General features: G+C 45.8%; 1 protein-coding gene across 1 annotated transcript; it reads left to right on the forward strand.

The window, feature by feature from the left end:
- Window positions 1-31270: 31270 nt before the first annotated feature.
- LOC123410218 (NAC domain-containing protein 83-like) lies at window positions 31271-35329 on the forward strand. The gene is made up of 3 exons (XM_045103123.1): window positions 31271-31798; window positions 31929-32218; window positions 34701-35329. The coding sequence occupies exons 1-3, from the start codon at window positions 31600-31602 to the stop codon at window positions 34923-34925; spliced, it is 714 nt and encodes a 237-aa protein (XP_044959058.1). The 5' UTR covers window positions 31271-31599; the 3' UTR covers window positions 34926-35329.
- Window positions 35330-72089: the final 36760 nt, after the last annotated feature.

The following is a 72089-nucleotide window of genomic DNA, read 5'->3' on the forward strand; positions in this document are numbered from 1 at the left end:
ATCAACTTTCATGTTCAAAATATTTTCATGTGAGCTATGGATTATTTTATATTAAGTTTTAAAGTTTTATTCGATATTATGGAATAAAACAGATTAAACTTAATTAAAAAAAGAATTATGACATCAACATGATGTTAGCATGACATCAACAGTCAACAGGGTCTGTTGACTGGTCAATATGACTAGTGGGTCCCATACGTCATTGACACAGGATTTTAATTGATTTAATTAATATTAACCAAGATTAATTATGGGGAGGATCCACCTATCATTCCAGGGAGAAATTAATTAATTAATCAGAATTAAACTAACAGTTTTATTAGTTATTAATGGGGTTTGCCCCACGTGTCATCGACACGTTAAAATAAACAAAGGGTTGATTATATTTAACTAAAATAATTAATCTAATTAACCAAATTAGAAATAATTAATTACCTAATTAATTCATTTAACTAATATATATATATATATTTATATATTTATATATTTATATATTAGGGGACGTGGGCCCCCATCGCCATTCTCACAATGGGGCAAATTGCCCAAACTCTGAACACACAAGGGGGGTTAATCCACTTGGATACACGAGAGTCCCGAAAGGGGTTCGGCCGGGGTAGGCCATGGCCAGGGAGCGGGGAGATGGCCCGTGGCCGCCGGCGGCCTGCCGGAATGGAGACGGGTGCTGCAGCGCTTCGAGGTGGGGCGCGGTGACGGGCAAGGATACGGGGGCCGTGTGCGGTGAGGGAGGAGAACGGCGCGGTGGGTGGCGAGCGAGCGAGCGAGCGACGGCGGGGTGGGGGAGCGCGGGTAGGGTTCAGGCGCCCCAACACCCTGCCTTATAGCGAGGTGCTGGGTCGGATGGCTGGGGTGGGCCGGCCTGCTGGGCTTGTGGCCCAGTTGGGCCGGGGGAGGGGGCTTTGCTTTTCTTTTTCTTTTTCCTTTTCTTTTTTTAGATTTTCTTTTAAATGTTTCGGTTATAATAATATTTGCTCTATAAAATATTTTTATAAAATTTTGAGGACATGCCCAATATTACAAGGGCAATATTGGGCATTAGCATAAAAAGTTTAGGGGTCTTTTGAAAATAATTGAAACTTACATAAATCCGAATGGGCACTTAATAACTGTTTTCACACAATTATAAATGCATTAGAGGCACCAAACCATTTGATAAAATGTTGTTTACAATTTAGAATAGCTTATCGAATATTTGAAACCTATCCATGATTTTTAATGCCTGGTTTGCAAATCATTAAACTTTGAAAATCACCTATCAAATGAACTTTGAAAATCATTTGAAAATCTAAGTGAGGTTTGATTCCATTGATGATCGAACATGGTTTAGCAAAACATCAACTTAATCATGTGATCATTGTAGCTTAAACACAAGCACTACTGTAGCAGCAAATCCAGGGCGTCACAACTCTCCCCTACTAGCAGAAATTCTCGTCCCGAGAATTAAGACGTAGGGGTAGGGGGAACGTTTGTCACAAATTTCTAACGATTCTTCTTGTCTTGGTTGCCCTTCCCGAAGAAATTTATCCCTTTCATTGAAGTCTTCATTTTTCCAACTTATGTCATCCTGATGAATCCGTCATCCTTCCTTGGGGATCTTCCTCGTCCTACGAATGCGATAATAGGGAAAAACATTGGAAGAAAGCACCTACACAAAGTTGGGCACCTGATGACGAACTCGCAGTAGAGGACATGAATTATTCCTCAAGTTGTAACTCACGGAATTCATTGAGAGTAACAAGCGATGGTACAAAGGTTTCAAACAATTAGGCAATCGCTTGATGCCTAAACAGAGAAGCAAGGGGGGGGTTAGAGCAACGGATACAAATATTGCTCCTGATACAGAATAGGTTGTCCCATTGGACGGTGGCTCGGGAATTTCACACGAAGCCAAGCACAAGGACACGTGGGAGTCAAAGATGTACAAGAGAGTCAGGTTTCGATCCTTTGGAACTTGGATTATGGGTCCATCATGTGGGCCAAGAGTAGGCAGAGCGGTGACATCTTGTACGGTCTTGGTAGCAAAACATGTCAGAGGATAACCTGTCATTTATGTTGGCAACAACGTGAGTACCAAGGGTGGGGGACGAATAGAACCATTTTCCTGCTCATTGAAATGAGGCGGACCAATAGGCAAAGTTCTCGTCCACCGGTGGCTACCGGCATGTTATGCACAATAGTAACAGGGTATTACTCACATAGTTGTAAACCGAGTTCTTACCTAAGCAGGGAATTATCACTGCTTAGATAAGTTCAGATTCAAGAAGGGTTAAACTGACTAATGGGAAGGAAAAGGTGACTGTCGCGTCAAACAGACCAATGGAAATGAAAATGCGTTCACACACACAAGTATTTGAGTATACCTTTCCTGAGGAAAAATAGAGTATAGTATACATGATAGGTCATCAAGTACCTAACCATCTTGATAAAAGGCAAGGAGAATCACGATGTTTACCCATACCATACGGTTTGGATAATTGATCAAGAACAAATTAGCATTGTGCTTCCAATGTTCCTGTTGAAATTTGAAGTACCACATTTGTGCTTCGAGGTAGCATCGACATGGTCATGAGATAAAGCTCAGACTTTGGGTACACCAAGGATACATGAGGAACAACTTATATCACAAGTCTTACAATTTTGTCATGGTAGAATGACTAACCTTACTCATGGAATAAATTGTAACAATAGGTCCTTCGGCCAGGTGTGCTGGACAAGACATCACCGTACGAGTTTACATAAAGACCAAAGTTATGATTATTGGAAAATGTTCCAACCATTATATCTGCCCCGAGATTCACATGTGATTGGTGTCAGGATACCTCAGGCTCGGGATGCGTGAGAAGAAAAGGGGCGACAAAATCGACAAGATGGTGACTGATAACCCACAAGTGTAGGGGATCGCAACAATTTTCGAGGGTAGAGTATTCGTCCCAAATTTGTTGATTCGTCTCAAGGGCAAACGAAAGAATATTCTCACGTATTAGCAGCTGAGTTTGTCATATTCAACCACACCTGAAAGATTAGTGTCTGCAAGCAAATTATCAGTAGCAAAGTAGTATGATAGCAACGGTGTCAGAAACAGAACTGTTGACGGCGGACTATTCCTAACTGTTGTATCAATGGCGCCAGTAAAAGTGTTGCAACAGGTAACAGCAAAGTAGAAAGTAACAGCAGTAGTGACAGCAGTAGCAAGTAACAGCAGTAACAGCAGAGTAATAGCAGTAGCAACAGAGTAACAGTAGCAGCAGTAATAGCAGTAGCAGCAAAGTGGCCCAATCCCTTTTTGTAGCAAGGGACATGCCAGGACAAAGTAACGTAGCAAGCACAAGTAGTAAAAGACTCGTAGGCAGTGGATCGGTAATGGATGAGTGTAACGGATGTGATTCATCATGTAACGGCTATAACACGGAGAGATATGTAACTAGCTCCCGTTCGTCAATCTAATGTAGGCATGTATTCCTTATGTACTCATACGTGCTTAGGGAAAAGAACGTGCATGACATCTATTGTCCATCCCTCCCATGGCAGCGAGGTCCTAATGGAAACTACGGGATATTAAGGTTCTCCTTTTAATAAAGAACTGTACCAACGCATTAACACACGGTGAATACATGAACTCCTCGTACTATGGTCATCTCCGGGATTGGTTCCGGCTATTGTCACTCCGGGGTTGCCGGGTCATAACACATAGTAGGTGACTACAACTTGCAAGATAGGATCTAAAACACACATATATTGGCAACAACACAATAAGTTCAGATCTAAAATCATGGCACTCAGGCCCTAGTGACAAGCATTAAGCATTGCCAAGTAGTAGCAACATCAATCTAGAACATAGTGGATACTAGGGATCAATCCCCGTCAAAACTAACTCGATTACATGATAGATCTCATCCAACTCATCACCGTCCAGCAAGCCTACGATGAGATTACTCACGAACGGTGAAGAGCATCATGGAATTGTCGATGGAGGAAGGTTTATGATGACGATGGCGACGATTTCCCCTCTCCGGAGCCCGGAACGAACTCCAGATCTGCCCTCCAGATGAACAACAGGAGGTGGCGGCGCCTCCGTATCGTAAAACGTGATGAAACCTTCTCTCTGATTTTTTCCCGGGCGAGACGAAAGATATAGATCTGAGTTTGGGGGTAGTGGTGCCACATGGGCCCCACAAGCCCTCACAGTGGGGCCTAGGGGGGTGGCCGCGTCCTGTGGGCTTGTGGCCCACTTGCACGCCCCCTTAGGTGGATCATTGCGCAGATATTTTTCTTTTATTCCAGAAAAATGCTCCGTAAATTTTCAGGACATTCCGAGAACTTTTATTTCTGCACAAAACAACACCATGGCAATTCTGCTGAAAACAACGTTAGTCCGGGTTAGTTCCATTCAAATCATGCAAGTTAGAGTCCAGAACAAGGGCAAAAGAGTTCGGAAAAGTAGATACGTTGGAGACGTATCAACTCCCCCAAGCTTAAAGCCTTGCTTGTCCTCAAGCAATTCAGTTGACAAACTGAAAGAGACAAAACAAAAACTTTGACGAACTCTATTTGATCTTGTTGTTGCAACTATGTCTAACTCATAACCAGAATTTAAGTAAGATCACAATCAAACCACAAAAGCAAATGACATCTAGGTCTCACGGTAAACTCATATCAATAGCATAATCAGCTAGCGAGCAAATAATAATAAGCCTCAAATGTCAACACTTCAATCGAAACAACATGAGGCAGTACGAACAGGTGGTATCTTGCTAGCTCTTTCTGAGACCGCAAAACATAAATGCAGAGCACCTTCAAAGACCAAGGGCTAACTAAACATTGTAACTCATGGCAAAGAAGATCCAGTCACAGTCATACTCAACACAGTTAAAAGCAAAGCATAAAAATGACAGAGGTGCTCTCTAATTGGTCCTTTTGTAAGAGGAGGATGACTCAAGAGGAACATAAATAGACAAGCCCTTCGCAGAGGGAAGCATTGATTTGCAGAGGTGCCAGAGCTCAAGCTTTTAAAACGGAGATAATAATTTTGGGTGGCATGCTTTCATTGTCAACGCAATGACTAACAGTTCTCAACATATTCCACGCTACACATGCTATAGGCGGTTCCCAAACAGAAAAGTAAAGTTTTGACTCCCCCACCACCAATCAATCACACTCCACGGCTAGCCGAATCCTCGGGTATCGTCCATACCAACATCAATCCTGGGGGAGTTTTGTTTGCAATTATCTTTTTGATTTGAGCACGGAACTGGGAATTCCAATTACCGGCCCCTTTCTCGTGAATGATAGTGAATAAACACATATCGAGGAGAACACGCCTAGCAAATTTACATGAGCAGTTCGGGCATGCAAAATAGATTATTTCTTGAAGGTTTAGAGAGTGGCACATGCAAATTTACTTGGAACGGCAGGTAGATACCGCATATAGGTAGGTATGGTGGACTCATATGGAACAACTTTGGGTTTATGGGAGTGGATTCACAAGAAGTATTCCCGCTTAGTACAAGTGAAGGCTAGCAAAAGACTGGGAAGCGACCAACTAGAGAGCGACAATAGTCATCAAAATGCATTGAGATTAACTACCATTGAGTGCAAGCATGAGTAGGACATAAATCACCATGAACATGAACATCATATAGGCTATGTTGATTTTGTTTCAACTACATGCGTGAACATGCGCTAAGTCAAGCCACTTGAATCACTCAAAGGAGGATACCATCCTATCATACTACAACACAGTTATCTCAACATTCATGTGGGCATCCAAGACAAACCATTATAAGCTCCTAGCTAAGTAAGCATGGCATAAGCAACTATGATCTCTAAGTTGTCATTGCCAACATGTTTCTCTCACAAAAAAGCTGAATCAGGCATGATGAGCTAGTCATATTTACAAAAACAAAATACATCGAGTTCATACCAGCTTTTCCAGGCTCAGTCACTTCATCATATATCGTCATTATTTCCTTTCACTTGCACGACCGAACGATGTGAACAATAATAAGAGTGCTCGTGCATTGGACTACGCTCGAATCTGCAGGCAAACACAAAGGAGAATACAAAGTAATATGGCTCTTTGAAAGCTAAACAGGTATGCATGCAAGAGCCACTAAACATTGTAACCATGATCTTCTACCTTGACCCAAAGAAAAAGAAAACTATTTACACGGGAAAGATCCCAACAAACAGAATAAGAACAAGAAAAACTTTTTGGGTTTTCTCAAACTAGAGAGACACACGAAAAGGAAATGAGAAAAAAAAATAAACTAACATGGATGATACAGTGGCAAAGTGTGAACACCGGCTAACAAAGTGAAAGCATAAGCAAGAATGCAAAGTCGGTGAGAACACGTACTGCCCCAAGCTTAGGCTTTTGGCCTAAGTTGGTCTACTCCCAAGGATGGTCGTGGTGAAACCCAAAATCATAATGGGGGTTATACGGGAGTGTTCTAGCCACTGCCTGAATAGCTGCCTCACGGAGACGAGCAGCCTTTGCCTCCCTCTCATACTCCTCTGTCTCTCCTCTGGTTATGTAATATCTCCGTTTTACCTAAAAGTCAAAGAAGGCAGGAGCAGGAAGGGTAATATGGAAAACACGCTGCCGGTTAAATATCAAACAGTATAGGAGGGATTCGTCATCCCTCTCAAGGAACTGGTAGCGTGTCAAAGCGACGCGGTCAAGGAAAGTTGTATGGAGCGGGGGATCTCCTTCGCGGATGGGTACTCCAAGAAAATTTGCTATGCAAGTGGCATAGATCCCACTAAAGCAATCCCCTTCAATAGCATTCTTATTCAGCCTCCTTGCTATAATAGCTCCCATGTTGAAGCTTTTGTCACCCGTCACTGCGCTCTTAAGGATACTAAGGTCGGGTGCGCAGAGTTGACAATGCTCAATCTTACCATTAATGCATCTGCCTATGAAGAGGGCAAAATAATGCAAGCAGGAAAATGAATACTCCCCATGGTAGCTTGCGTAATGTCTCTAGTTTCTCCAACAGTAATACCAGAGCAAAAATCTCTAACCAACGATTTAGGAGGATCATTGAGGCAACCCCAAATAGGTATTTTGCAAATTCTATTGAAATCCTCTAAATCCATGGTATACGATTTATCATAGAGATCAAACAGTACCGATGTCTCATGGCCAGCTGAAAATTTGAATCTACGAACAAAAGAGGCAGTGAGAGCAACATACTATTCACATTTATCGGAGATGAATTCTTCGAGTCCGACGTTGTGAACAAGTGCATCAAACTCATCTTTGAAACTTGCCTCAATCATAAATTCATCAGAAGGCCATTCACATGGTTGTACCTGCGCGTCCCTTGGTTGGTAAGGATTGGGCTCCCGAATTGCAAGAGGGGGACCTCTCTTGCTTGAGGAACCACCATGAAAGTTTCTCCTAAACATCTTCCTTTTCTGAAATTTTTAGTGACCCAAAGGAAAAGTGAACAAGGCTCAACTAAACTAGTAGCAACTACTCCCACAAGTGCCTAGAGGCCATATTACGCATCAAAACTACTTGGGACCAGCTAAAATCAGCATGCAAAGCTCAAGAACATGGTCACCAAGGCAGCAAAAATACGCGGAGTATAAGGCACTACAGCAAAAACTAATTGGACCAATGGAGGAGTCACTTACCAAGGAGTAATTTCCCCAAAACAGTTTGGAGAACGATGATTTGAGCAAAGAGATCGAAAATCCCAGCAAGAGGAGCAAGAACACGGGTTTGAGCTGCGAAATGATTTTTTCTGGAGGTAGGAAAAGGAGATAAGAGCAAGAATGAGTGGAGGGGGTTCCTGTGGGCTGCACAAGCCTGGGTGGCGCGGCCAGGGGGTGCCCACGCCCCTAGGGCTTGTGGCCCACTGGTGTGGCCCCCAGACAAGCTCTTTGTCTCAGAATTTTTCAAAAATTCCAAAAAAAATCATACTTGATTTTCAGGACATTCGGAGAACTTTTATTTTTGGGGTACTTTTATACCGGACGCTAAAACAGAAAACAGGGAAAACTAAACTAAAGCTATCATTTTTCTTCTAAGCAACCGAAGGTGAAAGCTTGGAACAGAGGTTCGTGACTCCTCGATTCATCCATCTCATGGTCATCGAAAGAAATCCATCAGTGAGGTTGATCAAGCCTCTTTGACAAACCTTTTCGAATCACAAAAAGAGAATGGAGAATTTCTGAATAGTCACTAGGTCACCTCAATGGGGATATGTATTTCCCCAACAAGCAAATCATACTTCATCTTGACACGAGGAATAGGGCATTCAAAGCTCCCAATAAGAATCGATGAAGTTTTTTCGATAGCATTGATGCAGTGTACTCGATATTGTTTCTTCGGAAAGGGCACTGTATGCTCATTACCGTTGACATGGAAAGTGACATTGCCTTTGTTGCAATCTATAACAGCCCCTGCAGTGTTTAAAAAGGGTCTTCCGAGGATGACCGCCATGGCATCGTCCTCAAGAATATCCAAGATAACAAAGTCTGTTAAGATAGTGACATTAGCAACCACAACAGGCACATCCTCGCAAATGCCGATAGGGAAAGCAGTTGATTTGTCGGCCATTTGTAGAGAGATCTCAGTGGGTGTCAACTTATCCAGTTCAAGTCTACGATAAAGAGAGAGAGGCATAACACTAACACCGGCTCCAAGGTCGCATAAAGCAGTTCTAACGTAGTTACCTTTAATGGAGCAAGGTATAGTGGGCACACCGGGATCACCTAGTTTTTAGGAGTTCCACCCTTGAAGGTATAATTAGCAAGCATGGTGGAAATATCAACCTCAGGTATCCTCCTCTTATTAGTCACAATATCTTTCATGTACTTAGCATACGAAGACATCTTGAGCATATCTGTGAAACGCATTTGCAGAAAGACAGGTCTGATCATTTCAACGAATCGCTCAAAATCCTCAACATCCTTTTTCTTGGATGGTTTGGGAGGAAAGGGCATGGGTTTCTGAACCCATGGTTCCCTTTCTTTACCATGCTTCCTAGCAGCAAAGTCATTCTTATCGTATCGCTTATTCTTAGGCTGTGGGTTATCAAGATCAGCAGGTTCAATCTCCACATCCTTATCATTGCTAGGTTAAGCATCAACATGAACATCACTATTGATATTATCATTAGGCTCATGTTCATCACCAGATTGTGTTTCAGCATCAGAGACGGAGACATCGTTTGGACTCTCAGGTGTAGCAGCAACAAGGTTGCTAGCGTGCAAGTTCCTATTATCTTTCTTCTTCTTTCTAGGATGACTAGGTGCATCAGTGCTAACTCCTTGAGAATCTTGTTCAATTCTCTTCGGATGACCCTCACGATACAAAGGTTCCTGGGTCATTCTACCGCCTCTAGTGACGACTCTGACAGAATTGTCATTCAACTCGTTGAGCAAGTCATTCTGAGCTTTAAGTACTTGTTCAACCTGAGTAGTAACCATAGAGGCATGTTTACTCAGAAGCTTAAGATCATTGACATTTCTGTCCACACAAGCACTTAAATGACTAAGCTTACGAGCATTTTGTTCCAATTGTCTGCTAACATAATCATTGAAACTTTGTTGTTTGGCAACAAAGCTATCAAATTCTTCCATGCATATGCTAGCAGGTTTATCAAAAGGAATATCACTCTCATCAAACGTACGCAGGGAATTTACTTCTACTACCTGTATCGGGTTATCAAGACCATGGATCTCCTTGATAGGTGGTAGATTTTTGACATCTTCAGATTTAATGACTTTCTCTTGCATAGATTTCTTGGCTTCTTGCATATCTTCAGGACTGAGGAATAGAATACCTCTTTTCTTCGGAGTTGGCTTAGGAGGGGGTTCGGGAATAGTCCAAGCATTTTCATTGCACAAGATGTTATTCAGTAGAATCTCAGCTTGTTCTACAGTTCGTTCCCTAAAAACACAACCAACACAACTATCTAGGTGGTATTTGGAAGCATCGGCAAGTCCATTATAGAAGATATCAAGTATTTCATTCTTCTCAAAAGGGTGATCAGGCAAAGCATTCGATAGCTGGATGAGCCTCCCCCAAGCTTGTGGGAGACTATCTTCCTCAGCTTGAGCAAAGTTGTATATTTCCTGCAAGGCAGCTTGCTTCTTATGGGCGGGGAAATATTTTTCAGAGAAGTAGTAGACCATATCCTGGGGGCTACGCACACAACCAGGAGCAAGAGAAGTGAACCAAGTCCTAGCATCATCCTTTAGCGAGAAAGGAAACAGCTTGAGGATATAGTAGTGGCGGATCTTTTCCTCACTATTGAATAGGGTGGCTATATCATGTAGTTTGGTAAGATGAGATACAGCCATTTCAGACTCATAACCGTGAAAAGGATGAGATTCGACCAAAGTGATTAACTCAGGGTCGACAGAGAATTCATTATCCTTATCGGTCACAAAGATAGGCGAAGTAGCAAACTTCGGGTCGTATTTCATCCTAGCTTTCAGAGATTTTTCTTTCCACTTGCGCAGTAATTTCTCAACATCATAGCTATCCTTACACGCAAGAAAATCCTCAGCTATCTCTCCCTCAATAACATAGCGCGTATCAGGCATAACAGGCAATTCAAGCATAGTAGCAGGTTCTACTTCAATAGTATCAGCAGTTTCAAAAGTATCATCACGTCTAGCAGCAACTCTAGCAATGTGTGCATCAAGGAATGCACCTAGTGGCAAAGCAGTAACAAGCATAGTATCAAGCATAGCATCATCAGGCATAGTATCAAGCATAGCATCATCAGGCATAGTATCAAGCATAGCATCATCAGGCATAGTATCAAGCATAGCATCATGGGCAGCAGAAGTAGCCTCATCAAGCACAGGCGACATATCAAGATTTCTAGCAGGAGGCGAAGTCGCAAACTTGCTCAATACTAAAGGTGAATCAAGTGCAGAGCTAGATGGCAGTTCCTTACCTATCCTCGTAGTGGAAGGCAAGATTTTAGTTCTTGGATCTTTCGGATTCCTCATAGTGATCAGCAGACGTCAATCCCAAGTGACTCAGAGAATATAGCTGTGCTTCTCCGGCAACGGTGCCAGAAAAAGGTCTTGATAACGCACAAGTGTAGGGGATCGCAATAGTTTTCGAGGGTAGAGTATTCGACCCAAATTTCTTGATTCGCCTCAAGGGGAAACGAAAGAATATTCTCAAGTATTAGCAGCTGAGTTTGTCAGATTCAACCACACCTGAAAGATTAGTGTCTGGAAGCAAAGTATCAATAGCAAAGTAGTATGATAGCAACGGTGTCAGAAACAGAACTGTTGACGACAGACTATTCCTAACTGTTGTACCAATGGCGCCAGTAAAAGTGTTGCAGCAGGTAACAGAAAAGTAGCAAGTAACAGCAGTAGTGACAGCAGTAGTGACAGCAGTAGCAAGTAACAGCAGTAGCAGCAGAGTAACAACACTAGCAACAGAGTAACAGTAGCAGCAGTAACAGCAGTAGCAGCAAAGTGGCACAATCACTTTTTGTAGCAAGGGACAAGCCAGGATAAAGTAACGTAGCAAGGACCAATACTAAAAGAGTCGTAGGTGGTGGATTGGTGATGGATGCGTGTAACGGATGTGATTCATCATGTAACAGCTATAACACGGAGAGATATGTAACTAGCTCCCGTTCGTCAATCTAATGTAGGCATGTATTCCGTATGTAGTCATACGTGCTTAGGGAAAAGAACTGGCATGACATCTATTGGCCATCCCTCCCGTGGCAGCGGGGTCCTAATGGAAACTACGGGATGTTAAGGTTCTCCTTTTAATAAAAAATGAGACCAACGCATTAACACGCGGTGAATACATGAACTCCTCATACTATGGTCATCTCCGGGAGTGGTTCCGACTATTGTCACTCCGGGGTTGCCGGGTCATAACACATAGTAGGTGACTACAACTTGCAAGATAGGATCTAAAACACACATATATTGGCGACAACACAATAAGTTCAGATTTGAAATCATGGCACTCGGGCCCTAGTGACAAGCATTAAGCATAGCCAAGTAGTAGCAACATCACTCTAGAACATAGTGGATACTAGGGATCAATCCCCGTCAAAACTAACTCGATTACATGATAGAACTCATCCAACTCATCACCGTCCAGCAAGCCTACGTTGAGATTACTCACGAACGGTGAAGAGCATCATGGAATTGTCGATGGATGAAGGTTGATGATGACGATGGCGACGATTTCAACTCTCCGGAGCCCGGAACGGACTCCAGATGTGCCCTCCAGATGAAGAACAGGAGGTGGCGTCGCCTCCGTATCGTAAAACGCGATGAAACCTTCTCTCTGATTTTTTCCGGGTGAGACGGAAAATATAGAGCTGAGTTTGGGGGTGGTGGTGCCACGTGGGCCCCACAATCCCTCATGGCGCGGCCTAGGGGGGTGGCCGCGGCCTGTGGGCTTGTGGCTCACTAGCACACCCCCTCAGGTGGATCTTTGCATAGGTATTTTTCTTTTATTCTAGAAAAATTCTTCGTAAATTTTCAGGACATTCCGAGAACTTTTATTTCTGCACAAAAACAACACCATGGCAATTCTGCTGAAAATAGTGTTAGTCCGGGTTAGTTCCATTCAAATCATGCAAGTTAGAGTCCAAAACAAGGGCAAAAGAGTTCGGAAAAGTAGATACGTTGGAGACGTATCAGTGATGCAATATCCTCGGGATATGAACTACGGAAGCAAGTATTGGATCACAAGTTGGATTGTAAGACACATGAACACAATGTCAAGACATTCGTGTCCAGATGGAATTCTTACAATGAAATGCAACTGAATTATGATCTGAGATCCATCGTCGAGGATATCAAGGCCCTTGTGTAAGCCTAGATTTAGCTCTTATGAAGGAACTTATTTTCCTTGATCAAATCAGTTAGTGGCTTGGGGTGTTAGGAGAAGTTATATGAAGTGAAGATAGCAAATCTTCAAAACATATAACACTCCACACATGCATGAATGATTTGGGATGACCACAAAGGAAGTGAAACAAAACTTTCTTGTATTCACGACGGTAGGAATGCACATGAACTTTGGGAACAACACTTCTGCTATCAAACATATTCTTCATGAGCATAGGCACAAAGATAATGCTTTCAAGAGCTTCATCTTCGAACACGGAGAAAGTTGAGGGTGTGGCCGATGGGCTCAGCAACCATCCCCCAAGATTTTGATAGGTATGGATGTCCAAAATTATAAGAACAAAGATATAGCATTTGTCGGATCAAATGATATAATGACGTATGCTCGAGGAAACATCAACAATTAAACAGTGATTGGAGGGGGCACTCGAAACTACAAAATGAGTAGCACGACCAATGCTACAATGGTGAGTCAATAACCAACATACCAAGAATGAAACCATCAGTCATTAACTCTAAAGCAATAGGGTTTCCAGAAGTATTGGAATCACACATCAGAGTTCACTTGTCGGTAATCCGGTTAGAAACAACACGGGGTCCAAGAAATGAATGGTGATGGCGAGAAGTATCACCATATCAAGAATTCTTAAGAGGTGCAACGATGCTCACAACATTCTTGACATAAAATATGGTAATACTCCAAGGTAGAAGGTAACATAAGCCGGTTAGAAGGAACTTAAGGGACAACACAAAACATGAACAAGTTTGTGTTGGAGGGAAGGCAACAAGGAGGTCGATGATAATTACAAATCATTGAGGGGAAAGGATGGTATTTCTCATCATGCATTCGATTGATACCCTACAAGAGCTCAGAATGTTGATGATGATCACGACACATTTGTCGAGAAGCTTCACGAAGGTGTAATCGGTCAGCGACGACATCAAGCAAGGGAATAGTGAAGCGAAAGGTTGTCGGAACCACAGATAATACTGCTATCTTCGAATCGAGATTGCCTTTTAAGACAACCATCAAGATGTTGAAAGCTCGATATAAACTTAGTGTACTGTTGGAATTTTGTTCCAGGGATGAAGGACATATTTAGTATGGTCAAGCTTTAGCATGACGATGCTGATGTAGCCTAATATCTTGGAAAGACATGAGCGAGTACCAACCCATAAGCAAAGCAGATTACTAAGAGTTGTTGAATCACAATGCATACTCGATTCAGTTATCTATGTCCTTGAGTGTCCAATAACTCAAAACACGAGGAAAACTAGAATTAATGAAAATATCATAGTTGATGAGGAGCTCACAAGAAGTTACATAGCTCCGTGATATCCTCGAGCTACACGGGAAAATAATCAAAGGTAGATCAACATTAAGGCTTGGACCGATGTATTAACCCGAAGGAGACAAGTACTTTAACTTGTCTACATATGAAATCAAAGGAGAATAATCATGGTCAGAACCACGGTTGCAAAGTACCAAACCACAGATACCAGATCAAATCATATAATGAATGATTATTGATACGAGAAGTTTCTATGGTAGGATCAACGTTGTTTCTATGGGCATGAACACAAAGTTCAAGGTCGACTCCCACTTCATCAATCATCACCTGTCATTTACTCCTCGTATTTTATGAGGTTGTAGCTTGGAAAGTTTATTTGGCAAAACACCAGAAGAGCAAGACCCGTGAAAACTCTTCAGATCATATTGATTTAGGAAGGCATAGGTTCAATCCATCGGGGCATCTTAGGAACATATACCGCAAACTTCAAGAGTAATTAACCCATGCTTGAAGAGCATGGCTGATGATACGTCCATTTTGCATCATGCTTTCATGTTGATATTTATCGCTTTATGGACTATTATTATACTTTGTGGAACCTTACTTATGACTTTTCTCTCTTATTTTGCAAGGTTTATTTGAAGAGGGAGAATACCGGCAGCTGGAATTCTGGACTGGAAAAGGAGCAAGTCTGAGTCCTCTATTCTACGCAACTCCAAATGCCCTAAAAATCAACGTGGATTTTTTTAGGGATATATAAAAAAATACTGGCGAAAGAAGTGTCAGAGGGGAACAACCAGGGGCCCACAAGCCTGGTTGCCGCGGCCTACCCCCCTGGCTGCGGCAACAGGGCTTGGGCACCCTGGTGACCCACTGGCCCCCCTCTTTTGCTATATGAAGGGTTTCGTCCGGAAAAAAATCAAGGTGCAGCTTTTTCGTGGATTCTCCGCCACCACGAGGCGGAACTTGAGCAGATCCAATCTAGAGCTCCGGCAAGACGATCCTGCCGGAGAAACTTCCCTCCCGGAGGGGGAAATTGTCGCCATCGTCATCACCAACACTCCTCTCGTCGGAGGGGAGGCATCTCCATCAACATCTTCATCAGCTCCATCTCCTCTCCAAACCCTAGTTCATCTCTTGTAACCAATCTCCATCTCGCGACTCTGATTGGTACTTGTAAGGTTGCTAGTAGTGTTGATTAGTCTTTGTAGTTGATGCTAGTTGGATTACTTGGTGGAAGAGTTTATGTTCAGATCCTTGATGCTATTCATTACACCTCTGATCATGATTATGATTATGCTTTGTGAGTAGTTACTTTTGTTCCTGAGGACATGGGATAAGTCATGCTAATAATAGTCATGTGAATTTGGTATTCGTTCGGTATTTTGATATGTTGTCCGTTGTTTTTCCTCTAGTGGTGTTATGTGAACGTCGACTACATAACACTTCACCATATTTGGGACTTGAGGAAGGCATTGGGGAGTAGTGAGTAGATGATGGGTTGCTGGAGTGACAGAAGCTTAAACCCCAGTCTATGCGTTGCTTCGTAAGGGGCTGATTTGGATCCACTAGTTTAATGCTATGGTTAGACGTTGTCTTAATTCTTCTTTCGTAGTTGCGTATGCTTGCGAGAGGGGTTAATCATAAGTGGGATGCTTGTCCAAGTAAGGGCAGTACCCAAGCGCCGGTCCACCCACATATCAAACTATCAAAGTAACGAACGCGAATCATATGAACATGATGAAACTAGCATGACAGAAATTCCCGTGTGTCCTCGGGAGCGCTTTTCCTCTTATAAGACTTTGTTTAGGCTTGTCCCTTGCTACAAAAGGGATTGGGACACTTGCTGCACCGTTGCTACTACTTGTTACTTGTTACTTTTCGCTTGCTACGTTTCACCTCACTACACCATCACTTGTTACCGCTACCTTGAGTGCTTGCAGTTATTACCTTGCTGAAAACCGTTTATCAGAGCCTTCTCCTCCTCGTTGGGTTCGACACTCTCACTTATCGAAAGGACTACGATTGATCCCTTATACTTGTGGGTCATCAAGACTCTTTTCTGGCGCCGTTGCCGGGGAGGGGCGCGCCTTTGGCAAGTGGAATTTGGTAAGGAAACATTTATATATTGTGCTGAAATTTATTGTTACTTGTCACTATCGAAACTGTTCCTTTGAGGAGTTTGTTCAGGGTATCTTCACCACGAACGGAAGCACGAGGAGTTGTTCCTCAACCTGAGGTACCTACTAAAAATATCTTTTATGAAATTCCTTCGGGTATGCTTGAGAAACAGCTGGCTAATCCTTTCACAGGAGATGGATCTTCACATCCAGACTTGCATCTAATCTATGTAGATGAAGTTTGTGGTTTATTTAAGCTTGCAGGTTTGCCCGAGGATGAGGTAAAGAAGAAAGTCTTTCCTTTATCTTTGAAGGATAAGGCATTGACATGGTATAGGCTATGTGATGATACTGGATCATGGGACTACAATCGGTTGAAATTGGAATTTCAGCAAATGTTCTATCCTATGCATTTAGTACATCGTGATCGGAATTATATTTATAACTTTTGGCCTCGTGACAAGGAAAGCATAGCTCAAGCCTGGGGGAGGCTTAAATCAATGCTATATTCATGCCCCAATCATGAGCTCTCGAGAGAAATTATCACTCAAAACTTTTATGCTCGGCTTTCCCATGAAGATCGTACCATGCTTGACACTTCGTGTACCAGTTCTTTTATGAAGAAGGATATTGATCATAAGTGGAATTTATTGGAAAGAATCAAACGTAACTCTGAAGATTGGGAGCTTGAAGAAGGTAAGGAGTCAGGTATGAATTTCCAGTTTGACTTCGTTAAATCTTTTGTTGAAACAAACACTTCTAGAGATTTTAGCGCTAAGTATGGACTTGACTCTCAGATAGTAGCTTCTCTATGTGAATCTTTTGCTGCTCATGTTGATCTTCCCAAAGAGAAGTGGTTTAAGTATCATCCGCCTATAGAAATCAACATAGTTAAACCCAATCTAGTTGAGGAGAAAGTCATTGCTTTTAGTGATCCTATTGTCCCTTGTGCTTACGCTGAGAAACCACCTTACCGTGCTAGGAAAAAGGATTATTCTAAAGCTCCAACTGTGATACGTAGGGGTTACATTAGACCACTTGCACCCCCTGAGGAAATTAGAGTTGAACCTAGTGTTGCTATTATCAAAGATGTCTTAGCCGAAGACATAGATGGGCATGTTATCAAATTCTGTGAGAACTCCGCTAGAATAGCTAAACCTCACACGAAAGACAAATACGGACCTGTAGTTGGCCTGCCCGTTGTTTCTGTCAAGATAGGAGATCACTGTTACCATGGTTTATGTGATATGAGTGCTAGTGTTAGTGCAATACCCCGTTCCCTATATGATGAAATCAAAGATGAGATTGCACCTGCTGAGTTAGAACCCATTGATGTCACTATTACGCTAGCTAATAGAGACACTATGTGCCCTCTGGGAATTGTGAGAGACGTAGAAGTCCTGTGTGGTAAGACGAAGAATCCTACTGATTTCCTCGTCCTTGCTACTGTGCAAGATAGCTTTTGTTCCATCATATTTGGTAGACCCTTTCTCAACACTGTCAATGCTCACATTGATTGCATTAAACAGACTGTCACTGTTAGTTTCGAGGGTGTGTCTCATGAATTTAACTTCTCCAAGTTTGGAAGACAACCCCATGAAAAAGAGTCGTCTGGTAGGGATGAAACCATTGCTCTTGCCTCTATTGCCGTACCTCCTACGGATCCTTTAGAGCAATATCTGCTTGAGCATGAAAATGATATGCATATGGATGAAAGAGATGAGATAGATAAAATTGTCTTAGAACAATAACCTATTCTCAAGAATAATCTGCCTGTTGAATTGCTTGGGGATCCTCCCCCACCAAAGGGTGATCTTGTGTTCGAGCTAAAACAATTACCAGATACTCTTAAGTATGCTTATCTTGATGAGAAGGAGATATATCATGTTATTATTAGTGCTCACCTCACGAGTCACGAAGAGAAGAAGTTATTAAAAACTTTGAGGAAGCACCGTGCTGCTATTGGATATAATCTTGATGATCTTAAGGGTATTAGTCCCACTCTATGTAAGCACAAGATTAAAATCGATCCTGATTCTAAGCCAGTTGATGATCATCAACGGAGATTAAATCCGAGGATGAAAGAGGTCGTGAGAAAAGAAATATTGAAGCTTCTGGAAGCAGGAATCATTTATCCTGTTGCTCATAGTGATTGGGTAAGTCCAGTACATTGCGTACCTAAGAAGGGAGGTATCAACGTCGTTCCTAATGATAAGAATGAACTAATCCCGTAGAGAATTATTATTGGCTAAAGGATGGATATAGACTTCCGGAAACTGAACAAGGCAACCAGGAAAGACCATTATCCTTTGTCGTTTATCGACCAGATGCTAGAAAGGCTATCTAAACACACACACTTCTGCTTTCTAGACGGTTATTCACGTTTCTCGCAAATACCTGTTGCACAATCTGATCAAGAGAAAACCACCTTCACATGCCCCTTCGGTACCTTTGCTTATAGACGTATGCCTTTTGGCTTGTGCAATGCACCTGCCACCTTTCAAAGATGTATCATGGCTATATTCTCTGACTTTTGTGAAAAGTTGTTGAGGTTTTCATGGATGATTTCTCCGCCTACGGTTCTTCCTTTGACGATTGCCTTAGCAACCTTGATTGAGTCTTACAGAGATGCAAAGATACCAACCTCGTCTTGAACTGGGAGAAATGCCACTTCATGGTTAATGAAGGCATCGTCTTAGGACACAAAATCTCTGAGAAAGGCATTGAAGTTGATAAGGCTAAGGTTGATGCAATTGAGAAAATGCCTTGCCCCACGGATATCAGAGGTATACGAAGTTTCCTAGGTCATGCTGGTTTCTATAGAAGGTTCATTAAAGACTTCTCTAAGATTTCTAGGCCTCTTACCAACCTCTTGCAGAAGGATGTTCCTTTTGTTTTTGATGAGGATTGTGAGGAAGCTTTTGAAATACTTAAGAAGGCCTTGATAACCGCACCTATTATTCAACCACCTGATTGGAACTTTCCCTTTGAAATCATGTGCCATGCTAGTGATTATGATGTTGGTGCTGTTCTAGGACAAAGAGTTGACAAGAAGTTGAATGTCATTCACTACGCTAGTAAAACTCTAGACAATGCCCAAAGAAACTACGCCACTACGGAGAAGGAGTTTTTAGCAGTCGTGTTTGCATGCGAAAAGTTCAGATCTTATATAGTTGACTCCAAAGTCACTATTCACTCTGATCATGCTGCTATTAAGTACCTTATGGAGAAGAAGGACGCTAAGCCTAGACTAATCAGATGGGTTCTCCTGCTACAGGAATTTGATTTGCACGTTGTTGACCGAAAGGGTGCTGATAACCCTGTAGCAGATAACTTGTCTAGGCTAGAGAATGTCCTTGATGACCCACGACCTATTGATGAAAGCTTTCCTGATTAGCAATTGAATGTCATCCGCACTTCACATAGTGCATCGTGGTATGCTGATTACGCAAACTATATCGTAGCCAAATACATACCACCCAGTTTCACCTACCAGCAAAAGAAGAAATTCTTCTTTGATTTGAGACACTATTTTTGGGATGATCCTCACCTTTATAAGGAAGGAGTAGATGGTGTTATTAGACGTTGTGTGCCTGAACATGAACAGGGACAGATCGTGCAGAAGTGTCATTCCGAGGCTTACGGAGGACACCATGCTGGAGACAGAACTGCTCATAAGGTATTGCAATCAGGTTTCTATTGGCCCACTCTCTTCAAGGATGCCAGTTAGTTTGTCTTGTCTTGTGACGAATGCCAAAGAATAGGGAATATCAGTAAGCGTTAGGAAATGCCTATGAACTATTCACTAGTCATTGAACCATTTGATGTCTGGGTTTTTTATTATATGGGACCTTTCTCGAGTTCCAATGGGTATACTCACATCTTAGTTGTTGTGGATTATGTTACTAACTGGGTAGAGGCTATCCCTACTAAAATGATGATCACCACACCTCTATTAAGATGCTTAGAGAAGCCATTTTCCCAAGATTTGGAGTCCCTAGATATCTGATGACTGATGGCGGTTCACACTTCATTCATGGTGTTTTCCGCAAGATGCTCGCTAAGTACGATGTCAACCATAGAGTTGCATCTCCTTATCATCCTCAATCTAGTGGTCAAGTGGACTTGAGTAATAGGGAGATCAAATTGATCTTACAAAAGACCGTCAATAGATCTCGAAAGAATTGGTCTACCAAACTTGACGATGCACTATGGGCTTATAGGACTGCTTAGAAGAATCCCATGGGCATGTCGCCGTATAAAATGGTTTAGGGTAAGGCCTATCATTTACCTCTTGAGCTGGAACACAAAGCTTATTGGGCAATCAAAGAGCTCAACTTTGATTTCAAACTTGCCGGTGAGAAGCGGTTGTTTGATATCAGCTCATTAGATGAATAAAGAGCCCAGGCATATGAGAATGCCAAATTGTTCAAGGAAAAGGTTAAGAGGTGGCACGATAAAAGAATACAAAAATGAGAGTTCAATGTAGGTGATTATGTCCTGCTATACAATTCTCGTTTAAGATTCTTCGCAGGCAAGCTTCTCTCTAAGTGGGAAGGTCCCTACGTTGTCGAGGAAGTATATCGTTCCGGTGCCATCAAAATCAATAACACGGAAGGTAATTTTCCTAGGGTGGTAAACGGGCAAAGAATCAAGCATTATATCTGTGGTACTCCCATAAATGTTGAGACCAATATCATCAATATCATAACTCCAGAGGAGTACATAAGGGATGTTTATCAGCCTGTTTCAGACCCTGAAAACCAAGAGGTATCTGTTTCGGTAAGTAATTGGACTCCAAAACTTTTCCAATAGGAAATTTTCTCCGTTTTGGAATTTATGGAAAATTATAAAAATAAAAAGCAGTCCGGAGAGCGCACGAGGCAGCCACAAGCTTGGTTGCCGCGGCCTACCCCCCTGGTCGCGGCAACAGGGCTTGTGGGCAACTTGTGTGCCTCCTAGACTCCGTTTTCTTGCGGAGCACTCCTTCTGGTCCAGAAAAAATCATTATATATACGCCCGAGGGTTTTGATCTCCGTATCGCACAATTTTCCTTTGTTTTCTTTTTGAGCCTGTTGTCTGCCGCAGGTTTAGAGCAAAGATGTCTCAGGAATCTTTTGGGGAGAATAATCTCCCTCAAGTTCATGAAGAAGTAGATGCTGATCTGAAAAGGGAAGAAGTCACGGAAGCCAGGGACAAAACTAAGGAGAAAACCCAAGCTAGGGAGGAAGTTCAACCTATGTTCAACATTGGAGACGTTGAAGGAGTAGATTTTCTCCAACCCATCCTCCACGTGTTGTCTCCTTCCTTGATTGAACTCTTGAGGTTCTGTGAAACAACTCGTGCTTGCAATATTTCCCTTTCTCGTGAAGTTGTTTTGCTGGAAAACCATGTCACAGATCTCAAAGGTATAATCAAAGATTGATAGCTCTCTTGGAATCAAAGGCAAAGACTACTTCAACAACAACACCACCATCACCACCAAAGGAAGACAACTAAGCATTGGTATGGGCAATCCCCTTGGCTTTTGCCAAGCTTGGGGGAGTTGCTCTGGTATCGTATCACCTTTATATCTTTTGCGTTTACCTTTGTTTTTAGTTCTTTCCTTTTCAGTTTTTATTTCTTCTCTTAGTGGAATAAGTCTTTAGTGTTTAGTTTGAGTCTTTTTGCCTTGTGTCTCCCCCGATGTATTCAAGCTTGCGAGCTATATAATAAATAGTATCTTAGTCAAGGGCTTTGTTTTGTGTCGTGATCAAAAGTATGAAAAGAACGATAGCATGAAAGATCATGAGATGATCCAATGGAAAGTGATAGCTTCACATATAACAAGTATGATGATTGAAACTTGTTGAGAATAGACCAACTTAGACCCCTGTCATTGTTGCAATTAATAATAAGTAATAAGAAAAGAGAGTTTCACATATAAATATATCATCTTAGAAACTTTCTATAATTGTGAACACTCATTAAACTATTACATGCTTAGAAGTAGATGTTGGACAAGGAAGACAACATAATGAATTATGTTTGCTTGGTTCCGAACAATGTTATATGACTAGAGATCCCTTAGCATGTGACGATTGCTTCCACCTCATATCAGCCAAAACTTCCGCACTCGGTAGAGATACTACTTGTGCATCCATAAACCTTCAACCCAGTTTTGCCATGAGTGTCCACCATACCTACCTATGGATTGAATAAGATCCCTCAAGTAAGTTGTCATTGGTGCAAGCAATAAAAATTGCTCTCTAATATGTATGATCTATTAGTGTGTGGAAAATAAACTTTATACGAACCTGTGATGAGGAAGACATAAAAGCGACAGACTGCATAATAAAGTTCTTTATCATAGGAGGCAATATAAAGTGACGTTCCTCCGCACTAAGGGGACACGCATCCAAACCTCAAAAGCGCATGACAACCTCTGCTTCCGTCTGCGAAGGGCCTATCTTGTACCTTTAATTTTTTCCCTTGTAAGAGTCATGGTGATCTTCACCAATTCCTTATCTAGCCTTTTTTCTTGGTGAACGTCATATGCTTGGGAAAGATCTATATTCTTATATCAACTTGGAGCTGAGTACTTATGCTTTATTATTTTTGACTTTACCCTTGAGGTAAATAGTTGGGAGGCAAAACTATAAGCCCCTATCTTTCTCTGTGTCCAACTGAAACTTTGATACCATGAGTACCACGTGAGTTGTAATAATTATGGAAAACAAAAGAGATGATTGAGTATGTGGATTTGCTTTGCAAGCTCTTATTTGACTCTTTCTGATAATATGATAAATTGCAATTGCTTCAATGACTTTGGACGGTTGTTGGACACTTCTCGGTAAGGTTTTTGTTTCATACTTTGTTTTGCGAAGGAATTGTTACTTTCCCATAAGAATCTCTATGATGTATTGTTGTTCTATGTGTGATCATGATGCCCTCATGTCCGTATTATGTTTTATCGACACCTTCATCCCTAAACATGTGGACATGTTTTGGGTCTTGGTTTTCGCTTGAGGACAAGCGAGGTCTAAGCTTGGGGGAGTTGATACGTCCATTTTGCATCATGCTTTCATGTTGATATTTATCGCTTTATGGACTGTTATTATACTTTGTGGAACCTTACTTATGCCTTTTCTCTCTTATTTTGCAAGGTTTATTTGAAGAGGGAGAATACCGGCAGCTGGAATTCTGGACTGTAAAAGGAGCAAGTCTGAGTCCTCTATTCTGCGCAACTCCAAATGTCGTGAAAACCAACGTGGATTTTTTTGGGAATATATAAAAAATACTGGGTGAAACAAGTGTCAGAGGGGAGAAACCAGGGGCCCACAAGCCTGGTTGCCGCAGCCTACCCCCCTGACCGCGGCAACAGGGCTTGTGGGCACCCTGGTGGCCCACTTGCCCCCCTCTTTTTCTATATGAAGGGTTTCGTCCGAAAAAAATCAAGGTGGAGCTTTTTCGTGGACTCCGCCGCCACGAGGCAGAACTTGAGCAGATCCAATCTAGAGCTCCGGCAGGACGATCCTGTCGGGGAAACTTCCCTCACGGAAGAGGCAATCGTCGCCATCGTCATCACCAACACTCCTCTCGTCTGAGGGGAGGCATCTCCATCAACATCTTCATCAGCACCATCTCCTCTCCAAACCCTAGTTCATCTCTTGTAACCAATCTCCGTCTCGCGACTCCGATTGGTACTTGTAAGGTTGCTAGTAGTGTTGATTAGTCTTTGTAGTTGATGCTAGTTGGATTACTTGGTGGAAGAGTTTATGTTCAGATCCTTGATGCTATTCATTACACCTCTGATCATGATTATGATTATGCTTTGTGAGTAGTTACTTTTGTTCCTGAGGACATGGGATAAGTCATGCTAATAATAGTCATGTGAATTTGGTATTCGTTCGGTATTTTGATATGATGTATGTTGTTTTTCCTCTAGTGGTGTTATGTGAACGTCGACTACATAACACTTCGCCATATTTGGGCCTAGAGGAAGGCATCGGGGAGTAGTAAGTAGATGATGGGTTGCTGGAGTGATAGAAGCTTAAACCCCAGTCTATGCGTTGCTTCATAAGGGGCTGATTTGGATCCACTAGTTTAATGCTATGGTTAGACGTCATCTTAATTCTTCTTTCGTAGTTGCGGATGCTTGCGAGAGGGGTTAATCATAAGTGGGATGCTTGTCCAAGTAAGGGCAGTACCCAAGCGTCGGTCCACCCACATTTCAAACTATCAAAGTAACGAACGTGAATCATATGAACATGATGAAACTAGCATGACAGAAATTCCCGTGTGTCCTCGGGAGCGTTTTTCCTCTTATAAGACTTTGTTCAGGCTTGTCCCTTGCTACAAAAGGGATTGGGCCACTTGCTGCACCGTTGCTACTACTTGTTACTTGTTACTTTTCGCTTGCTACGTTTCACCTCACTACACCATCACTTGTTACCGCTACTTTCAGTGCTTGCAGTTATTACCTTGCTGAAAACAGTTTATCAGAGCCTTCTCCTCCTCCTTGGGTTCGACACTCTCACTTATCGAAAGGACTATGATTGATCCCCTATACTTGTGGGTCATCAGCTGACAAGGGCATAGGATACAACTCATCATAAGGAGAAGACACAATTTACCAATGGCATTATGTATCAAGGGAACAATATCACAAGAATTCTTTTTGAATGTAAAGGATGATGTCAGATAATAACCCAGCGATGGGTCTGACTATCCACAATGGACCTCATGTGAGTATCAGTACTTAATCAGAGGGAGATAGGATGCAATGCATCGGGTTATAGAACATATGAAAAATGCCGGTACTTAATTACCAAAGGAATTAGGATTTCCAGGTTGGTGTATCATAATCACATGCTCCGATCAAATACAAGTAAGTTGAATTGACTTAGATGGACAATCAACCAAGGTTGATTTGCCAAGAACCAGCTCTGTCTGGAAGGACGTTTGAGCCGGAAAGATAATTTATGAGTATCAACAGATGATTGTGTGCATTCACACAAAGGTAGAATCAATACCATCACATGAAAATCAAAAAGGATTTTAATGAATGCGACTAGACATATGGATTTAACCATAATGCAAGCAGGTGAGAAAGGTCAAGAGCAATAGGCTAATGGGGATTCCGAAAGATAGAATAGCAATTCGAAGAACTTTCGAAACCCATGACAACTGATGATAGACGAATCCTCGATAAGATAATTCATTGCATCTCGTAAAGTAGGAGCAATTGGAAAAGAAAGTATGGAAGGTATTTGTGTGCAGTCATCCATAAGGGTTGACGGAGGAAGGGAAATCGCAGAAGCAATGAGCACCAGCTCTCAAGAGAACATCGGAGAGTATCTTCGGAGTCTTCTGAGCAGACAAGCCATCGTCTGGAATTGCGGGGCTCTCTGGGAGGAAGTATTTATGAGAACCTAGAGTTAGAGTTAGCAAAATCATTAACCCGAAAAAGGAGAGAGAGTAGAACCCAGAGTATAGAAAAGGAGTAAAAGATGCTAATACCACCCGAGTGAGATGTGGGCCCGTAAGCCACATCATCAAAGTTAGTAAGTTTTTCAAACACTAGACTCAACTTAGGTCAAGGAGTTGGAAAGGGGGCTACCTACAGGCAGTCGGCTCTGATACCTACTTGTGACACCCTCGATTTGATTGTACGCTAATCATACACGCAAATGCGTACGACCAAGCTCAAGGACTCACGGGACGATATCACAACACCACTCTAGGCACAAATAAAACATACAAGCTTCATATTACAAGCCAGGGGCCTCGAGGGCTAGAATACAGAACCTTGATAAACACACGAGTCAGCAGAAGCAACAAATATCTGAGTACATGCATTAAACATGGGGTGCCTTAGAGAGGGCTAGCACAAAAGATGCAGCGATCGAACGAGGCGAGGCCTCCTACCTGGGAACCTCATAACTACTCCTGGTCTTCAGCGGCCTCCATGTAGCAGCATCGTCTGTGTAGCAGTCGTCATCAGTAGGATACTCCATCTCCTGGGCTCCATCATCTGGTCGCAGCAACAGATCAAGGGGGCAAAGGAGGAAGAAAACAACAGTGAGTACTCATCCAAAGTACTCGCAAGACTAACATCAGAACTATGCTAACTATGGATCAGTATCAAAGGAAGGGGTTGTTATAAGTGGACTGACTCCAGCAATGCGAGAAAGAGAGGGAAAGCCTAGTCCTATCAAACACTAGCATCCTCAAGGGTCTTGCAGCAATAGACGAGAGTAGAACAGGTAACACAATTAATAGTCATATTGTTGCAGCAATAATTAAATGAGGTCATGCCCAGAGATTCTTCCTCGACTCCCTGCGAGGAAGCAATCCCGGAGCAACTATTCCAGTTAAGTAACAATTGTAGTTGTATAAGATCATGTCACAACTCTAAGTTGTCATGTAACCGTGGACACGGCTATCCGAATAGTTAATTTTCATCCCTACAGGGGTGCACCAAGTTTCTCGTCACGCTCGATAACACTCTGGCCGGACACACTTTTCTGGGTCATGCCCGGCCTCGGAATATCGACACGTCACAGCCCCACCTAGACTCAACAGAGAGGCTAGCCCGCCGGTCTAAATCCTAAGCACAAAGGGTCCATGGGCCCACTTTCCCTCTGCGCTCCAGCATGATGCGTGGGCGGCCGATGTCAGTCCCAGCACCCCTTAATACAAGCGCGATGCATCTCGGGACCACTCGGGCGCCCCCCGATCCATTGCTGACGTCTGAAGAACTTCGGCTGATACCACGACGTCGAGTACCCATAAATTCTCCCACGTAGCCGGTTAGTGCAAAAAGGTCTCCGACCAACCCAGATCAAATAGCCAAATCCATTAACATTTTAATTAACTCGTCAACACATCCACGCAGGAATCCAGCCGCCTAACATTATTTATCAATTATCCCAGTATCACGGTCAAGTAACTGTGTGGTTGTAACATCAGGGGGAATCCGAGGCATCACCCTCGTTGGATTCTGAACGATGTAACCGTCAAGGTGGACTTAGAGGAACCACCCTCGAGGGTCTCACACTTGAGGGGTTGCACGACAGAGTCATCGTCGGGAGTGGTGAGGGAGGAATCACCCTCGACAACCACGACCTACTAGCTGCACTACAAAGATATCATCATGAGTACTTCGCGAGGTGTCACCCTCGGTACCGGATAGTAGCTCTGAAGTGTCGTACAACTAAGGGGGGTGTAAGTGTTGTGTCGGATCTTGGCTCGTCGATCAGGGATCGAGACTCGACAATAAAGCGGGCGACTGGACTAAGGGGTCAGAGGGATGACTGATCCACCTATACTAAGCAGTTTAAAGGTGCGGTACGAAAAGTAGCAGTTCATCAAAATTAGGCTATGCATCAGATATAGGAACTAACTACAACAGTAGGAAAATTCTAATGCAAGCATGAGGGAGAAAGAAATGGGCGATATAGGAATGATCAAGGGGGTTTGCTTGCCTTGTTGCTCTGCGATAAAGGGTTGGTCGTCAGGAGGGTAGATGTACCCGGCAGCAGCGTTAGTCTCGGGGTCTACCGGTAAGAAGAGGGGGGAGGAAACAATAAGTAACAGCATCAGGTGCAACACTAAGCATGACATGGCAATATGCAGGTCTAGGCATGAGCTAACGCAGTACTATCCATCATAGACGGATCGGGAAAATATCAGATGATATTTCCCGGATCTTTGGCTACTACCGGTCGGACGAAAACGGTGGAAAAGTTCCACGTTTTCTATGCTAGGGACGTGTGACACATGAACGGATAGTGTAACCGGGTTCTTCTCGTTCTGCTGATCAACTATCATGCTAAAACTATTTTCATCTGAGCTATGGATTAGCTTATATTAACTTTTAAAGTTTTATTCAATATTCTGGAATAAAACAGATTAAATTTAATAAAAAAAATTATGACATAAACATGATGTGAGCATGACATCAACAGTCAACAGGGTGTGTTGACTGGTCAATATGACGAGTGGGTCCCATGCGTCATTGACACATGATTTTAATTAATTTAATTAGTATTAATCAGGATTAATTATGGGGAGGACCCACATGTCATACAGTGGACAAATTAATTAATTAATCAGAATTAAACTAATAGGTTTATTAGTTATTAATGGGGATGGCCCCAATGTCATCGACACGTTAAAATTAACAAACGGTTGATTAGATTTAACTAAAATAGTTACTCTAATTAACCAGAGAAGAATTAATTAATTAATTACCTAATTAATTCATTTAAATAATATATATATATCGTCATTCTCACAGCGGGGCAAATTGCCCAAACTCTAAACACACAGGGGGGGGTTAATCCCCCTGGTTACAGAGACTACCGAAAGGGGCTCGACGGGCTAGGCCATGGCCAGGGAGCGGGGAGACGGCCCGTGGCCGCCGGCGGCCTGTCGGAACGGAGACGGGCGCGGCAGCGCGTCGAGGTGGGGCGCGACGGTGGGCAGGGCTACGGGGGCCGTGAGCGTGCGCACGTTGTGGGGCGCGGAAGGGGCTGAGGCACGCGCCCGGGACCAGTGGGGAAGGGGCCGAAGCAAAGGGGGAAAGAGAGGAGGTCGAAGCCTCACCAGCGGCTGCAGGTGTGCGGGTCGACGAGGCTCGAGGAGCGGCTCAGGGAAGAGGCGTGGCGGCAGGAAGAGGGCGCGGCGGTGGAGTTTCGCTGATGGCCAGCGTCAACCGACGTCCGAAGCGCATGGGAGGCGATGTGGAGGTGGAGCATCCACAGGACTCGGTGAAGATGGCGCGCGGAGGCGGCTCGGTGTTGACCGGTGCCGTGGCCGGTGGTGGTCGGCACGGGCCGGCGGGATCTGCGGTGATGGCTGGCGCGGGTTGGTGCGGAGCGAGGCGTCGCCAGGGGGAGCGTGCGCGTGTGCGGGCTGGGGCTAGCGCGCGGCGGTGAGGAGGCGCGGTGCGGTGGGGGAGGAGAACGGTGCGGTGGCTGGCGAGCGAGCGAGCGGCGGCGGGGTGAGGGAGCGCGGCTAGGGTTCGGGCGCCCCAGCGCCCTGCCTTATAGAGAGGGGCTGGGCCGGTGGCCTAGTTGGGCCGGGGGAGGGGGCTTTGCTTTTCTTTTTCTTTTTCTTTTTTTAGATTTCCTTCAAATGTTTTGGTTATAATAATATTTTCTCTATAAAATATTTTTATAAAATTTTAAGGACATACCCAACATTACAAGGGCAATATTGGGCATTAGCATAAAAAGTTTAGGGGTCTTTTGAAAATAATTGAAACTTACATAAATCCAAATGGGCATTTAATAATTGTTTTGCCGCGGTTATAAACATATTAGAGGCACTAAACCATTTGATTAAATGTTGTTTACGATTTAGAATAGCTTATGAAATATTTGAAACCTATTCATGATTTTTAATGCCTGGTTTGCAAAAAAGTTAAAATTACCTTTCAAATGAACTTTGAAAATCATCTGAAAATTGAAGTGAGGTTTGATTCCATTGATGATCAAACATGGTTTAGCAAAACATCAACTTAATCATGTGATCACTGCAGCTTAAACACAAGCACTACTGTAGCAGCAAATCCAGGGCGTCACAGAGCTGCCGCTCCGGCGCCGAGTACTCCAACGGCGGCTCGTTGTCGCCCTCGATGTGCTCGAGGACGGCGTGGAACGTGCGCCCGGGGACGCTCCGCCACTGACGACAGTCGTCGGAGTTGTGGATCCCCTTGGCGCCGGGAACCAGCTGGTGAAGGCGAGATGGTCGACGTGGCGACGCTGGAAGTACATCGTTCATAGAGGGAGACTGTCGGCGACATACATTTCTTCCTGCCACGCGTGCTCCATCAAAGATGCCAGAATGCGCGCGATCTCGTCGCGACGTTCCGCGGTGAATGACGGAGGGGGCATAGGGACTCCTGCAACGCTCAACCTCCAGACGCCCGGCCTGCACATGTCTTGTGGCACCGTGTAGTTGGCCTTGTGAAGGGCGTGTGCCTCCCACTCGTGCAACGAGCAGCGACCGAAGCCGTTGGCAGCCGCTTCGTCGTCGGGGAACTGCTCCGCCATGGACTCCGCAAAAGTTCCAGCGACAGAGGCAAAAGAGATGGGAGAAGAGGATGGAGGGCGAGCGTCCGGCGAGCGGCGACGATGCACGACTTTTATAGTGAGGAAGGGGTGGGAGTGGTGTGCATGCGTGGCGGGAAAGGACGGGACGTGCGGCGGCGTGCCATCACTACACCGCCGGACCTTGGAATCCTGCGCATTGAACCGACGCGGAAGCCAAGGCGATAAAGAGGACGAGCGTTCTCGACGACGCCCAGTCTCGCTGACTCGGCGGGTCCATGAGGGAGGGATTTGGCGCGGTTTGTTTTGGCGTCAAATTTTTTTCCCCGGCGCCCCGAGATGCTCCCGACATGTTGGGTCTGGTATGGGTCCATAACGTTAATTTCAGCCTAAACCAATAAAAAACAAGGTTTTGAAAACGTGACTGGATGGATTTTTTTGTGCCGACAATAAAAAGAAAACATGATGGGCTTGTTGAGGACGCGATTGGAGATGTCCGGCTAGAGTTTCTTTCGCAGTTTGCGTCGCCCCGGCCGGAGTTCTATCTATCAAAGGGAGATACGCAAGCTATGCGTATTCACGGGAAAAATGTGAAACTGAAAAGTGAAAACCGAAATCACGGCAATCAATCACAATCCAGTGACGGGTGATATTCGACGAAAACGAAGTTGGCGGAATCTGAAGCGGGCAGTTATCGTCGTTGCTTGCGTTGCCGCGTAACAGGGGCACAGGCACTGTAACTTGCTTGAGAATTTCCGGAAGGAATGGAAAGGGAGCCAGCCAGCCGGGCAATAAACCGGCACGCGGGCAGCAGCGCTTGTCAAATCGGAGAAGGCACCGAGCTAAGCCACACGACGGCGACGATGGAGTAAACTTCACGCCTCCCGCAGCCGATCTCCTATATATAAACACGCCGCGCCCTTTTCCCCACTCCCCCTCCCTACTACAATCCCATCGCCCTCTCCCTCTCTCTGTCTCTCCGTAGTATACTGCCCTCTCCCTCTCTCTCTCTCTCTCTCTCTCTCTCTCTCTCTCTGCAAGTCGCCATGAACATTCCAAGCAAATGCACCACTCATGCTGGGCGCCACTTTGCGTTTGCAAAGTGAGATAGGAAGCTGCGACCTGCCCTGCTGCTCCCTTTACTACTACCGTACAAGGACGTGCCTGTGAACTACAAGCTACCTTAGTACGTACGTGCTCGAGCCACTCAGCTGAGCTAGTTCGTGCGTGCTATTACCAGCTGTTGCGAGGTGGTCAGCGGCAGCCATGGAGAGGACGCCGGTGATGGTGAGGCAGGGCGGCCAGGAGGTGCTGAGGCAGCTGCCGCCCGGCTTCCGCTTCCGCCCTACAGACGAGGAGCTGGTTGTGCAGTACCTCCGACGAAAGGCCCTTGGCCTCCCGCTCCCGGCGGCTGTCATCTCCGACGTCCACAACCTCCACAGCCTCGATCCCTGGGACATCTCCGGTATGCTTACCACGCGCACAGCACAAACACGGCCGCCGCCGCCGACGACACTGCTCACCATACGACGTGTGCTCTTACATACGGAGTATATATATACTGAAAGCTGCCGTTTGACTCCGATCGTTTCCAGGCGCGAGAGAGGGTGAGAAGTACTACTTTGCGGTCCGGCCGGCCGCCGGTGCCAGGAGGGGTGGCAGGACGCCGACGGCGAGCGGGTGCTGGAAGCCCGCGAGCGCGAGGGAGAGGCCGGTGGTGGTGTCCCGGTGCGGCCGGAACCACCTCGTCGGCGTCAAGAAGTCCATGGCGTTCGTCCCCCGACGTGCCAAGGGCAACAAGGGCTCCAAGGCGCCGCCGGCCCTAGCGCAGACCGGCTGGGTCATGCACGAGTACCGCCTCGCCCTGCCGCATCACCACAAGAATGTGAGCACTAACTAATCCTCCTTGATTGCTGAATTATTAGACGCAACTTGATTAATTGATTGCCATTAATTTGTTCTTACTGCATGTACTGTGTCAATTATAGTTTTTTTTCTCCTTCCGAATAATGTTCTTGTACTTATTCAACTGCACTGTGCTGCAGCTGTGTGTTTCTTCTTTTTGCGAATCTTTTTTTTTTGCGAATCTGCTGCAGCTCTGTGTTCGTAGTGCTACTATCCAATCCTTAGCTTTGGATGACAGCTCCATCAGTTGCAAAGAATAAACTGGACAACAATTAAGCTAGTACTGATAATTGAAGCTGTTATATATATTTTTTGTGTCTAGGCTTAAATTAGGTTAGTTTTTACAGATTGCTGACGTATCGAATTGAACAGTTTTGCTGGAGTTCTAACAAATCTCCTGTAAAATTCCTGCATTTTCAGACGGGTTTTATTCCGGGGTATTTTACTTAGCTAGTTAACTACTCCCTCCATACATAGGTAGCTAGCAATAAGATCATGCGTACATGTTCAACCTTGGCACGGAGCTGTCTTTTCAGCTTAACTTTGATTATATCAATAGTTACCAACTACTCCCTCCATATCAATAGTTTAGCCTAAAAAACCGTTATATATATTGATACAGAGGTAGTAATACTTATATACGGGCCCATAATGTCAGAACTAGCATAAAGTAATTAACAAGCTTAATGTTAGGCATACATAAACTTCATTGTTGACATAACCACTCTTGCCGAAATTAATTACTAACAGTGTTTAATTAAGCTAGTTACATAGAGTAGGTAGCTACATATATGTAGGGCACATAAGCTTCTCCGCTAGATGTATACTTGCAAGCTAGTTTATCAAAATTGCCAATTATTTGACCTGACCGACGGATGGATCCTGTTCTCTAATTAAATTGCTTGAGATGGTAGTGGTCGTCGTTGCAATTTATGCTGATACGGAGAGGTGGTTGGTTGTACTTAACGCTGTCCTAGATGCATGCTAGCCCTCGGCCGGCCCCTGCTGAGAATCCGTTGAGATCTTATTGTTGGGATTAATTAGCTATAGCCAGCTGCAAATACATGTAGATACATGTTGCTCGATTGTATTTACATACGCGGCATCACCGCTTAGTTAGTTGAGTAGTAATTTACAGGTGACTGATAGTGAAAGATTGCTAGATAGAGAAGCATTCATATCCGGCATGCATCTTCCTTGTAACCGGAAAGCAAAAATGAGGGGCCCGGGTGGCTAGATATGCAACTGTGCACAACAATTCCATGGCCACTACTGTTGCAAGACATGTTTCGTCAAAGAACTGTTGCATCTTCTCGTCGCTTGATCTGCACACTGTGGCCTACCGTCAATGCTCATCTAACATGAATAAAAACCCTGTTTCTATCTGAAAAAGGTGTGCGTGGACGCGCATTTCACTTGCTGTTCGTTCGCAAGTCGTACCTGAACAGTGAGTGCCCGGGGCCAGAGGTAGGGTCGTCGGTCCATTCAAAATCAACGGAGCGTTTGGTCGCGGGAATATTATGGATATATAGGATTAATTCGTGGTGGTCTGTGGGCAATCTCTTTTTTTGCGAGAAAAATTCTAATCTATTCATTAATCATGGCATTACATAGAACACTAGATGTAAAAAAAAATACAACCAGCTCAATTGACCACCTAGCGAAGACTACAAATACAGTGTTTGGGCAACAATCTGGAGTGTTAGTTAGGAATATAGCTAGCGTCACCGAATGTAACTAGCTAGATTACGTTAGTTCGTCGGATTAGGATTAATTCCGTTCAAGATAGGCTGCTGTCAGTAAGTGACTAGCTAGGATTCTCGGCATTCTAAACCATAGGAAAAGAATACGGTGCTATTACCTCGGTATTAAAATACTCTCTCTGTCCTAAAATAACTGTCTCAACTTTATACTAGCTCTATTATAAAATTATACTAAACTTAAGACATTTATTTTGGGATGGAGGGAGTATAAGACTTTTTTATGCTGAAGTAGCCTAAAATTCGTCTTATATTTATAATAGTGAACGTAGGAGTTATGCAGGAAATGTAATGCTCCCTCCGTCCCAAAATTTTTGTTTTAAATATGTTTAGTTATAAATGTATCTAGTCATATTTTAGTACTACTACTTAGATACATTCATTTCTACACAAATTTAAGACAAGAATTTTAGGACGGAGGGAGTATTTATTTACTGTGGTAAAGACCCTAATGCGTAATGTCGCACCAATCCCAGAAAACCAAACACTTTTGTAAGAGCATCGAAAAAATATTATTTATAAACCGGTCTAGTAGACGAGTAGTAGTATTATCATTTATACGTTTAAATTTTTATTTTTATTTTGCATTGGGTTCTTTTTTTTCTGCTGCATGCTTGCATTGCATATCTGCCATCAATTGTTGTTGCTGGAACGGAAAAGGTGTGCGTGCGTAACTAAATAGACGCACATCATAACTTGCAGGGTTGCTGCTTGGGCGAGGCTGGAACCGAAGAGTGGGTAGTGTGTCGGATCTTCCAAAGGCACAGGTCGTCGTCGTCGTCCAAGGGACAAACTCCGGGCATCCACGGCACCGACGGGCACCGCACAATGCCACCGTCGCCATCATCGTCGGCGTCGTCGTCGTCTTCCAGCTGCGTCACAGGCGGCGGCAGCTCCTCGGACCTTCAGGAAGAGGTCAGCAGCTGAGAAGCGAAGCAAAGCTGCTGCCTACTGCTTCTCCAAGAGACACTGACTAGCTAGCTTAGCTAGGCAGCTTACGAACCAGGGAAATGAATGATGCGTCCTTTTTCTTGCTCCGACATTTGTTTTTCTCTCTGTCTCCGTGCCCTCTCGCTTTCTCCGTGTAATATGTAATGCAGTGTGATGGTATGATCGATGTAGCGAGGAGCAAGTCAGCAACCAGGCATTGGATGTTTAGTTGATTATAAGAAAGCTTCTTCTGATTAGTAGCAGATGTACCATGCATATGTGTATGTACGTAGCAGAGATGCAGCAAGCAGGGACCGCTGCATGCATGTGTAATAACTTGTGAGCTGTACGTGAAATTTCTTCCAAGGAAGAAAATGAAAAATGAAAGTCTTTCTCGTTTACTGCCATGTTTTCAGTCTCAAGTTTTCTTCTTCTTTTTGGCGCACAAACTATACTCGCCGTCATGTCATGAGACACAAGATGCATGACATCATAAAAAATTGTAGGGCTAATTATTTTTGGGAAATAATTTCGATCTATTCATTTTTAATAATGATAGTACAATGAACGTTCAAAATAAAATAAAGTACATCTTTTTTCTTGAAATAATAATGAAGTACATTTGAATAGTAAAGAAGTCGTCATGTTAAGATATGATAGAACCAGCGCATTAGAACAAAAATTAACATCATTGAAGTGTAGCGTAGATTAAAAGAATCCAACCTAAAAAGACAAGAACGTAGACAGACTATAACCACATCCGAACAAATACATCAAGGACAAATCCATCAAAGACACATCACCGCATATCCACCAACAATGCTAGACATATCATCGATATAGGGGCTAGGCGAAAACAATTGTTCCATCCTTAGGAAGCTGCCATATCACCTCTCACATGGACTTAAACAAAACTCAAAAGAACATCCAAAGCGGAGCCTTTCCGCCCACAAGAATCGGGATCCAAGGCGCCACCATGGCCCTAAGAGCATCTACAGTCGTACATTGCAAATATGACCCCCTAAACGCATGCGGGACACGTCCGGTCACGTGTTCCCTATTTGTCCGTCCGCACAGACACACTCCTCATTTTCTTTCTCATATATCCGATCACTTGCACATGATTGATGGAGAGGAAGACGGAGAAAGAAAAGAAAAAAGTGGTTCGGTATAGGGCCACGTCCTATGGTGGACTGACTCGGCGCGTCCGTACATGTCTGCGAGCCCTCATATCCTCCCCGTATTTGAAATGGATATGAGGGTTCGCGGACAGCTTGGACGTATAGGGATGATACGAGGGGTCCGGTTGGATCACTTTTTTCTTCTCTTTCCTGTCCAATCACAAACCAGGCGCGTCCACAGACGTATGAGGACTCATTTAATGCGTCCGCCTAAGAGCATCTACAACCGGACCCCTCAAATACGGCTCATCAAACGCCCGCGGACGCGTCCGTTGGGCACTGATCAGGTGTGCCTTATTTTTTACCTTCCACATCTGCATTCCTCATATCCATACAAATGGATGCAACGCTACGTAAAACCAGAGATTAACATCTTCCATCGAATCAGATTGCTTCGTCGAACAAAAGGATCATGGTTCATCGGAGTTCATCGGCAAATTCATACTACAAACCACTTAAACATAATAAAAATATGAACAAAATGGGGAAGGGCGGAGGAAATTACCATTTCCTTGTCGCCTCCTTCGCCTTCCGGTCATCCACGTCGTTGTGCCCCTCCTCCGTGTAGGCGTTGGCCTGCGGTGGAGCACCGTCGTCATCGTCATCGGAGCCGAACGTGGTGAAGACGTCGTTTTCGTCCTCGTCGGAGTTACACCGCATGTCACACAGCCTGCGGAGTAGGCGGTCCTCCTCCTTCGCATGTCCGGCTGCTTTCGCCTTCACCGCCGCCTCTTTCGCTGCCTCGTGCTCCGACAACTGGATGGCTAGTCGGAGCACCTCGTCATTCTTGCGATGGAGGCGGCGCGCATCAGTCTCCGTCGTCGTCAGCGAGGGACGAAGGACTCTCGCAAGGAGCGCGTCCTCGGGATCGACCGACGCGCTTGAGGTCGAACGTTATGCGCCTAACGCCTTCCCCCTCTCTTTAGCCCGCTGCCGCTCGAGACGAGCTACACGCGCCTCGGACTCCGGCGTCCTCATGCGCCCCGTCCCCGACACGGGCACGAGGACCCAGCGGTGGTCGAGCACCACTTCCAGAGCAGAAGGTGGTGGAGGTGGGCGACGTACCTAACCTAGAGCGGACCTCCCGGAGCGGGAGCGACCGGAGCTGCGCGCTTCGTGGGAAGGGCCTGCGATGTCGCCAGCACTCCGTCGACGTGCGACGGTCCCGGAGGATGCACATCCACCTTTGTTGGCTCTCTATTGGCGTGCGACGGGGCCAAAGGATGCGGATCCACCGCCGTCGGGGCCGCCTTGGTCCTGCAGCGACCGGCGCAATGCGATGCGGAGGGCCACCTCCTCCACATCGACGTTTGATCCATCGGAGTTGCTTCCGTCGTCGACCATTGAATTAGAACGTGGGAGGGTAAGTGAAGTGGACGGAGAGTAAACTGCCGAATGTCTAGAATTTTCCCAATTCAGGTATTTAGTGGGGTCTGTGGTGGTCCGAGCTGACGTGGCGGTGGGGTCGGTGGTGGGTCACACAGTCAGGCGGATATGCCGGGACGCTTACATGCTCCCTCGTATCCGCACCATATTTGGGTTGGATATGAGGGGTGCAGGTTAGTCCGGATGTTTGAGGATCGTTTAGGAAGTTCGTCTGGATCAATTTTTCATGATGGGATAGTGACCGGAGCTTAAATGTATGAAACGGATACACGGGGTCTCCATTGTAAGAGCATCTCCAACAGACGCGCGAAAAGGGGGGCGCGCGCGGTAAACCGCCATTTTACCGCGCGCGGGACGGAATTGCGCGCTCCAGCGGCGGCGGGAAAATAGCGCGCGCGCGAAAAGGCAGCAGCTCGCGCGCCATTTTTGCCGCGCCGCTTCGCGCGCGCCTATTAAAGGTCAGCTCTGCCTCTCCCTCGCGCCGCCACCGCTCCACTCTCTCTCTCCCTCTGCCTCTCGCGCCACCACCGCTCCAGCGCCCCGCCCCGACGCGCCACCATGCCGCCGCGCCGCCGTTCTGCGTCCGGCTACCGCGGCGTCCGCGAGCGCCCCAACGGCAGGTTCTACGCCGAGATACGCTCCGGCAATCTCCGGCTTAGCCTCGGCACGTACGACACGGCGCACGAGGCCGCCCACGCGTTCGACGCGACGGCGTGGCGCCTAGGCAGGCCGCCCCGCCAAATGAACTTCCAGGACGTCTACACGCTCCAGCAGGCGTTAGACGTCGCCCCGCCGCCTCGTGTAAACTCCGCACAAGACCGTGCGGAGCACACTGCGTGGCAGCGCCGCCTCCTCGTCGCCCAGGAGGACGAGCGGGTCATGGCGGAGTGGCGCCGGCGCCACCCGGAGGATGTCGCCTACAAGCAGGGTTATTGGACAAGGCGCCGCGAGGAGGACACGCGCCGGCGCCGCGATGAGCGATTGGACAGGCGTCGGCGGAAGGCATTGGCGAGTGCGCAGGCCGACCTCGTCAATGCAGGCGGGAGCTCCTTCTTCACTGAAGAAGACGAGCGTTGGTTTGACATCTGGCTGTCAACCTCTGACGACACCAACGACGACGATGATGATGCAGATGATTGGAGCGACTGGGATTAGTTTTTATGTTTTCGAACTATCTAGCACCGAATTATCTATCTATGTTTTCGAACTACCTATCAAGTTGCAATCTATGTAAAATAACTTTGTATGCTTTTTATTTGAATGCAATCTATTTAAAAAATAGGTTGCGCGCGCTGCATTTTTGGGCACTGCTGGAGCGGTGCGCGCGCGCTGCATTATAGCGTGGCTGCTGGAGCCTGCGCCTAACCCCGCGCTAAACCAGCCGAAGCGCGCGGCAAACGCATATTTTGAATACAGCGCGAGGCTGTTGGAGATGCTCTAAAGGAAAAAAAACGAGGCGAACCGGGCCAGCCGAAGGCAGATGAACACTTTTTTTTTTGAAGAGGAGCGGCTGCGCGTGAGGCATTCAAATTGTAAGGCTAATTAATAGCACAAATTTGACCTTGGGGGTTAACTATTGATAGTTGACTAATAATTGAAGTGGTCCTCATTTGAGGTCAGTTGCTCACATGTTCCAAGTTCATCTTTATTTAAGTATTTCTGTCTCGAACGAACAAAATAATTTTTATGTAAAAGCTGTGTCTTGGCCAAAAAGGGTTGCTGTCATGCATGTGCAATGGTCGGCTATATTTTACGTATCAAGTTGAGCGTACAGATGTACTCCCTCCCTTTCTAAATATAAGTCTTTTAAGCGATTTCATTAAGGGTCTACATACGAAACAAAATGATTGAATCTATACTCTAAATTATGTCTATATACATCTGTATGTAGTCCACTAGTGAAATCTTTACAAAAACTTATACTCCCTCCGTCCCAAAATAAATGTCTTAACCTTAATACAACTTTGTACTATAGCTAGTACAAAGTTGAGACAGTTATTTTGGGACGTATTTAGGAACTAAGGAAGTACATGTAAGCTGGAGAGCATACATACCGCTTACATACGCTGAATTCCGAGAAAGCAGCATGATACCTAACGTCACGTGACACATACATACATACATGGCGAATCCTGATAAGACAGAACCGCGCGAATCCTGATTCAGTAGTTGATAGATTTGTTTACGTACAACTATAATCTTGTGCTTAATTACAATACTAGTATTAGTCAAACAAAGATTAAAGCAAAACAGCGACTAGTTAAGGGAGCATCTCCAGCCGTAAACATCAAATTCAGTCCCTTAAACACCACGGATGTATCCCGTTGTGGGTAGTGACTGAGCAATCTTTTTTTTTTTTTTTTTTACTTTTTTACATCTCAATACCTCATATTTGATATTTAATTTCATATGAAACATGCATATGAAAATCTATCTACTACTCCCTCCATTCGAAAATATTTGTGACGAAAATGAATGCATCTAAATATATTTTAGTTCTAGATATTTTATTTTTATAAATTTGTGTGACAAGCAATTTCAAACGGAGGGAGTATATAGATAAACCTAAAGCTAGTCCACTACTCATCGTCATCGGAGATGTCGAATCTCCGTGTCGGGTTCCGGGTAGATGGGAGTCTACCTCAACTTCACCTCCGCCAGTTCCTCTTGGTCCACATAGGCAAACACCTCGTCGATCTCTACTGCTCACTCGCGGAGGAAGCGTCGTTTGGCCTTCACCTCTGCCTTGGACCGGATCGATCCAAGGATGGCCGCTTCCTCCGCCTAAGCCAGCTCATACTCTACCAACACCTCGGTCATGCCAAAGCCCGCAAGCGATGTAGCTGCCTCCTCCGGCTCTGACTGCGCGCCCCTCCTCCGATTGCGCGCCATCCATGGCAGAATCCTGCCTCATACTCGTCGTTGCATCCTCCTCCTCCTCATGCGACTCCGGCAAGTCCGAAGGCAGACCGGCTGCGATATAGGCTTCGCGCCTAGCCCCGATCTCCTCTAGCAGCTAAATGCGCCGCTCCGGCGTGAGCATGGCATAGGTGGTGGCCTTCCAACGAGCCACGACTAGTGGCGTACGCGAGCGAATGAGTGACTAGCGGTGCAGAAGGAAGGGAGACGGAGAGGAAATAGGATGTGGCTAGTGTTGGGGTCGATGTCCGTCTTAAACCTTCCTGCGTCCTCACCATCCTCATCGAAGTACGAGAAACGGTCATCGGACCGAGGGTTTCCAACTGATTTCGCGTGAGTCCATACAGTCAGTCCGACATCACGGGCGTGTCCGAGCCTCCTCATATCCACCCAGATTGGAGATGGAGATGAGGGGTGTCGGTCAGCCCAAGCATTTAGGGTCGATATGAGGAGCCCGATTGGGTCGTAATATTTTGATGTTTCAATGACCGGGCCGTCTGCCCGGGTGTATAGGGCGCCCCGTTGTAGGTGATCTAAAGGTATTTCCAATGATGACCCATAAATGGACACAACAAATGTTAATTTTTTGTGTCCGGATCTGATCCACAGACATAATACGGAAGAGAGTCATCCAATGTTATTCACAAAGTAAGAGCATCTACAGCTGTACCCCTTAAATCCGACACCTCAAACGCCTGCGGACGCGCGTGGGTGCATACACGGACAGTGACCGGTCACGCTTCAAATATTGCACTCCATATCCGTACATCTCATATTAGATCCTCAAATCCATACAAAAAACATGCAAAAAATGAAACCTATTGAAAGGACGTGGATGTCGCCTAAGGGGGGGGGGGGGGGTAGGCGCTTTAAAATACTTACGGTTTAGGCTTGAACAAATGCGGAATAAAACTAATGTTTAATTTGTCAAGCAAAAAACTTAAAACAACTAGGCTCACCTATGTGCACCAACAACTTATGCTAAGCAAGATAAACAACTAAGTGATAGCAAGATATACAACAAGAAACAATGTGGCTATCACAAAGTAAAGTGCATAAGTAAAGAGCCCGGGTGAGAGATAACCAAGGCACGCGAAGACGACAACGTATCCCGAAGTTCACACCCTTGTGGATGCTAATCTCCGTTTGGAGCAGTGTGGAGGCACAATGCTCCCCATGATGCCACTAAGGCCACCGTAATCTTCTCACGCCCTCACACAATGTAAGATGTCGTGATTCCAATAAGGGACCCTTGAGGGCGGTCACCGAACCCATACAAACAAGGTTGGGGCTACCTTCACAACTTAATTGGAGGCTCCCAACAACACCACAAAGCTTCACCACAAAAGCATATGGCTTAGAGGTGACCACAAATGCTTGAAGCAATCTCCACAACTTAATTGGAGACACCAACGCTTGCTCGGAGCTTTACACCACAATGATTGAGCTCCGAGGCACCACCAAGCTTCTAGGACGCCAAAGCATCCACGAAGAACAATCTCTAGGGTACCAAGTACCAAAGGGTAATAAGCTTCTCAAAATTTAATTCCACGTATCACCGTGGAGAACTCAAACCTATGCACCAAATACAATGGCAAGGGCACACGGAGTGTTCAAGTCCTTCACTCAAATCCCACCACAACAACTAATGCTATGGTGGAAAATGAGAGGAAGAACAAAGAAGAACACCAAGAACTCCAAGAACTAGATCCAAGGGGTTCCCCTCACTTAGAGGAGAAAGTGATTGAGAGTTAGCAAGCTCAAAGAAGGTCAACAATGGGGGAAGAACACAAGCTCAACAGATAGGAACCATTAGGGAAGAATACCCCCTTTTTATAGTGGGGGAAAGAATCCAACCGTTACCCCCACTTACAGCCCGAACAAAGCGGTACTACCGCTGCCCGGTGCGGTACTACATCATGCACGGTAGTGGCAGAGGGAGGAACTACAGCACGAGGCAACGAGCGGTAGAACCGCCGGAGCGGTACTACCGCACGCCCTTATGGTACTACCGCATGGTAGTATCCAACTACCACACGAGGTACACGGAAGTATAAAATTACTTCTATGTCTACCTCCGCTGAGGCTAGGCTCTGCAAAAATCCGGCACGGTGGTGTTGGGTAACGTAGCATAAATTCAAAATTTTCCTACGCCATATTCAGATCTTACAATGGAGAGACCAGCAACGAGAGAGGGGGTGAGTGGATCTTCATACCTTTGAAGATCGCTAAGCGGAAGCGTTGCTAGAACGTGGTTGATGGAGTCGTACTCGCGGCGACTCAGATCGCGGTGTGATTCCGATCTAGTGCCGAATCACGGCACCTCCGCGTTCAACACACGTGCAGCCCGGTGACGTCTCCCGCACCTTGATCCAGCAAGGAGGAGGGAGAGGTTGGGGAAGATCTCCGGCAGCACGACGACGTGGTGTCGATGGAGAGACGAGGTCTCCCGGCAGGGCTTCGCCAAGCACCATGGGACAGGAGGAAGAAGAGAGACAGGGCTGCGCCGAGAGAGATGGAAAACCGTGTTCTCAAAGGCCAAAAAACCCCGCTATATATAGGGGGAAGGGAGGGTGGTGCCCCCTTTAGGGTTTTCCACCCTAAGGGGGGGAAACCCTAGATGGGAGAGGGGGTGGCGGCCAGGAGGAGGAGAGAGGGGTGGTGCACCCCTGGTGGGCCTTAGGCCCACCAGACTTAGGGTTTCCCCTCTTTTCCCTCTCTAGACGCCTTAGGCTGAGTGTGGGGGGCGCACCAGCCCACCCAGGGGATGGTTCCCTCTCACACTTTGCGCATGTAGCCTTCTGGGGCTAGTGACCCCTCCTAGTGGGCCTCCGGAACCCTTCCGGTGGTCCCGGCACTTTGTCGGTGGTGCCGGAAACATTTCCGGCGTCCAAACCCATCCATCCTATATATCAATCTTTACCTCCGGACCATTCCGGAGCTCCTCGTGACGTCCGGGATCTCATGCGGGACTCCAAACAACCTTCTGTAACCTCGTATAGCAATTCTCTATAACCCTAGCGTCATCGAACCTTAAGTGTGTAGACCCTACGGGTTCGGGAGGCATGCAGACATGACCGAGACACTCTCTGGACAATAACCATCAGCGCGATCTGGATACACATGGTGGCTCCCACATGTTCCATGATGATCTCATCGGATGAACCACGATGTCAAGGATTCAATCAATCCCGTATACAATTCCCTTTGTCTATCGGTATAGAACTTGCCCGAGATTCGATCGTCGGTATACCCATACCTTGTTCAATCTCGTTACCGGTAAGTCTCCTTACTCGTTCCGTAGCACGTCATCCTGTGACTAACTCCTTAGTCACACTGAGCTCATTATGATGATGTTCTACCGAGTGGGCCCAGAGATACCTCTCTGTCATACGCAGTGACAAATCCTGATCTCGATTCATACCAATCCAACAAACACTTTTGGAGATACCCGTAGTGCACCTTTATAGTCACCCAGTTACGTTGTGACGTTTGATACACCCAAAGTACTCCTACGGTATCCGGGAGTTACACAATCTCATGGTCGAAAGACACTTGACATTAGAAAAGCTTTAGCATACGAACAATACGATCTAGCATTATGCTTAGGAATGGGTCTTGTCCATCACATCATTCTCCCGATGATGTGATCCCGTTATCAATGACATCCAATGTCCATGATCAGGAAACCATGATCATCTATTGATCAACGAGCTAGCCAACTAGAGGCTTGCTAGGGACACATTGTGATCTATTTATTCACACATGTATTACTGTTTCCTGTTAATACAATTATAGCATGAACAATAGACGATTATCATGAACAAGGAAATATGATAATAACCATTTTATTATTGCCTCTAGGGCATATTTCCAACAGTCTCCCACTTGCACTAGAGTCAATAATCTAGTTACATTGTGATGTATCGAATACCCATAGCATTGTGGTGTTGATCATGTTTTGCTCGAGGAAGAGGTTTAGTCAACGGATCTGCAATATTCAGATCCATGTGCACTTTACAAATATCTATTACTCCACTCTGGACATGGTCCTGGATGGAGTTGTAGCGGCGTTTGATATGCTTGGTCTTCCGGTGAAACCTGAGCTCCTTGGCTATGGCAATAGCCCCAGTGTTATCACTGAATAGTGTCATCGGACTTGACGCGCTTGGAACCACTCCAAGGTCGGTGATGAGCTCCTTCATCCATATCCCTTCATGAGCCACTTCTGAAGCATCTATGTACTCCACTTCACATCTAGATGCTGCCACGACTTCTTGCTTACTGCTGCACCAGCTCACTGCCCCGCCATTCAAAACATACACGTATCCGGCCTGTGACTTAGAGTCATCCGGATATGTGTCGAAACTAGCATCGACGTAACCCTTTACGACGAGCTCTTCGTCACCTCCATAAACGAGAAACATCTCGTTAGTCCTCTTCAGGTACTTAAGGATATTCTTGACCGCTGTCCAGTGTTCCATACCGGGATCACTTTGGTACCTCCCTACCAAACTTATGGCAAGGTTTACATCAGGTCTGGTACACAGCATGGCCTACATTAGAGAGCCTACGGCTGAAGCGTAGGGGACAGTACTAATCTTCTCTCTATCTGCTACCGTGGTCGGTGACTGAGTCTTACTCAATCTCATACCTTGCCAAACTGGCAAGAACCCCTTCTTTGAGTTTTCCATATTGAACTTCTTCAATATCTTGTCAAGGTATGTACTCTGAAAAAGACCTATGAGGCATCTCGATCTATCTCTGTAGATCTTGATGCCTAATATGTATGTAGCTTCTCCAAGGTCCTTCATTGAAAAACTCTTGTTCAAATAGGCCTTTATGCTCTCCAACAACTCTATATTATTCCCCATCAATAATATGTCATCCACATATAGTATGAGGAAAGCTACAGAGCTCCCACTCACTTTCTTGTACAGACAGGCTTCTCCATAAACCTGTATGAACCCAAACGCTTTAATCACCTCATTAAAGCGAATGTTCCAACTCCGAGATCCTTGCACCAGCCCATAGATGGAGCGCTGGAGCTCGCATACCTTGTTAGCACTCTTAGGGTCGACAAAACCTTCTGGTTGCATCATATACAACTCTTCCTTAAGATACCCGTTAAGGAACGATGTTTTGACGTCCATTTGCCAAATTTCATAATCATGAAAAGCGGAAATTGCTAACATGATTCGGACTGACTTCAGCTTCGCAACGGGAGATAAAGTCTCATTGTAGTCAACTCCTTGAATTTGTCGAAAACCCTTTGCGACAAGTCGAGCTTTGTAAGCGGTCACATTACCGTTTGCATTAGTCTTCTTCTTAAAGACCCATTTTTTTCTATGGCTTGACGATCATCGGGCAAGTCCACCAAAGCCCATACTTTGTTCTCATACATGGATCCTATCTCGAATTTCATAGCCTCAAGCCATTTGTTGGAATCAGGGCCCGCCATTGCTTCTTCATAGTTTGAAGGTTCACCGTTGTCTAACAACATGATTTCCATCACAGGGTTGCCGAAACACGCCGGTGCGGAGCGTACCCTTGTGGACATTCGCGGTTGAGTAGCAACTTGATCCAAAGCTTCATGATCATCATCATTAACTACCTCTTCAGTTGACGTAGGCACCACAGGAACAATTTCCCACGCTGTGCTACTCTCCAGTTCGAGAGGGGGCGTGATTACCTCATCAAGTTCTACTTTCCTCTCACTTACTTCTTTCGAGAGAAACTCTTTCTCTAGAAAGGATCTGTTCTTGGCAACAAAGGTTTTACCTTCGGATCTAAGATAGAAGGTATACCCAATAGTTTCCTTAGGGTATCCTATGAATACGCATTTCTCCGCTTTGGGTTCGAGCTTTTCTGGTTGAAGTTTCTTCACATAAGCATTGCAGCCCCAAACTTTTAGAAACGACAACTCAGGTTTCTTGCCAAACCATAGTTCATACGGTGTCGTCTCAACGGATTTAGACGGTGCCCTATTTAAAGTGAATGCTGCAGTTTCTAATGTGTATCCCCAAAACGAAAGCGGTAAGTTGGTAAGAGACATCATAGATCGTACCATATCTAATAAAGTGCGATTACGACGTTTAGACACTCCGTTACGTTGGGGTGTGCTAGGCGGCGTTAGTTGTGAAACAATTCCACACTTCCTTAGGTGTGTGCCAAACTCGTGACTCAAATATTCTCCTCCACGATCAGATCGTAGACACTTAATTTTTCTGTCACGTGATTCTCAACCTCACTCTGAAATTCCTTCAACTTTTCAAATGTCACAGATTTGTGCTTCATTAAGTAGATATACCCATACCTACTCAAATCGTCGGTGAGAGTGAGAGCATAACGGTAGCCACCGCGAGCTTCAACGTTCATTGGACCACATACATCAGTATGTACTATTTCCAATAAGTCTGTCGCTCTCTCCATTATTCCTGATAATGGAGTCTTAGTCATCTTGCCCATGAGGCACGGTTCGCATGTGTCAAATGATTCAAATTCAAGAGACTCTAATAGTCCATCAGTATGGAGCTTCTTCATGCGCTTAACACCGATATGACCAAGGCGGCAGTGCCACAAGTATGTGGGACTATCATTATCAACTTTACATCTTTTGGTACTCACACTATGAATATGTGTAACGTCACGATCGAGATTCATCAAGAATAAACCATTCACGACCGGGGCATGACCATAAAATATATCACTCATATAAATAGAACGACCATTATTCTCTGACTTAAATGAGTAGCCGTCTCGCATTAAGCAAGACCCTGATACAATATTCATGCTCAAAGCTGGTACAAAATAACAATTATTGAGGTTTAAAACTAATCCCGAAGGTAGATGTAGAGGCAGCGTGCCAACGGCGATCACATCGACCTTGGAGCCATTCCCGACGCGCATCGTCACCTCGTCCTTGGCCAGTCTCCGCTTATTTCGCAGTTCCTCCTTTGAGTTGCAAATGTGAGCAACAGCACCGGTATCAAATACCCAGGAGCTACTACGAGCGTTGGTAAGATACACATCACTAACATGTATATCATATATACCTTTAACGCTGACGGGCTTCTTGTCCGCTAAGTACTTGGGGCAGTTCCGCTTCCAGTGACCTTTTCCCTTACAATAGAAGCACTGAGTCTCAGGCCTCGGTCCATTCTTTTTCTTCTTCCCCGTATCTCGCTTATCGGGCGCGGCAACGGCTTTGCCGTCTTTTTTGAAGTTCTTCTTACCCTTGCCCTTCTTAAAACTGGTGGTCTTATTGACCATCAACACTTGATGCTCTTTCATGATTTCTACTTATGCAGACTTCAGCATCGAGTACAACTCGGGAATGGTCTTTTCTATCCCTTGCATGTTGTAGTTCAGCACAAAACCTTTGTAGCTTGGTGGGAGAGACTCGAGGATTCTTTCAATTATAGCGTCATCCGGAAGTTCGACTCCAAGTGAAGTCAGACGATCGTGCAACTGATACGTCTCCAACGTATCTATAATTTTTTATGGTTTCAAGTTATTATCTTGTCAAACTTTGGATGTTTTGTATGCCTTTTATATCTTTTTTGGGACTAACTTATTAACTCAGTGCCAAGTGCTAGTTCCTGTTTTTTCTGTGTTTTTGACCCTTTTCAGAGGAGGATTTTGAACGGAGTCCAAACGGAATAAAACTTCCGAAAAGATTTTTTCCGAAGCAGAAGAAGATCGGGAGACTTGAGAACCAAGGCAGGGGGCCACCAGGGACCCCACAAGCCCCCTAGCCGCGGCCAGGGGGGCGCGCCTCCCAGGCTTATGGGCTCCCTGGACCTCCTCTACCCTAGGTCTTTCACCTATATCCACCAAAGAGCCCAAATAAAAAAAGAGAGAAAAAGAGAGAAGGGACAATGCTACTATCTTTTTCCACACTTGTGCTTCATAATAGCACCATGTTCTTCATGATTGAGAGCCTCTCGTTTCATCACCACCATATACTAGTGGGAATCTTTATTATATAACTTGGCTTGTATATTCCAATGATGGGTTTCCTCAAATTGCCCTAGGTCTTCGTGAGCAAGCAAGTTGGATGCACACCCACTAGTTCTCCTTTTGAGATTTCACATACTTATAGCTCTAGTGCATCCGTTGTATGGCAATCCCTACTCATTCACATTGATATCTATTAATGGGCGTCTCCATAGCCCTTTGATACGCCGCGTCAATGTGATCATCTCCTCCTTTTACCCTTGATGGCAACAACATGATGAAAACCAATGAAAGTCAATGTAGAGGGATAATCTCAAATCAATGTTGGTTTGATATCATTGGTTTTCATCATGTTGTTGCCATCAAGGGTAAAAGGAGGAGATGGTCACATTGACTCGGCGTATCAAAAGGACTATGGAGATGCCCATTAATAGATATCAATGTGAATGAGTAGGGATTGCCATACAACGGATGCACTAGAGCTATAAGTATGTGAAAGCTCAAAAGGAGAACTAGTGGGTGTGCATCCAACTTGCTTGCTCACGAAGACCTAGGGCAATTTTGAGGAAGCCCATCATTGGAATATACAAGCCAAGTTATATAATAAAGATTCCCACTAGTATATGGTGGTGACAAAATGAGAGGCTCTCAATCATGAAGAACATGGTGCTATTATGAAGCACAAGTGTGGAAAAGATAGTAGCATTGTCCCTTCTCTTTTTTTTGGGACTCTTTGGCCTCTTTCCATATCTCTCTTTTTTTCGGTGGGAAACTTTGGCCTCTCTTTTTTATTTCCTCACATGGGACAATGCTTTAATAATGATTATCATCACCCTTTTATTTACTCACAGCTCAAAGCTTAGAACGATGATGACTCTATAGGAAATGCCTCCGGCAGTGTACCGGGATGTGCAACGATCTAGCTTGGCGTATGATGTTGAAACATCTCGCTAGCTATCTTACGATCATGCAATGGCAATATGAGAGTGACGGCACAAGTCATGAGATGGAACGGCGGGAGTTGTATGGCAATATATCTCGGAATGGCTATGAAAATGCCATAGTAGGTAGGTATGGTGCCTGTTTTGAGGAAGGCATATGGTTGGTTTGTGCACCGGCGAAAATTGCGCGGTACTGGAGAGGCTTAGCAATGGTGGAAGGTGAAAGTGCATCTATACCATGGACTCACATTAGTCATGAAGAACTCACATACTTATTGCGAAAGTTTTTATAAGTAATTGAAACAAAGTGCTAAACGCATACTCCTAGGGGAAGGGTTGGTAGGTGTAAACCATCGCGCGATCCCGACCGCAACACAAAGGCTGACAATCAATAGATCAATTATGCTCCGACTTCCTAACATAGCGGTTCACCACACGTGCATGTTACGGGAATCACTAAGTTCAACACAAGTATTTCTAGATTCACAACACCCTACTAACATAACTCTTAATATTACCAAATCCACGTCTCAAAACTAATTAAGAGGAATCAAACTTCTCTTTCTACTCAATGCATATGAAGATGGAAGTTTTATTGTATCCTCTTTGGGTACCTATCACCTTTGGAACTTTTTTCATAGCACAAGCCAACTACCAAGTTACGCACCGCCGTGCTCTAAAAGATCTAAGTGAAGCACATAGAGCAAAATTGTCTAGCTCAAAAGATATAAGTGAAGCACAATGTGTATTCTAGCAAATTCACGATGAGTGCATGTGACACCCCGGTAGTTAAGCTACAGTAACCACACCCTAATGATGCTAGGTCATCATTTTTAACTGAGCTAGATGTGTGAGTTAATAAAAAGCAAAGCAGTTATCATATTTAATGTAAAGACAAACGAATAAAATTTTCAAATGTAAAAATAAATAAAAATGTTTGAGTTGTAGCAGATAAATAATGATTAATATATTTTCTAAACTAGAATGCAGAAAAATATAAAAATAAAGAAATAAGCAAAAGGGTGAAATAAAACTAAAAATGAAATATAAAAAAAACCCTGGCCCAACTAGGCCTAGTGGCCCAGCCGGCCATGCCTCCAACCGCCGCGGGGCAACCCTAGTGATCCGGCTCCCTCCCCATCCCCTGGCCGCCGCCGCCACCTAGCCTCCCACCTAACCCCGCGAGGCCACCTACCGAGCCACCAACCGCTCCCACCTACCCCCACCTTCCGCCAGCCCCGTCGCCCCACCTACCCCACGAGATCCGCTCGCCCTTGGTCTCTCTCTCTCTCCCGAGAGCCCCCGCCCAGGTCCCGTGCTCCCTCCTCTCTTCACCTCGTCCCAGGCCGCCTCCAACCGCCCTGTCCTTCCCCCTTCGCTCGGCTTCCAGTCCCTGATCCCCTTGAGGCCCTCCGCCACACACCCTCCCGTCGGCCTCCCACCCGACATCCCTCTCCCTCCTCATCTCGCCGGCGACCCACCCCATCCCCGGGAGCCCCATCCACGCCGGCCGACCTTCCCATCCCCGGGAGCCCCATCTCCGGCGGCCCTCACCTCCCCGGTGGCCGCCCCTCCCCGCCGGCGCTTCGGCCGGGGCCCCCACGGGCTCCTTCCCCACTGAGCCTCCCCCCACCTGACGCTCCTCTCTCGGCCTTCCTCCTCCTCCCAAGGATCGAGGCCCATGCCTCCCTCCGGCGCACAACCCCTCCCTCTCCCACACCAAGCCCCCCCCGCTCGCCCCTCGGTCTCCCTCGTCTCCCCCCCACTCACCGAACCCACAAGGGGATCGGCCCCCCTCGCCCCCATTTCCTTCCCACCGCGAGCCCCCTCCCCTCGCAAGGAACCCTCACCCACCGACCGCCGCCGCCGAGGCCCCTCCCCGCCTCCTCCTCGGACCGCCACCACCAGTGCCTCCCCTGCGCCAGGCCCCCTGGCGCCTCGCCCGTCGACACCCGCCACCCTTTTCCACTCCGGCAGCCCCCACCTCTACCTTCCTATCTTGCCCCCCCTCCTCGGTGAGCCCTTCTCCACTCCGGCGGCCCCCACGGCTCGCCCTTCCCTCAAACAGCACCGCCCCGACGACCTCCGCAACCGGCGCCACCGTCCGGCCCCTCCTCATCACACGACCGGCCTCCTCTTCAACAAGCTCACCGGAACCGCTCCACCGCACCGGATCGGCCCCGTCCCGGGCTCCGCCACGCCGGATTCGCCGCCATCCTCCTCCCCAACCTCCTTCCCGCCGGTCTACCTCTACGTCGAGCCTCTGCTTCCCCGTCAATGCTGGTGAGGCACCGTGGCTCCGGGCCCCCTCTCCTTCCGTTTCCCGCCCCGGTTCCGTTCCGGAAATTAGTTCCTCGTTCCGGCACCGATGGTTTCCTGTAGGTGTAGTTGGAGGTTGCCTCCTTCCCCTCTGTTGAGAGAGATGGCAGAGATGAGTAGAGAGTTTGAGGGTTAGCACACAGATGTGTTAGAGGGAGATAAAAATGAAAATGTTGTATTTGTGTATGTATGTAATATGTATGTATGTTATATTATGTACGTATACATGTTTGTAGAGGAAAGAAAAAGAAAATAGAAATTTATATATATATATATATATGTTTTTATTAAAAAATAATAAATAAATGATTAGATATATTAATTGGTTAATTAATTAAATGGATAATTAAGTAATTAGAATAATTAGAGTATGACACGTGGCTCCCCCACTAAATTAATTTGATTAATTACTATTTAATCTTAATTTAAAAACTTGTGTCTATGACGTTCGGGACCCACTGGTCAGTTGACCAGTCAACTGCTATTGTCGGCGTCCCTAGCATAGCAAACAGCAGAACGAGACGAACCCGGATACACGGTAATTCGTGTGTCACGCGTCCCTAGCATAGCAAACATGGAACTTTTCCATCGTTTTCCATCTCTCCGGTAGTAGCCCGAGACCCGGAAGATATCGTCAGATATTCTACCGACCCGTCTATGACGGATGTTGCTGCGTTAGCTCATGTCTGGCCTGCATCTTGCCATGTCATGCATTGTGTTGCACCGTTGCTATTATTTATTGTTTCTTCCCCCTCTTCTTACCGGTAGACCCCGAGACTAACGCTGCTGCCGGATACATCTAGGACCCTGCCGATCAGTCCTTTGCCACAGAGCAGCAAGGCAAGCAAACCCCCCTTGATCATTCCTATATCGCCTATGTCTTTCTTCCTACTGCTTGCATTAGTATTTTGCTACTGTTGTAGATAGCTCCCATATCTGATGCATAGCCTAATTTTGATGAACTGCTACTTTCAGTCCTGTACCTTTAATCTGTTTAGTATAGGTGGAGAAGTCATCCCTCTGACCCCGTAGTCCAGTTGCCCCGCTTGTTTTCAATTTTTGATCCCTCATCGACGAGCCAAACCCTACACAACATATACCCCCCCCTAGTTGTACGACGCTACAGAGATACTATCAGGTGCCGAGGGTGACACCTCGCTAAGTACTCCTGATGATATCTCTGTAGTATAGCTAGTCGATCGTGGTTATCGAGGGTGATTTCTCTTTCACCATTCCCGATGATGCCTCTGTCGTGCAACCCCTCAAGTGTGGGAACCCCAAGGGTGATCCCTCTAAGCCCACCTTGACAGATACATCGTTCAGAATCCAACGAGGGTGATACCTCGGATTCCCCCCGATGTTACAACCACACAGTTACTCGACCATGTTACTGGGATCATTGGTGATTAGTTGTTAAGACGGGTGGATTCCCACGAGACTGTGTCGATGGCCTAATTAAAATGTTAATGGATTTGGGTATTTGATCTGGGTTGTTCGGAGACCTTTTCGCACTAACCGGCTACGCGGGAAGAAATTATGGGTACTCGGCGTCGCGGTATCAGCCGAAGCTTTTCAGATGTAAGTAATGTAGCGCACACACCCGAGTGGTCCCGAGATGCATCGCGCTTGTGATTAAGGGATGCTAGGACTGACGTCGGCCGCCCCCGCCACGTGCAGGAGCATGAAGGAGAACTGGGTCCGCGAACCCTTTGTGCTTAGGAGTTAGACCGGCGGGCTGGCCTCTCTGATTAGTCTTAGGTGGGGCTGCGACGTGTCGATATTCCGAGGCCGGGCAGGACCTAGAAAAGTGTGTCCGGCCAGAGTTTTATCGAGCGTGACGGCACATGTGGTGCACCCCTGCAGGGATGAAAATTAACTATTCGAATAGCCTGTCCACGGTTACAGGACGACTTGGTGTTGTGCCCTGATCTTATACAACTACAACTGTTACTTAACTGGATTTAGTTGCCTCGGGATTGCTTCCTCGCAGGGAGTCAAGGGAGGATCTCTGGGGGTGACCTCACTTTAATATTGTTGCAACAATATGACTATTATTTGTGTTACACCTGTTCTACTCTCGTCTATTGCTGCAAGACCCTGAAGATGCTAGTCTTCGATAGGACTAGGTCTTCTCTCTCTATTCTCGCATTGCTGCAGTCAGTCCACATATAACCACCCCCTTCTTTGATACTCATGCATACTTAGAATAGTTCTGATGTAAGACTTGCGAGTACTTTGGATGAGTACTCACCATTGCTTTGCTCCCCCTTTGTCCTCTTGATCCGTTGCTGCGACCAGATGTTGGAGCCCAGGAGTGGAGTTTCCTGCCGACTCATGCCGCCCCAATGGTGATTTCTTCATGGAGGCCATTGATGACCAGGAGTTGTTAGGAGGTTCCCAGGCAGGAGGCCTCGCCTCATTTGATCGTTGTATCGTTTGTGCTAGCCTTCTCTAAGGCACCCCATGTTTTATGTCTATACTTAGATATTGTTGCTTCTGCTGACTCGTGTGTTTACCGAGCTTTCGTATTCTAGCCCTCGAGGCCCCTATCTTGTAATATGAAGCTGATGTTGTTTTCTTTGTGTCTAGAGTTGTGTTGTGATATCTTCCCGTGAGTACTTGAGTTTGATCGTACACATTTGCGTGTATGATTAGCGTACGATTAAATCGAGGGCGTCACAAGTTGGTATCAGAGCCGACTGCCTGTAGGTAGCCCCTTTCCAACTCCTTGGCCGAAGTTGAGTCTAGTGTTTGAAAAACTTTACTAACACTGATGTTGTAGCTTACGGGCCCACATCTCAATTGGGTGGTATTAGTATCTTTTACTCCTTTCTTATACTCTGGGCTCTACTCTCTCTTCTCTTTTGGGATAAAGATTTTGCTAACTCTAACATTAGGTTCTCGTAAATACTTCCCCCCGGAGAGCCCCGTATTCCAGACGATGGCTTTATCCGTCAGAAGAACTGCAGTTACTCTTCGATGTTTTCTTGAGATCTTGTGCTCATTGCTTCTGCAATTTTCCCTTCCTCCATCAACCACTATGGATGACTACATACAAATGTCATTCGTACTTTCTTTTCCAATTGCTATTGTTTTGATAGAGGCAACGAATTATCTTATCGGGGATCCGTATGTCATCAGTTGTCATGGGTTTCGGAAGTTCTTCGAATTACTATTCAATCTTTCGGAATCCCTAGTAGCCTATTGCTTTTAACTTTTCTCACCTGCTTGTGTTATGGTTAAATCCATATGTCTAGCAGCATTCATTAAAATCCTTTGTGATTTTTCCTATGGTCTTATTGATTCTACCTTTGTGTGAATGCACACAATCATCTGCAGATACTTATGAATTATCTTCCGGCTCAGACGTCCCTCCAGAGAGAGCTGGTTCTCGACAAATCAACTATCATTGATTGTCCATCTAAGTCCATTCAACTTACTTGTATATTGGTCGGAGCATCTGATTATGATACACCAACCTGGAAATCCTAATTCCTTTGATAATTAAGTATCAATAATTTTCAGATGTTCTATAACCCGATGCATTGCATCCTATCTCCCTCTGATTGAGTACCGATACTCACATCAGATCTTTCATGGATTGCCAGACTCATGGCTGGGTTATTATCCGACGACATCCTTTACTTTCGAAAAATTCTTGTGATTGTTTCCCCTGACACAGGATGCCATTGGTAAATTGTGTCTTCTCCCTCTGATGAGTTGTACCCTACGCTTTTGTCAGCCATGCCCTTCAAGCATGTGTTAATTACTCTTGGAGTGTATGGTATATGTTCCTAAGATGCCCCGACGGGTTGAACCTATGCCTTCCTAAATCAAGATGACTCGAAAAGTTTTCATGAGTCTTACTCTTCTGGTGCCTTGCCGATATCCTTTCAAAGCTACAACCTGATCAAAGTCGAGGAGTAAATGGCAGGTGATGCATTGATGAAGTGGGAATCAACCTTGAACTTGTGTTCATGCCCATGGAAACGACGTTGATCCTATCATGGAAACTTCTCGTATCGATAATTATTCATTTTGTGGTTTCAATCTGGTATCTGTGATCTTGTCCTTTGCAATCGTGGTTCCGACCATGTTGTCCTACCTTGACTTTATTCTCAGACGAGTTAAAGTACTTGCCTTCTTCAAATAAATACATTGGTCCGAGCTTTAGTGTTGATCTACCTCCGAGTATTATCCCTCGTATCCCGAAAATTATCACGGAGCTGCATAACTTCTTGTGAGATCCTCATCAACTATGATATTTCCATCAATTCCAGTTTCCTCGTTTTTGAGATGTTGGACACGCGAGTACATCGATAACTGAATCGAGTACGCATTGCGATTCGACAATTTTTTGTAATCTTCCTTGTTTACGAGTTTGTACTCGATGATGTCATTCCAAGCTGTTAAGCTGCATCATCGTCATGTTGGAGCTCGACCGTACTATCTATATCCTTCATCCCTGGAACACAATTCCAACTATACGTTAAGCTTACATCAAGCTTTCCACATCATGTTGGTTTTCCTGAAAGGCAATCTCAATTCTAAGCTAGCAGTCTTATCTGTGATTCCGACAACCTCTTGCTTCATCATTCCCCTGCTTGATGTCGTCGCTGAACGATTACATCTTCATGAAATTTCTTGACAAATGTGTCGTGATCATCATCAGCATTCTAACCTCTTGCAGGGTATCAATCGAATGCATGTTGACAAATACCATCCTTGCCCCCCGATGATTGTATTATCATCGACATCATTGTTTACCTTCCCTCCAACACGAACGTGTTCATGTTTTGTGTTGTCCCTTGAGTTCCTTGCTATTCAGCTTATGTTATCTTCTACCTTGAAGTATTACTATATTTTCTGTCAAGAATGTCGTGAGGATTGAACGCCTCTTAAGAATTCTTGATATAGCAATATCTCTCGCCATCACTATTCATTTCTTGGTTCCGTGTTGTTTCGAACCGGAATACCAACAAGTGAACTCTGATGTGTGATTCCAATATTTCTGGCAACCCTGTTGCCTTGAGTTTAACAACTGATTGTTTCATTCTTAGTGTGTTGGGTGTTGACTCATCATTTTAGCATCGGTCGTGCTACTCACTCAGTATTTCAGAGTGCACCCTTTTACCAATGATTAATTGTTGTTGTTCCCTTGAGCAAATGACAAATGCTATCTCTTTGATGTTATAATTTTGGAAATTCATCCCTGTCAAATTCTTGAGGGATTGTTGTTGAGGCCATCAGATACACCCTCAACTTCTCCATGCCCCATGGTGAAGCTCTTGAAGGCATTGTCCTTGTGTCTGGATCGTGAAGAATAGGTTGGGTAGAAGCAGTGTATTGCCCAAAGTTCATGTGCACTCTTTCCGCTGTGAATAAGTGAAAGTTTTGTTTCGCTTCCTCTCGGGAAATACCATATCATTCACGCATGCGCAAAGTGTTATATGTTTTGAAGATTTGTTATCTTCACTTCATATAATTTCTCTTAGCACGCGAAGTCACTGACTAATTTGATCAAGGAAAAGAAGTTCCTTCATAAGAGCTAATTCATACTTACACATGGAGCCTTGTTATTCTCGATGATGGTTTCCAAATGATAACTCAGTTGCACTTTGATGTAAGAATTCTATGTGGACACGAATGTCTTGACATTGTGTTCATATGTCTTACAGTCGAACTCATGATTTAAGAGTTGCTTGTGTAGCTCATATCATGAGAATCTTGCATCTTCATTTTTCTTCTCAGGAATCTTGAGCCTGAGGTGTCCTGACACCAATCAGATCTGAATCTCGGGCAGGTATGATGGTTGGAACATTTTCCTATAAATTGTTACTTTGGTCTTATGTAATCTGGTACGGTGATGTCTTGTGTGGCACGCCGGGCCGAAGGACCTATTGTTATAAATCCTCCCATATGTAAGATTCGCCTTCTTCCATGCGGAAACTATATGGTTTATTTTATAAGTTGTTTTTGATGAATTCTTTGTGTACCCAAAGTCCAACCTTTATCTGATGACCATGTCGATCCTACCCCGAAGCACGGATGTGGTACTTCAAATTTCAACCAGAACATTGGAAGCACAATGCTAAATTGTTCCTGATCAATTATTCAGACCGCGTGGTATGGGTAAACATCATGAGTCTTCTTGCCTCTTTATCTATAAGGTTCTGTACTTGATGACCTATCATGTATACCATACCCTATTTTTCCTCGGGAATGGTATACTTTAATACCTGTGTGTGTGGACACATTTTCCTTCCTATTGGTCTGTTTGACCTTTCGTGTGGCATAACTTATCTAAGCAATGTTAATTCCCTACTTAGGTTAAATTCACGGTATAGGACTCTATCAGTAAGACCCTGTTACTATTGTGGATAACATTCCGGTAGCCGCCGGTGGACGAGAACCTTGCCTATTGGTCCGCCTCGTTTCAACGAGCAGGAAAATGGTTCTATTTGTCCCCCGCCATTGGTACCGATGTTGTTCCAACATAACTGACAGGTTATCCTCTGACATGTCTTGCTACCAAGACCGTATAATATGTCACCCCTCTATCTACTCTCGGCCCACATGGTGGACCTATAACCCAAGTTCCACAAGATTGAAACCTGACTCTCATGTACATCTTTGACTCCAAGGTATCCCTTACACTTGGCTTCATATGTAATTCTCGAGGCACAGTTCAATGGACCGATCACTCTTCGGCCCGGATATTTATCCAACATGTTGAAGATCAAATCCGCGTTGTTCTGGGGAATCTGAAGGCTGCTTAGTCTCGTCAAAAGAGTCAGTATGACCGTCATCATCAAGATATGGTCTATCAACCGGGCTAAAAGGCTTATCTCCGTGTCACACCAATGAGAGGTGCACATCGTTTTGGAATCAAGGGCAAGTTAGCTCCTCGCTATATTGGTCCTTTCACTGTTCTCGAAAGGCGTGGAAAGGTAGCTTATCAATTTGAACTGCGGGTGAACCTTTCTCATGTTCACGGTGTCTTCCATGTGTCTCAGCTCCACCGCTGCTTCAAGGGTCCTATCCGAGCAGTGGATCATGATATGCTTGAGCTACAACAAGACTCTCTTATAAAGAGCATCCGGTTCGTATTCTCGACCAAACTGAACGTAAGATTCATCGCAAAGTCACCAAGTTCCTTAAAGTGCAGTGGTCAAATCATTCTGAAGATGATGCCACTTGGGAACGCGAGGATCATCTTCGTGATGAATACCCCGAGCTCTTTCCTTCTACCTCTTAATTCTCGGGACGAGAATTCTTGTTAGTAGGGGAGAGTTGTGACACCACGGTAGTTAAGCTACAGTAACCGCACCCTAATGATGCTAGGTCATCATTTTTAACTGAGCTAGATTTGTCAGTTAATAAAAATCAAAGCAGTTATCATATTTAATGTAAAAACAACCGAATAAAATTTTCAAATGTAAAAAAAATGTTTGAGTTGTAGGAGATAAATAATGGTTAATATATTTTCTAAACTAGAATGCAGAAAAATCTCAAAATATAGAAATAAGCAAAAGGGTAAAATAAAACTAAAAATGAAATATAAAAAAACAAAAGAAAAAAATCTGGCCCAACTTGGCCTAGTGGCCCAGCCGGCCCAGCCTCCAACTGCCGCGGGGCAACCCTAGCGATCCGGCTCCCTCCCCATCCTGTGGCCGCCGCCGCCACCCAGCCTCCCACCTAACGCCGCGGGGCCACCTACCGAGCCACCAACCGCTCCCACCTGCCCCCACCTACCGCCAATCCCGTCGCCCCACCTACCCCACGAGATCCGCTCGCCCCTGGTCTCCCTCCTCTCTTCACCTCGTCCCAGGCCGCCTCCAACCGCCCTATCCTTCCCCCCTCGCTCGGCTCCTAGCACCTGATCCCGTCCAGGCCCTCCCCCACACACCCTCCCGTCGACCTCCACCCAACATCCCTCTCCCTCCCCATCTCGCCGGCGACCCACCCCATCCCCGGGAGCCCCATGCCCGCCGGCCAACCTCCCCATCCCTGGGAGCCCCGTCTCCGGCGGCCCTCACCTCCCCGGTGGCCTCCCCTCCCCACCGGTGCCTCGGCCGGGGCCCCCACGGGCTCCTTCCCCACCGAGCCTCCCCCACCTAACGCTCCTCTCTCGGCCTCCCTCCTCCTCCCAAGGATCGAGGCCCCTGCCTCCCTCCGGCGCACAGCTCCTTCCTCTCCCGCACCAACCCCCCCCACAAGATCCTACCCCCCCCCCCGCTCGCCCCTCGGTCTCCCTCGTCTCCCCCACTCACCGAACCCACGAGGGGATCGGCCCCCCTCGCCCCCAATCTCCTTCCCGTCGCGAGCCCCCTCCCCTCGCGAGGAACCCTCACCCTCTCCGCCTCCTCCTCGGACCGCCACCAGTGCCTCCCCTGCGCCAGGCCCCCTGGCGCCTCGCCCGTCGACACCGTCACCCTTCTCCACTCCGGCGGCCCCCACCTCTACCTTCCCATCTTGCTGCCCCCCTCCTTGGCGAGCCCTTCTCCACTCCGGCGGCCCCCACGGCTCGCCCTTCCCTCAAACTGCACCGCCCCGACGACCTCCGCAACCGGCGCCACCGGCCGGCCCCTCCTCGTCACACGACCGGCCTCCTCGTCAACAAGCTCACCGGAACCGCTCCACCGCGTTCGATCGGCCCCGTCCCGGGCTCCGCCACGCCGGATTCGCCGGCATCCTCCTCCCCAACCACCTCCCGGTCGGTCTACCTCTACGTCGTGCCTCTGCTTCCCCGTCAACGGTGGTGAGGCACCGCGGCTCCCGCCACCCTCTCCTTCCGTTTCTCGCCCCGGTTCCATTCCGGAAATTAGTTCCTCGTTCCAGCACCGATGGTTTCCTCTAGGTGTAGTTGGAGGTTGCCTCCTTTCCCTCTGTTGAGAGAGATGGCACAGATGAGCACAGAGTTTGAAGGTTAGCACAGAGATGTGTTACAGGGAGATAAAAATGAAAAGGTTGTATTTGTGTATGTATGTAATTTGTATGTATGTTATATTTTGTATGTATACATGTTTGTAGAGGAAAGAAAAAGAAAAAAGAAATATATATATATATATGTATGTTTTTATTAATAAAATAATAAATAAATGATTAGATATATTAATTGGTTAACTAATTAAATGGATAATTAAGTAATTAGAATAATTAGAGTATGGCACGTGGGTCCCCCCTAAATTAATTTGATTAATTACTATTTAATCTTAATTTAAAAACTTGTGTCTATGACGTTCGGGACCCACTGGTCAGTTGACCAGTCAACTGCTGATGTTAGCGTGACATCATGCTGGTGTCATATTAGCTTTTAATTAAATTAATTAAATCTGTTTTTAATTCCTAATTATTCAAAATTAATATAAAATAATCCGTAAGTGAAATCAAAATACTTTCAACATGAAAGTTGATCAGCACAACGAGACGAACCCGGATACACGGTCCATTCGTGTGTCACACATCCCTAGCAGAGCAAACATGCAATTTTTCAATGTTTTCCATCTGTCCAATAGTAGCCCGAGACCCGGAAAATATCGTCAGATATTCTTCCGATCCGTCTATGACGGATGTTGCTGCGTTAGCTCATGTCTAGCCTGCATCTTGCCATGTCATGCATTGTGTTGCACCGTTGCTATTATTTATTGTTTCTTCCCCCTCTTCTTACTGGTAGACCCTGAGACTGACGCTGCTGCCGGATACATCTACGACCTGGCCGATCAGTCCTTTGCCGCAGAGCAGCAAGGCAAGCAAACCCCCTTGATCATTCCTATATCGCCTATGTCTTTCTTCCTACTGCTTGCATTAGTATTTTGCTACTGTTGTAGATAGCTCCTATATCTGATGCATAGCCTAATTTTGATGAACTGCTACTTTCAGTCATGTACCTTTAATCTGCTTAGTATAGGTGGAGCAGTCATCCCCTCTGACCCCGTAGTCCAGTTGCCCCGCTTGTTTTCAATTCTCGATCCCTAATCGACGAGCCAGACCCGACACAGCACATACCCCCCCCCCCCTTAGTTGTACGATGCTACAGGATACTATCGGGTACCGAGGGTGACACCTCGCTAAGTACTCCTGATCATATCTCTGTAGTATAGCTAGTCGGTCGTGGTTATCGATGGTGATTCCTCTTTCACCATTCCCGGCGATGCCTCTGTCGTGCGACCCCTCAAGTGTTGGAACCTCGAGGGTGATTCCTCTAAGCCCACCTTGACGGATACATCATTGAGAATCCAACGAGGGTGATACCTCGGGTTCCCCCGATGTTATAACCACACAGTTACTCGACCATGTTACTGGGATCATTGGTGATTAGTTGTTAAGACGGGTGGATTCCCGCGAGACTGTGTCGATGGCCTAATTAAAATGTTAATGGATTTGGGTATTTGATCTGGGTTGGTCGAAGACCTTTTCACACTAACCGGCTACGCGGGAAGAATTATGGGTACTCGGCGTCGCGGTATCAGCCGAAGCTTTTCAGATGTCAGCAATGTAGCGGCGCGCGCCCGAGTGGTCCCGAGATGCATCGCGCTTGTGATTAAGGGATGCTAGGACTGACGTCGGCCGCCCACGCCACGTGCAAGAGCGCGAAGGGGAACTGGGCCCATGAACCCTTTGTGCTTAGGAGTTAGACCGGCGGGCTGGCCTCTCGGATTAGTCATAGGTGGGGCTGTGACGTGTCGATATACCGAGGCCGGGCAGGACCGAGAAAAGTGTGTCCGGCCAGAGTGTTATCGAGCGTGACGGGACATGTGGTGCACCCCTGCAGGGATGAAAATTAACTATTCGAATAGCCGTGTCCACGGTTACAGGACGACTTGGAGTTGTGCCCTGATCTTATACAACTACAATTCTTACTTAACTGGAATTAGTTGCCTCGGGATTGCTTCCTCGCATGGAGTCGAGGGAGGATCTTTGGGCGTGACCTCACTTTAATATTGCTGCAACAATATGACTATTATTTGTGTTACGCCTGTTCTACTCTCGTCTATTGCTGCAAGATCCTGAAGATGCTAGTCTTCAATAGGACTAGGTCTTCTCTCTCCATTCTCGCATTGCTGCAGTCAGTCCACATATAACCACCCCCCTTCTTTGATACTCATGCATACTTAGAATAGTTCTGATGTAAGACTTGCGAGTACTTTGGATGAGTACTCACCGTTGCTTTGCTCCCCCTTTGTCCTCTTGATCCGTTGCTGCGACCAGATATTGGAGCCCAGGAGAGGAGTTTCCTGCTGACGCATGCTGCGCCGATGGTGATTTCTTCATGGAGGCCGCTGATGACCAGGAGTAGTTAGGAGATTCCCAGGCAGGAGGCCTCGCCTCATTCGATCATTGTATCTTTTGTGCTAGCCTTCTCTAAGGCACCCCATGTTTTATGTCTGTACTCAGATATTGTTGCTTCTGCTAACGCGTGTGTTTATCGAGCTTCCGTATTCTAGCCCTTGAGGCCCCTGGCTCGTAATATGAAGCTGATGTTGTTTTATTTGTGTCTAGAGTTGTGTTGTGATATCTTCCCGTGAGTCCTTGAGTTTGATCGTACGCATTTGCGTGTATGATTAGTGTATGATTAAATCGAGGGCGTCACAGTGTATGTCTCTCTCAAAAGGTGTGCAGCAAGGATGATTGTGACACAACAAAAAGAAAAGACTCCTACGATACAAGATGCTCCAAGCAAAACACATATCATGTGGTGAATAAAAATATAGCTCCAAGTAATGTTACCGATGGATTGAAGACGCAAGAGGGGATGCCTTCCCGGGGCATCCCCAAGCTTAGGCTTTTTGGTGTCCTTGAACTTGGCTTGGGATGCCTTGGGCATCCCCAAGCTTGAGCTCTTTCCACTCTGTAATGCCCCAAGTGTAGAACCTACCCTTTTTGGACCTACTTCATGTGGGACTACCTTGTCAGAGATTATGATGTTAAGTTGGTACCATGATTTCATGTGTGTTCCTTGCTATTTCCTTCTCATGCATGCATGCATAGCATAACATTGCATGCCCATGTGCTCTTGTTGTTGCAAAGTGGCCATTTGATTACATGTGGTATTTGTGGTCTTGTGTTGGATGTGATCTTGTGATAACATGTGATGTTGGTGTGTGTAGAAATAGTGGTTGCTTGGGATTTCAAAGCTCTTTGCACATTTCAAACCCTTTCCCTTTTCCTATTATCTCTTGCTCAAAATTCCACCTTCCCAACAGCCACTTTAAAAATGTCTTGTGTTTAAAGGTTATTGTGGAAATGATGATGTGATGGTTTAGAATTTTATTCTTGGTCCTGGGGGTGAATATAAATCACATAACAGATTAAATAAATGCTGTTTTGGATTTATGAAAGTAGCCCCATAAATGCTGGGGGTATTCTATTTAAATAGCTGGGGTATTTTTAGGCCCACGGACATTTTTGTTATGATTTTTATTATCAGCAGTAGTCTTGAGGGTTTTTTCCTTTCTCTGTTTTTTTCCTAAATATAAATAAACTCCAGGTTGGTTTTCTTTTCTTTCCCTTCTGTGGTGGGCTCACTCCCACCCAGGGAGGCCCAGTATTTCCTCCCTGGCCCTTACCTCTACACGCAGGAGCACAGCCCGCGGCCTCCCTCCTCCACCTGCAAACACCGTCCCGCTCGCTGCACCTTTCCGTCAGAACGAGAGAGAGAGAGAGGAAGTTGACGCCGTGAGCAGCAACGTCGAGGAACCCCCTTTAAATTGCGTTGGCGTCCGTGCCTCCCCTCGGCCTAGGGTTCCTCTCCTTCCCTATCCCGCCGCCGCCACCTCTCTTCTCCCCTCCATCTCTCTTCTTTCTCCTTTCCTGGTAAGTTCCTGTAGGGTAGCAGAGAGAACATGGAGCTCCACGCCGCGTCTACCCCGGCGTGCACCGTCGAGCGGCAAGGCCGCCATGTCCGGGGGCTCGGGGTGGTTCCCCGCGACCCATTCCCGGCGCTAGAAGCCCCGGGGAGCGACACCACCGTCTAGCAAGAGCTCGCCTTCGCCGTGAACCCGGTGGACTACCTCCTCTTCTTCAGTTCTGCAGATCAGTAGAACTACTTCGACTTCTTCTTCCTCTCCGGCCAGCCTCCTCCTGTAGATCGGCCTCCTACTTCTTCCCTAGGTGAGGACGTCGTGCCCCCTCCTTCTTCCTCCCTGGTTCGCCCTAGATCCGAGATAGGGTCATCGTCTTCCTCTCGAGTGTTGTTCGTTAGAGCCCAGCAAGTTTGTGTGCGTGCATCTTCTCGGTCAGGGTGTGTGTAGAGAGGTAGTTGTAGCAGGGGAGCTCTCCCCTTCTGGTTGCAACATTGTGTTGCAGGGGCTCTACTTCGGTAGCGCAGCGCAGCAGCAACAACGCCGGCAAGAGAAACCCGGTAGCTCTCTGTCGCTGGTGTTCTCTGTAGGCAGAGGGGGTTTTTCCGTTAGCTTACGTGTTTCAGTTCCCCCCTTGTGCCTGTATCCATGTCGTAGCCCAGTGGTTGTTCCCTGTTGTGTTAGATGCAGGTGCTGGGTTCGATCCCTCCCCGCGGCACCTTTTTGCTTCTCTGAATTATGAGCACAGATTACTGCAGGAATGGCCTCAACTCGCCTGAACCCTTCGTTCTGTCGAATAGTTGACAGTAGCAGAGTGGTAGAGAGTAGTTTGTGGCGTCAGTGGGTTCTGGGTTCGAATCCCAGGTGCCCCTGATGTATTTTTTTTGCCTTTTCTTTTATTCCTATTTCTTTTGCTTGTCTTACCATATTTGTGCCTAACCCATAGGCACTAAAGTGGACCATTTCGATCCCTTCTCCTGCTGTGCATAGATAGAGGCAGGTTCTTTGGTTGTGATGTGTGTGTGCACACACATGTGATAGTGCAAGTGTTGTGTGATGTGTTTATGTGGCTTAATTGGAAGTGGCTTATGTGATCTTGCTAGTGTGTTTGGGTGTGTAGTACTTGCAAGTAGGTGCATTGTGGAATAGGCGAGATGTGTGTGTTGAGGTGATGTGTGTGTAAGTAGTGCACACATATGTGGTACCTAGCAGGAGTGTATGTATGTGTGGATCCATGTTTACTTGCATAGAAGTTGTTCCTTCATGTTGTGCTTGAGATTAAGTTCTTGTGATGAGGGTATTGTGATGAAATGTGTGTGTGTGGACCTTCCCCCTTTTTGCAAGTTGAACACCTCCTCATGTTTAATATGAGAGAGGGCATGTTGTGTGTGGGGTTGGATTGTGAGAAGTATTGGTGTTGTTGATGTGCATGACACAAACATGGGGTTCAAACCCCCATGTCACTTTGTCATTGTGCACATGAACCCTACCTTTGTAGTTGTTGTCTTAGAAGGGTACTTTATGGAGTTGCATATTCAGATTTGTAGCAAGTTTGATCTTTAATTCCATGAAATAGGTGGAGCCCAAGGGCATGAGTTTTTGTGTGATAGAAGGATTTTGCTCTACACTATAGTGGTGGCAATTACCTCTTGGTGTTTTGTGTGTCCAAACTATGCCTAGACAAAGTGGGCATGTGGCTGAAAAATTCCAGATTAGTGAACTCTGAAATTTCACTAAGTCTGGGATGATGGAAACATTTTCTTCTCTTATAGATGAGGATGTGCTGGTCATTCTGTTGAGAACTAGCCCTAGTTCAGTGCTAGGATTTTGAACCTGGTATGTTTGTGAAGCTTCCTGTCAATTTTCAAATCATTTGGAGTCCAATAGGTTGTGTTTTGATTGCTGTCAAAATGCTTCAGAACAGAGACAGAAACTCAGGTGCAGGAATTTTCACGTCCCTGAGATCTGATGGTTTTGGGAAAGTTTGTGGCCTTGTATCTTCTAGAGTTTAATTCATTTTGCTGTGATTCTTGCTGGTGCTTGTAATGATCTTGGTTGGCAACAGCCACATATATTATTTGTCATGTTTGAAGGCATGTAGCTATGTTGCATGTAGCTCCCAAATAGCTAAGATGCAGATTATGGCAGATTATGTAGTTTTGTCATTTTGATCAAAGTGTGTGCTTAATTGATGTTGTGGTGTTATCCCTTGCTCCAATCCATTCATGTTGGGTTGTTACAGGTCTTGGCAACCTGGGAATACCAGATTTGTGCCATTGGGGTGTGTGGTGTTGAATCTTCCACGTAGGGCTTCATATCTTGTTTCGTTGATTCCCGTTGATCCGTAGCTCCGTTTGCAATGTTCTTTATATGGTTTTGCACCGTTTTCACGAGCCGCATCTGTTCATGTCATTCTCATGCATGTCAAAATAGCTTAGTGTACAGTTCTGTCCAGAAACTTGCAGTAGTTTATTTTGCTTGTGCTAGTGATAGAAATAGTGGTGCATGCTCAATTTTCATCTCATGCATCATGTGATTGTTGCATCTTGTGGTGCTGCTGTTCATTGGCTGTTATTCATATGTTGGGTAGCACCGGGATCGGAGAACGAATACGTGGAGTCGGGAGAGTACGTGCAGGACGATCCAGAACCATTCCAAGCTGAGGATATCACATGCAAGATGATATGACCTTGATTCCATCTCTAGACTTGTTATGCTAGTTTCGTTTCCATGTCATATTGCTCGCTGCCTACCACTGAATTTAAATTGCCTCTTCATATGTCATGAGCCCAAACACCGTACTCCTTCCTAGCAAACTTGTATGGCTAAGTAGGCTTGCTCAGCTTCTAATGTTAGCTTTGATAGTTGCAGGTGCTTTGCCTCATGTGAAAAACATGAGCTTTGATATCATTATCTTAAATTCTGTTATTCATTTAATGCACCTATATACCTGGTAAATGACGGGAGGCTTAGCCTTTTGCCGGGTGCTTTGTTCCGTTATTTCCGCCTTAGTTACCGGTTACCGGTGTTTGATTCCATAATGATCGCTCCTAACACGTTCGGGGTTGTTAGGGGACCCCCTTGATAAATCGCGTAGTGCGAAGGCTTGTCCGGCAGGACCCAACATTGGTGTTAATTTGCTAATAACTTAATAATAATCTGCATAGGGAGTAGCTACCCCGAGGATCTTTAATCAACAAACCCGGGCCAGTGCTCCTCATAAGTGTTGTTCGAAACTGGTCTGCCTGTGGGGCCACCACAAGGAAACTTGAGGTTTGGTACCTGTAGCTAGTTCCATACGGCGTTTCCTGAGACTGAGATACGCGGCTCTTATCGGGGTCGTCGACACGTCGGGAGGTCCTGCTAGCCTTGCCTTACCTAAGCGGTATATCTTGCGTATAGGAATCCCAGTGAAGCTTTGGGTTCCCCCAGAGTTGAGGTTTTCCTCTAAGGAATCCGACGAGATCACGAGATTCGTGATAGAGGATGCCTTTGCGGCCTGTGTTCGTTTGTGATGGACTAGTTGGAGCACCCCTGCAGGGTTTAATCTTTTGGAAAGCCGTGCCCGCGGTTATGTGGCAACTTGGAATATTTTGTTAACATCCGGTATTAGAGAACTTAAACATAAATAAATAAAACTGCCAACTGTGTGCGTAACCGTCACTGTCCCTTCGAAGATCCCTCTTCGATCGGGAACACGGTGGGGTTATGAATGCCGTAGGTAGGTGTTCAGGATCACTTAGTGATCAAGTAAATCCGACCGTTAGTGTAGACCACCTTTACTTCTGCTTTGCGTAAGTTAGCCACTTGATCAAGCGAAGGATGCCGCAGCCTGATACACTTTGCCCCTACCTTACCCAATAACATGACTAGTTCTGGCACCAAGGTCTTAGATTGCTGAGTCCCCGTGGCTCACGGATTCCTCCGGAACTCCCAGCAGGAACACGTACCCCAGAGACAGATGATCCCGACGTCACCCAGCTGGCGTGGTAGTACGACGAGGAGACAGACCGCCTCTACGTGAACTATCCAGAGGACTGAGGCGTGGTCGTGATCGTGGGCCTGCAGCAGGGTAGCATAGCATTTTCCATGTTTTGTAGTCCGTAGCAGAACTACCTTGTTTGTATCTGTGTTGTACTCTGAGTTATTATTAAGAAGACAGTTGAATCCCGAATTGTCTATTTTTATTATTATTTGTGCTATGTTACTTGCTTGCAAAACGCTTAGATGCGCTTCTTTCCTATTCGGGGGCCTCGACCCCCACATCGAAAAGGACCGCATCCTGGTCGTTACAAGTTGGTAATCAGAGCGTTATGACCATAGGAGCCTTTGTGTGATCGTATCTGGCCGAGTCGAGTCTAGAAAATGTTTTGAGTCGTAGTTATATCGGAGAGTAGGTTTCTTTTTTCTCCTCTTCTTTGCTCTGGTGAGGTCCCGTCTTAGGAAATCTTTAACTCTACTCCTTTTCTCGCTCAAAATTTTTTTAGGATCACGCGGGTATTTGTGAAATCTATATGATTTCGATGTGACGGAATCATGTCCTGGTGCCTCCTATCTGCTCTAAGTATCAGGGGAGTTGAGGTCCAGGGATTATCGCGCACATTGCCATCATTCAGATTTCTGAGTATCTAAGAATGGAGGGTGTTCGTTATTGCTTCAATACGGGTAGTGGTGAGATAACCCCGATGTCCCCAGTACTGGTGTAGATTGTTCGGGGGCATTACCACACTTTGTATCGTTGTGATCATGAGGATCTGTTGTAGATGAAGGTCCGAGATGCTGGTTGTGTGTTGAAGGATGTGATACAGGTGATGGGTTAGTTTAGGAGTTGTGTGAAATACTCCTTGTATCTGTGTACCTGATTGCATGACCAGTTATTTCAGGAATTCATAGGTGGGAATTCAAGTAGTTACTTATAGGACAATCTTCCAACAAATGGTTGATGTTAAGTTGGGGTTCGACATCTAGTGGATTCGTTTGTTCACGGTTGACTTACAGCGGTACACGTTGTGTCTTAAAGAGTCCTTGTAGCTTGCTACGACTCGGGGACGCTTCGTATGTCGGGTGCACTGCCTTGCACTTGATGGCTACTGTAAAATCGAGCCCGTGCGATCCTGTCCATGAAAATATCGGACGGAATCTTTCTCATGAGTTTGTTCTGGCTAATTGCAAGCCGCACCCTTTGTTTTGTTGAACTAGGTGGGATATCTAGTGGTATCTTATAGGACTATCTTCTTACAGACGCTTGATTGAGGTTTGGGAAATCTCGATCATATGTTTGTTTCGAGCAGCTCTAGCTCACACTTGGTTACAGTGGTCCTTATCGGAATTTTGTCGTCTGTTACTTTGAGGATGCACTCTCGCTATGTTGTTCGAGTGCAATGCTAAATTCTATTCAGATATCGTGTCTTTTGATTCAGCAATATCTTCAATTATTCTGTGGACTAATATGCTGTCCGTCTTCAGGATGGCTCCACCAACTCGTCAGACCCCAGCACGTGAGGATATGCCGCCTCCACCTCCTCCTCCTCCTCCGCCGCCGCCTCCTCCTGCAGAGGCCTGGCAGGCGATGATGGGAGCTACTAATGCAAACACGTAGATGCTGTTGCAGTTGATCCAGGAGAGAGCCAATCATCAGCAGGGCAATTTTCAGCAGGGTGGCAATCACTTCGCCAGTCTGAGTCAGTTCCTGTCAAACCAGCCTAAGACGTTCACTTCTTGCGACCAGCCGTTTGATGCGGAAGATTGGATCCGTGATATGAACAAGCATTTCGAGTGTAGCAATGTGCGTCCGGAGGACTATGTCAAGTTTGCAACGTTTCAGTTGAAGGGGCAGGCTTCTATTTGGTGGCAGCAGCTTAAGGACTCCAGAGGTGGCAGGGTGATGTCTTGGGACGAGTTTTGTCGTGACTTCAGGTCCCACTACATCCCTTCCAGTTTTGTTGAGGAGATGCGTGAGAAGTTCAGGCGTTTGAAGCAGGGCAGCAATTCTGTGTACAAGTACAATGTTGAGTTCCACGAGCTGGCCCGTTACGCACTGCAGGATGTTCCGGATCAGAAGAGAAAGATCTACCAGTCAGGGGTGGCTTGAAGGAGGATTTGCAGTTAGCACTTGATTTGCACGATCCTGAGGAGTTTGACAAGTTCTACAACTTAGCTCTCAGAGCAGAGGCAGCCTTGCTCAGGGTGGAGAACTCCAAGAAGCGCTTCAGAGATTCCAGCTCTTCCTCGACTCACGTGGTTCAGAAGCAACAGAGGTTTTGGGTTTCTCCTCCTCCTCCTCGGCACTCTCAGCAGCCGAAGCAGTCAGGTGGACGTGGTTCTTCCCACCCACCCAACCCTGGCTTCCAGCAGAGATACCAACATCAGAAGCAAGGCCCTCCTTAGATTCAGTTCAGGCAGCCAGCAGATGTCATTTGTCACAAATGTGGGCAGAAGGGTCACTATGCCAACAAATGCACTTCTCAGCTCCGTCTGCCGCCTCCTCCTCCAGGCAAACCTCCAAGAAACGCTCTTGTGAAGTTCAACCCCAGATCAGCTCGACTCAACATGGTGAATGCAGCTGAGGCAGAAAATTTATCGGATGTGATCATGGGTAACCTCCCCGTCAATGATATTCCTGCTAAAGTCTTGTTTGATTCTGGCGCTCCGCATTTCTTCATGTCATACCCCTTTGCATTTGGTAATAATTTTGCGACCGAGTTCCTTCCCAAGTCATTGCAAGTTGTGTCTCCCGGTATGCGGATGAGCTCTTGGTTGTTCGTCCCAGATGTTTCTGTCAAGATGGGCAATTATGCTTTTCTGGCGTCTCCTATTGTCTTGGGCAAGTCCGACATTGATTTGATCCTTGGTATGGACTGGTTGGCCATGAACAAGGCATCAATTGATTGTGAAGCTAAAGAAGTGAAACTTACCCACTCTTCGGAGGATGTGATTATATTCGCGGCGCGCGATGACACAATCCGCTTGTTCTCCTTGAATGAAAAGGGTGAGATCACTCCCATTGAGCAAGTTCCAGTAGTCTGCGAATATCAAGATGTGTTTCCTGAAGAGCTGCCAGCCATGCCTCCGCACCGCGAAGTGGAGTTCGTCATTGAGCTTGAGCCAGGCACAGAGCCAGTGTGCAAACGACCGTACAAGCTGGGTCCAGAAGAGTTGAAGGAACTCAAGAAGCAACTCGATGAGCAGGAGCGTTTAGGTTTGATCAGACCAAGCTCGTCTCCGTGGGGATGTGGTGTTCTGTTTGTCAAGAAGAAGGATGGTTCGGACCGGCTCTGTGTCGATTACCGTCCATTGAACAAGAAGACAATCAAGAACAAATATCCACTTCCAAACATAAATGAGTTGTTCGAACAGCTGAAAGGTGCTAAAGTATTCTCCAAGCTTGATCTCGGAATGGGCTATCATCAGATTCGCATTCGCGAGGAATACATTCCCAAGACGGCATTCAGGACCAGTTTTGGCTCGTATGAGTACACGGTCATGTCTTTTGGTATGGCTAATGCTCCTCCGACTTTTTGCCGATTGATGAACTAAATTTTCTCACCATTTAAGAATGAATTTATCTTGCTCTATCTACACGACATTCTGGTCTTTTCTGAGGATGAGGAAGAACATGAGAAACATCTCAGGTTGGTGCTTGATAAACTGAGA

This window comes from Hordeum vulgare, chromosome 7H (genome assembly GCF_904849725.1).
Source record: "Hordeum vulgare subsp. vulgare chromosome 7H, MorexV3_pseudomolecules_assembly, whole genome shotgun sequence".
In the NCBI taxonomy this organism is placed as follows: domain Eukaryota; kingdom Viridiplantae; phylum Streptophyta; class Magnoliopsida; order Poales; family Poaceae; genus Hordeum; species Hordeum vulgare.

Coding starts and splice junctions, on each gene's coding strand:
- LOC123410218 (XM_045103123.1), top strand. CDS start 31,600: ATGGAGAGGACGCCGGTGATGGTGAGGCAGGGCGGCCAGGAGGTGCTG. Junction 31,799..31,928: donor CGATCCCTGGGACATCTCCG/GTATGCTTACCA, acceptor GATCGTTTCCAG/GCGCGAGAGAGGGTGAGAAG. Junction 32,219..34,700: donor TGCCGCATCACCACAAGAAT/GTGAGCACTAAC, acceptor CATAACTTGCAG/GGTTGCTGCTTGGGCGAGGC.